Source organism: Camarhynchus parvulus, chromosome 26, assembly GCF_901933205.1.
Source record: "Camarhynchus parvulus chromosome 26, STF_HiC, whole genome shotgun sequence".
NCBI classification, from domain to species: domain Eukaryota; kingdom Metazoa; phylum Chordata; class Aves; order Passeriformes; family Thraupidae; genus Camarhynchus; species Camarhynchus parvulus.
Window position 1 is genome coordinate 3,068,318 of NC_044596.1, and position 60,948 is coordinate 3,129,265.

The window sequence follows — 60,948 nt, forward strand, 5'->3', positions numbered from 1 at the left end:
CAGCCTGGGCTCTGCAGAGGACTCAGATCCAAAACTGAACCCCAGGGAGGCTCCTGATCACACAATGGTTTGGGTTGGAAGGGAATTTATTGATCATATTGTTCCCACCTCATGCCATGGGCTGGGACACCTTCCACCATTCCAGGTTGTTCCAGGCCACATCCAACCTGGCCTTGAATGTTTCCAGGGACAGGGCAGCCACCACCTCTCCCAGCAGCCAATTTCAGTGCTTTACCACCTTCCTTTTAAAACGTTTCTCCCTTATATCTAGTCTAAATCTACCCTATTTTAATTAAAACCCATTCCCCCCCGTCGTGTCACAACAACTCCCCTGAGATGTTCATCCCCACCTTCATTAAAGGCCCCTTTAGGTGCCAAAAGCCCACAGAGCAGCAGGGACAAGGTGAGGGCCCAGAGCTGGCCCCCTGTGACATTCCTGAGTGCCATCCCAGCCAGCAGTGCATCCATGTGCGACATTAATTAACGTGTGACGTTAATTAACGAGTGACACACTTGGCTGTGGGACAGGCACTGCCCCTCCTGGGGCTGTTGGAGGGCAGTGCAGATGCTCAGGGATGCTGATTTAGAGGTTCAACCCCAGCAGTTCTCATTTTCTGCCTTGTGACCTGTTGCCTTTGGCCTCTTGGCAGGGTCTCTCCACCATTTCATCACACCCTGAAGCAACCAAACCATCTCCTTTGCTCCAGTCCAGAGCTGGACTACAAAGTTCCTTTCCTGGCAGCAGCACCAAATTTGCTTTTTTTCTGAGATGAAATTCGGTTTCCTGACTCTTTTGCAATGCTGGGCTCAGCTGCTGTGGCTGGCACATCTCACACACCCTCTCCACAACCTGCTGGGGCTGATTTTCAGAGCTTTGCCTTTCCTGGTTGGAAAAGGCTTTGCAAAAGCCTAGAGCAGGATTCCTGTGGGCCTGTTACACTTTGATGGAGCAATTTGTGAAGAAAACCTTACTCTGAGCAAAAATCACATCTCCTTCTTCTGCTTTCACAGCCAGATTTGCATCACCAGCTGTCCTTTTACAGCCAGCCCTCAGCAGGATCCCTGCAGCCCCAGGTCTGAGCAGGCTGATCCAATGGATTTTCAGAAATCCAGCATTTTCTGAGCATTAATCAATTTAACCATGTGCAGGCCAAGCTTTGTGTCAGGAAATCCTGATATTGCCCTGATGTGCCTGGTCTAATCCTTAAGAAAAATACAACCATTAGCTGATTTTGCGCAGAATTTTTGCCTTTTTGAGCTGTCCAGCTTACCAGGAGGTGATCCCAGGGTACAAACCAACCCAAGCCAACCTCCTTGGCCAAGAGAAGGAGGCAGTGGCTGCAGAGCAGCTCTGCCAGTCCTGAGAGCCCAGGCATGGACAAACAACCACCCTCAGTGGTAAATCAGGGCAATAAACAGTAAATAATCACAAAACAAAGGGCAGGAGAGAAACAGCAACCAGCTGAGGGCTCCTCAGTGCTGTTGCACAACGCTCCTTCCTCCTGCACATCCACACCAGCCACAGGACATTTTGTGCTCCTGGGGCTGTCCAGAGTTGACCAACACCATGGGAGCAGAGCAAACCACGGCTGGAGGAAGGGGCTTTGCCCCCATCCTTGCAAGAGCAGCAGAAACTTGTTGCGTGCGCAGATAAGAACAGAGATCTTCGTGATTCATCCCCTCCCCAGTGATCATCCTGGAGCAGAGCCAGACTTTTGATCAAAATCACCTCAAAAGCAAGAATTATTTTTTTTTTTACCTTTTTTTCTCCTTAGCAGGAAGCTTGCTGCTAAAAATAAAGCAGGTGGGGTGAGGAGAGAGGGGTTATTTTTTTACTAACTACTAAAAATTTCAAATGTTGCACTGAATTGTTCACTAATTCCCCTGGAGTCAGCAGCTCACAGGTCCCCCCAGGTTTCCGTGCTCTGCTCCCACTGCAGCTGACTCCTGCAAATCATTGTGGCCATCACCTCCCTCAGGTCCCAGACCAAGATTTTGGTCCTCAATCCAAGATTCTGGTCCTCAATCCAAGATTCTGGTCCTCAATCCAAGATTTTGGTCCTCAATCCAAGATTTTATATTCTGGCCACCCTTGGGTTGTTTTTCCCAAAGGTGATGGAACCACAGAATGATTCTGGAAGGGACTTTGAATTTCATCTCCTTCCAGCCATGATGTGTGAATCCATCTCACCTTCCCCAGCACAAAATTGAATTCCTTCCTGCTGCTTTTCCCATCCTTACCTGCTCCCAGAGCCCCCAGAATTCCAGCACCTCTCCTCTTCCCTCTCTGCTGCTCTCCAGCCAATTTATTTACAGCTCCCTGTCAGCAGATCTGCCCCAAAATTCACATTTCAAACCTAAAAGCACCAAAAACATGGCCCCGTGTGAGTAAGTCTGTTCTCACCCCCACCCACACTGCCCCAGCTATTCCTTTTAGCACCAACAGCTTCACAGAAAACAGCCCCGGGTTTCATCCACCCAGGCACTGAAAGCGGTGACAGAAAGAGAGAGCCTGGGGCCAAAACCCCTCCAGAGGGACAGTTCTGCTGGGCAGGGAGGGACAGGGGACTGTGGAGGGGGTGACACCGTGGGCAGCCTTCTTCTCCAGGGGCTGGGATGTTCAGGAAAGCCTGGGAAGCTCCAGAATCGTCCTGGACCATCCTGGAAGCTCCGGAGACACCATGGGAAGCTTCAGAGCCCCCATAGGAAACTCCAGGACCATCCTGGGAAGCTTCAGGACCACCCTGAGAGACTCCAGGACCACCATGGGAAGCTCCAGTACCATCCTGGATGCTTCAGAGACACCATGGGAAATTCCAGGACCATCCTAGGAAGTTTCAGGACCATCCCGAGAAGCTTCATGGTGACCCTGGGAACCTCCAGAACCATCCTGAGAAGCTCCAGGTCCATCCTGGGAAGCTCCAGGACAATCCTGGAAGCTCCAGGACCATCATGGGAAGCTCCAGGACCACCATGGGAAGCTCCAGGACCACCTTGGAAGCTCCAGAACCATCATGGGAAGCTCCAGAACCACCCTGGGAAACTTCAGAGTCACCATGGGAAGTTCCAGGACCATCCTAGGAAGCTTCAGGACCATCCTGAGAAGTTTCATGGTGACCCTGGGAAGCTCCAGGACCACCATGGGAAGCTCCAGAACCACCCTGGGAAGCTTCATGACCACCATGGGAAGGTCCAGGACCACCACAGGAAGCTCCAGGACCATCCTGGAAGCTTCAACACCACCCTGGGAAGTTCCAGCACCATCCTGGATGCTTCAGGACCATCCTGAGAAGCCTCATGGCCAGCTCCAGGATCATCCTGAGAAGCTTCAGAGCCATCAGAGGAAGCTCCAGGACCATCCTGGAAGCTTCAGGACCACTATGGGAAACTTAATGACCACCATGGAAAGCTCCAGGACCATCTTGGGAAGCTCCAAGACCATCCTGGGAAGCTTCAGACCCACCCTGGAAGCTTCAGAGCCACCCTTGGAAGCTCCAGGACCATCCTGGGAAGCTTCAGAGCCATGATGGGAAGGTCCAGGACCATCATGAGAAGCTCCAGAACCACCCTGGGAAACTTCAGAGCCACCATGGGAAGCTCCAGGACCACCCTGGGAAGCTTCATGACCACCATGGGAAGATCCAGGACCATCCTGGAGACCTGCTCTCCACTGCTGGCTTCAATCCAGTGCCCAGCTGAGGGGAATGGAGAGGGAAATGAGCCCCGCTCTGCTCTTCCCTGCCCAAACACACACAGAAAACATTTCAAGCCACGCATCTTCCCACCGGGGTTGACATTTGTGTCAGTGAGCGCCGTAATTTCCAAAACAGGATCTCTGTAACACAAGAAACCCAAACCTCACCCCATCCGAGGCAAGCTGGGGGTTCCCTGCCAGGATTTGCGTTTGTTTAGAGAATCTTTTTTTGGTTTGGCTTTTTTTTTTTTTCCCCAAAACGTGGAACCTGCGCAAGCCTGGAGACCTCGGGGGATGGAAACTGCTGCCGGTGCTTCACACCCTTCACACCTCTGCGTGCTGAGTCTGACACCTCTGGGGCTGCAGCAGCCACGGGGAGCAGCAGCAGGACCCGAGCACAGCCCGGGCAGGGCCAGGGACCAGCTCCCGGCTGGGCAGCCCGAGGGATTGGAATGTTCACCGGTGTGAAAAATGGGTATTGGAATATTTACCAATGTGAAAAATGCGGTATTGGAATATTTAAGTATTGGAATATTTACCAATGTGAAAAATCGGTATTGGAATATTTACCGGTATTGGAATATTTACCAATGTGAAAAATGCGGTATTGGAATATTTAAGTATTGGAATATTTACCAATGTGAAAAATCGGTATTGGAATATTTACCGGTATTGGAATATTTACCAATGTGAAAAAATGCAATATTGGAATATTTACCAATGTGAAAAGTGCTGTATTTGAATATTCACAGTATTGGAATATTTACCAATGTGAAAAACGCGGTATTGGGATATTTTCCAATGTGAAAAATGGGTATTGGAATATTTACCAGTATTGGAATATTTACCAATGTGAAAAATGCGGTATTGGAATATTTAGCAATGTGAAAAATGCAGTATTGGAATATTTATAGTATTGGAATATTTACTGTATTGGAATATTTACTGTATTGGAATATTTACCAATGTGAAAAATACGTATTTTATGATTGGTTTTTCACAAATATTCAAATTAATATTATATGTGTTGTGTTAGAGAGTAATGCTGTATTAATTCTCTTAAGTAGTGTGTTAAATGTATTGGAATATTTACCAATGGTAAATGGAGGTATTGGAATGTTTACCAATGTGAAAAATGTGTATTTTGTGATTGGGCTTTTTGCAAATATTCAAATGAATATTATATGTGTTGTGTTAGAAAGTGATGCTGTATTAATTCTCTTAAGTAGTGTGTTAAATATAGTTTTAGGTTATAACAAAATGTTAAAATAGAAACTGTGCTATGTAGGATACTTTTTTTCTAAAGAAAGGACTCACACTGAGATAGCAACCACAGGACGCCTGAATCTTTCAGAGAAAGAGAATTTATTGCTCCGTTATCAGGAGAAATGAACTTCTTTCTGTCTTGCTCGGGCAGGACGACGCCTTTAGGATTCAGAGGAAGAAGCTGACACTGCCCAGACAGAATCCTGTGTTTGAATGGAATTTATGCATCATGGATGAGGTGTTTGAATATGCAGCAGGCTGTTGCTTTTAAGGGTTAATCCTCTGTTAACGTGGGGCCTTTTTCGGGCTTGTGCTGCCCAGAGTGCTGGTGCAGTTTCAGTGTAGATGTAGTGTAATAGAGTATAGAATAATACAGTATAATAAAGTAATTAATTAATTAGCCTTCTGATATCATGGAGTCAGATGCATCATTTCTTTCCAGATGTTTTACAATAAGCCCCTTCCTCGTCTCCTGCAGCAGCGGCAGCTCCCGCAGCCCTGACACTGGTGGCGACAGCGGGGACAGGGCACAGCCCCAGCGGGGACAGCGGGGACCGGGCACAGCCCCAGCGGGGACCGGGCACAGCCCCAGCGGCCCCGACTCCGGGCGGGCACGGTGTCTGTCTGTCTGTCTGTCTGTCTGTCCCCTGCCGGCACCCGGCCATGGCATCCGCGGCCCCGTGTGCCACAGCATCACCCATAGCATCATCCACAGCATCCACACCATCACCCACACCATCACCCACACCATCCCACAGCATCCACACCATCCCAAAGCACCCCACAGCACCCCTCATCATCCTACATCAACCCACATCACCCCACACCATCCCACACTGTCCCAAAGCACCCCACACCATCATCCACAGCACCCCACAGCATCATCTCATAAAATTCCATAGCACCCCACACCATCCCATAGTACCCCATAGCATCCCACAGCATCCACAGCACCCCACAGCATCATCCCACAGCATCATCCTATACAATCCCAAAGCACCCCACCCCATCCCACATCATCCCACATCTTCATCCACAGCATCCCACACTATCCCAAAGCATCCCATATCACCCACAGCACCCACATCACCCCACAGCGTCCACAGCACCCACAGCACCCCATACCCTCCCAAAGCATCCTACATCACCCCATATCATCATCCACATCATCCACAGCACCCCTCATCATCCTCCATCAACCCACATCCCCCCACACCCTCCCAAAGCACCCCACATCACCCCATAGCACCCCACCCCATTCCACATCACCCCACAGCCCCAGCCCAGGGGTGACACGTGCTGTGCAGCTGTCCCCGAGCAAAGGGCTGTTGTGTCCCCAGAGAACATCCAGGGGAGCTCAGTCTTTCTGGTGGAAAAAAGAGCAATTTTAGGGCACAGGGAGAGCAGCTGGAGCACTAGGGGGGTTCTTCACAGCCACACAAGCAACAGGAGAGACTGGGTGACTCTTTAAGTGTCTTTAATCCAAAGGACTGAAGAGCAGACTGGGAAGATTAGTATAAGCCAACAGACAAAAACAATTAAAAAAAATTAAAAAAAAAAAAGGGGGGGGGATAAAAACCAGTTTTCAAAACAAATTAAAATTCCATACAGTGTCTAAAAAGATCACCTAAAAACTAAACCTTAAAAAATCGTTTTTCCCCATTCAAACACATGTAACGAAGTGAAACATCGTGACAAAATAATAATAATAATAATCATCATCATCATCGTCGTCATCATCATCATCCATGGACTAAAGACTTCAGAGCAGCTGCAGGAGCCACACTGGGGGGGCTGCAGCACCCCCATTCCCAGCCAGGGGAGGGGTCAGTGCTGCCAAGCTGGCTCCAGCTGTGCCACCCCCAGCCCTGCCCTGGCACCCGCTGTCCCCAGGGACCCCCCCATGCTGGGCACAGGGTGAGGGGGGCACACATCCCTGCAGAGCTGGGGGGACAGCAGAGCCCCCCCTGAGGTCAGAGCTGCATCCCAGGCCACGCAGGGGCAGCCAGAGCAGCTGCAGGCCCACGGACAGACACACACCCCGCACGGACAGACAGACAGCGCTGCCAGGTAAACCCCCAGGGAGGGCTGGGGCGCTGCTTTGTGGCTCCTGTGCTTGATTTGGGACCCCCCCCAGGGCAGCAGGACACGGGGGAGAGCAGCTCTCCTTCCCTGGAGCCTGTCTCTAACCAGCATCCACACAGGGAACACACTGTCTGGGTTTCAGCTCTACAGTAGTTTTTAAAAAATATTTATATGTAATATACCCTAAAAAGGTCACCACAGGAGTTTCCATGTCTTTGGAAGGAAGGAGGAGGAAAAGAAAAAAAAAATATATATATATAAATCAAAACTGTTTCACAAAAGAAAAATAAAAATCCAATTATTGGCGGCGTTCACCTACAGGACAAAAAAAAATCCCTGGGTGCAGGTGTGGATCTGAGGGGGAGGATCTCACCACCTGCTCCAGAAAGGTCAGAAACACAGGTGAGTAGCTAAAAATAACTAGTCTGGTATAAATGTCTGAATTCCATGCGCTCGATAGAACAGTCTGTTTCTTTTTGTCTTTTTTTTTCCTTAAAAAATATATATATATATATATTTATAGTTATTGCTTTCTGGAGGGCTGGTGGGCAGGGCCCTCAGTGGGGCAGCGTGGTGGGCTCGGGGGGGTTGGCTTTCTTCCTCCTCTTCATCAGCAGAGGGTTCGAGGAATCCTCGATTTTCTTGATCTTGATTTGTTCGTAGTCCACTCTCATGGTGGCCAGGGCACTGGTCATCTCCTCCTGTGGGCAGGGGACACAGGGCCATCAGCAAAGCCCCCCAGGGTGAAATAGGGGTCTCCTCAAGCCAGGTCTCTAAGCTCTTGGAGATCTATTTCACACCCAAGGTAGCTCAGCTACCTTAGAAGGCAAAAAATCAGCAGGATGGCTTCTGTGGTAGTGTTGGAAACAAAAAAGTTTTCATAAAAGGCAAAATAACAAAGCTTTTTACAAAGGAAAACCGAGCAAGGTGCAAGAAGTTCTTGCTCCTGGTAAAACACCTTGTCGCAGACATCTTTTAGGAAAAATCCTTTCCTTAGGAAATTTCCTCCTGAGAAGCTGAGAAGCCTCAGGTACAAAATGTAACCAATGGTTATCTGCTGCTGTGGAATGCAACAGGTGGATCTGTGATTGGTCTCATGTGGTTGTTTCTAATTAATGGCCAATCACAGTCAGCTGGCTCAGACTCGCTGCCCAAGCCACAAGCTTTTGTTATCATTCTTTTCCTATTCTATTCTTAGCTAGGCTGATGAAATCCTTTCTTCTATTCTTTTAGTATAGTTTTAATATAATATATATCATAAAATAATAAATCAGCCTTCTGAAACATGGAGTCAGATCTTCATCTCTTCCCTCATCCTGGGACCCCTGTGAACACGGTCACAACACCTCACAAAAGCCATTAGTTTCTTGGTTCTCTTGTTTCTCTAGTAAATTGCTCATGTAAAACTTTTTGGTTTCTGTCCAACTGGCCATCCTCAAGTTTGAGGTGAAGTCCCCCAGGTCCTATGAGGTGTATTTTCACCTTACTGAGGAGAGAAACTTCTGGGCTTTTTTCCTTTTTGAGGAGACAAAGGATAGTTTTGTCACTCTGTCAACAAGGGGCACATTCCTATACCAGGGTCCCCAGAGCAGCTGGGAATAAACAGCTGGGAATAAAATAAAAAATAAAGCAAGGCCTGAGTGTCCCAATGCCAAATTTTCCAGCTCCCTCCCAAGCACAGATCAGCCCTAGAGCCAGCACGCCCACACCAAACTGGAATTGTGGGATTGTTCAGGCTGGAAAAGCTCTCCAGGGTGATTGAGGCCAAGCATGCTCTGCCCTGTGAGGGTGGGGATGGCCTGGGATGGCATTCCCAGAGCAGCTGTGGCTCCCCCATCCCTGGCAGTGCCAAGGCCAGGCTGGCTTGGAGCAGCCTGGGACAGTGGAAGGTGTCCCTGCCCTGGCTTTTGAGGTCCCTTCCAACCTAAACCATTCTAGGATTCCATGGTTAACCCAGTTCCACCACTACATCATGTCCCAAGTGCCACATTATACAGTTTTGGAACACTTCCAGGCACAGTGAACGAGCCTGGTCTGCAATACCCAGGAGAGGACATTCCCCAGATGACAGAGGGGTGCAGAGCTTTGCAGACAGGGACAGAGAGAGGTTTTACCTTCACATCCTCCCACAGGTCCTTCTCCTCCTTCAGCACACGGCTGGTGTGCAGCGGGGTCTGGGGCACCTGCATGGATTGCTGCCAGGAGAGGGGAGGAGCGTGAGCTGGGACCCACAGGCATCCATGCCATGGATCCCATCCCATCCCATTATCCCATCCCATCCCATCCCATCCCATTAACTCATGCCATGGATCCCATCCCATCCCATCCCATGGATGCCATCCCATCCCATCCCATCCTATCCCATCCTATCCCATCCCATGGATCCCATCCCGTCCCATCCCGTCCCATCCCATTAACCCATCCCATGGATCCCATCCCATCCTAAGCCCATGGATCCTATCCCATCCCATCCCATCCCATCCCATCCCATCCCATCCCATCCCATCCCATTACATCCCATGGATCCCATGATCCCATCCCATCCCATGATCCCATCCATCCCATCCCATGATCCCATGATCCCATCCCATGATCCCATCCCATCCTATGCATCCCATCCCATCCCATCCCATCCCATCCCATCCCATCCCATCCCATCCCATCCCATCCCAATATCCCATTATCCCATTATCCCATCCCATGATTCCATCCATCCCATCCCATGATCCCATGATCCCATCCCATCTCACCATGATCCAGGGGTGGTTCATGAACTCCGTTATCGTCATGCGCTGGGTCGGGTCTGTCTTCAGCAGGTTTCGGATCAGCTGCTTCACTGCAGGGGTTGGGGCAGCGTCAGGGGCCAGCAGCTGCTGAGGGGCTCTCCTGAGCTCCAGCCCCAGCCCCAAAACCCCTGAGTGCCCTCCTGTGTGCCCTCCTGTGTGCCCTCCTGTGCCACACACCTGACCCTGCACAAGCCCTTCAGCACAAGCCTCTCCAGCAGAGGTGCAGCTGCTGAGAGGTGACCCCTGACCCAGCCAGGGGTCTGAGCTCCTCCCAGCCCTCAGAAGGAGACCTCAGCCTGGGGACAGGCCCCACAGGGACCACGTTTACCTTCCTCTGACACCTCGGACCACTCGGGGTTGGGGAACTCGTACTGGCCCATTCGGATCCTCTTCTTCATGCCAGGAGAGATGGCCAGCCCGTGGTTGGAGTAGAAGGGGGGGTACCCGCACAGCCTGCACCAGGAGGGGGAACAGAGTCAATGTGCCACCCCAAAAACCTCGCCAGGAGCACAGGGCAGTGCCAGGAGCAGGAGCTGAGCCCGGCAGGAGGGACAGGAACCCTCAAGACTTACAGAATATACATGATGACACCCAGGGACCACATGTCACAGGACTTGTCGTACTTCTCTGGGCCCAGCACTTCTGGGGCTGGCAAAAACAGAAAGAAAATCCTAAATGTGAGTGTCGGCACCAGGTGAGAGGGCTCTGACACCCCATGGAGACACCAAGAGCCACTGTGGGAAGCACTGCCTGGAGCAGTCCCCAGCTCCCTGCTGCAGGCTCCAGGCTGGATGCAGAGGTGAGGGGCTGCATCTCCATCCATCCCAACCATCCTACCCCCGATGTTCCTGCACTCACCCACGTAGTAGGGCGTGTAGCAGGGTGTGGCCAGCGAGTTGTGCGTGGTGGTTTCCTTGGCGAAGCCGAAGTCGGTGAGTTTCAGCACGGCGTTGGGCCTCTTGGAGGTGTACAGGAGGTTCTCCGGCTGGGAACACGCAGGGGACAAGGAGTGAGCTATCAAAGAGGGTGACCCCAACACCCAACACAGCTTTCCTGGGGAATATTCCTCCTGAGGTATCCAGGATACTGCTCCATAGGGTTAAACCTGTGCCTTGGCTTAGGAATGTGCTGAGCTCTGCTGTTGAACCCGGTCTGTGATCGTGTTCACAGGGGTCTTAGGATGAGGGAAGAGACAAGGATCTGCCTCCATGCTTCAGAATGCTGGATTTATTATTTTATGATATATATTACATTAAAATTATACTAGAAGAATAGAAGAAAGGATTTCATCAGAAGGCTAGCTAAGAATAGAAAAAGAAGGAATGATAACAAAGGCTTGTGTCTCGGACAGAGAGTCTGAGCCAGCAGACTGTGATTGGCCATTAATTAGAAACAACTAACATGGGCTAATCACAGATCTACTTGTTGCATTCCACAGCAGCAGATAACCATTGTTTACATTTTGTTCCTGAGGCCTCTCAGCTTCTCAGGAGAAAAAATCCTAAGGAAAGGATTTTTCATAAAAGATGTCTGCGACACCGGTCCTCTCGGACCCACCTTGGGTCACAACAGGAAATCAGGGATATGGGATTGAGAGGAACAGTGGATTTGTCTTTACAAACAAGCTGTGGGGCTGCTGGTAGATAAAAACTCTGGAGCAGCTCTGCCCCTTGGAGCAGAGTGAGCAGGGGGATGTGGACACACACCCCCGCCCTGCAGGAAACAGCAGGTTTGGCTATTTTACCTAGATTTAGACAGAAAAGGTAAAAGAAAGAGGTACCCAGATTGTCCATAACTCTTTGTTCTTATTGTCTCATATTGAACTAAATCCTAATTGTCCAAATTTTTATTACTCTGATTATATTACTATTTTTCTAACCATTTTATTACTATTAAACTTTTAAAATTCTAAAAGCGATTGGCGTTTTTCACACTATACTAAAAAGATACCACACTAAAGAGATACTACAGAAAAACCCATGACTGTCTCCAGACAGTCACAACACAGCTTTTTTCTAATAGTCAATCAGTCTAAACAGGTATTTTTTTCTAATCAGTCAATCAGTCTAAACACCCTTCTTCCTCAGTAAACAATCCCCATAACACATTCCACACGTGCTAAACAACAGCAGCAGCAAGCAGAGATAAGAATTGTTTTCCTCTCACTGCCTTCCCCAGGAAAAATCCTGGGAGAGAGAATTATTATCTGTGTTCAGAGAATGTGAATGCCACACGGAGCAGCAGGGCTGGGCCCTGGCACTGCCAGGGGGGCTCAGGGTGGTACCTTCACGTCCCGGTGCGCGATGTTGATCGAGTGCAGGTACTGGATGGCTTCCCCAATGCTCTTCATGATCTCCGAAGCCTCTGAAGCAGCAAAGAAACCACCAGAAGCCTTCAGAAGCAAGTTAAAAGGGCACTGCTCCCTGGGGAGCTCTACAAACCAGCAGCCAAAGAACCTGGCTGAGGTCAAAGGGGTTTGCTCTGCTTGAAGTCCCCCTGTCCGTGGGGTCTGTGCCACTCCCCCCACCCCTGGGAAAGGAGCCTGCAGCTCCCAGAAACTCCAGGGGAAGGGATGGGGCAGAGTCCAGCCCCTGGCCCTCACACCAAGGAGGGGCTTGCACTGTTTAGGACACCTAAGCAGCAAGGAATGCAGCTGGGAAAGGTTTCCCCTTAGGATGGGAAGTCAAGGGGGCAACGGGCTCAGAGTTTGGGTTGTGTGGTTGCTTTTCCTGGCCAGAGGAGTAGAGGGAATGAGATTAATGAGACCTATGAGAACCACAGCCCATGGACTTAATTTTTTGAGGGAGGTGGGTGTTCCTGACAGGAGTGGGATGGACAGAGTGTGGGAGCAGCTGAGAAAATACTCCCCAACCCTATTCTCAAGCAAACATGAAAAGCAGGGCGCCTTGCACCCACATCCCTCATTCCCTGAGTGCAGAACTCTGCTGGGGATCCAGAAGAGTCCCTGAGGGGATGGAGGGGATGAAAGGCCAGGGTGTTACACTGAGGGGATGGAGGGGATGAAATGCCAGCAGGGTGTTACACTGAGGGGATGGAGAGGATGAAAGGCCAGGGTGTCACACTGAGGGGATGGAGGGGATGAAAGGCCAGGGTGTTACACTGAGGGGATGGAGGGGATGAAAGGCCAGGGTGTTACACTGAGGGGATGGAGGGGATGAAAGGCCAGGGTGTTACACTGAGGGGATGGAGAGGATGAAAGGCCAGGGTGTTACACTGAGGGCATGGAGGGGACTCAAAGGCCAGGGTGTTACACTGAGGGGATGGAGGGGATGAAATGCCAGCAGGGTGTTACACTGAGGGCATGGAGGGATGAAATGCCAGCAGGGTGTTACACTGAGGGGATGGAGGGATGAAATGCCAGCAGGGTGTTACACTGAGGGGATGGAGGGGATGAAATGCCAGCAGGGTGTTACACCGAGGGGATGGAGGGGACTGAAAGGCCAGGGTGTTACACTGAGGGGATGGAGAGGATGAAAGGCCAGGGTGTCACACTGAGGGGATGGAGGGGATGAAATGCCAGGGTGTTACACTGAGGGGATGGAGGGGACTGAAAGGCCAGGGTGTTACACTGAGGGGATGGAGGGGATGAAAGGCCAGGGTGTTACACTGAGGGGATGGAGGGGATGAAATGCCAGCAGGGTGTTACACTGAGGGCATGGAGGGATGAAATGCCAGCAGGGTGTTACACTGAGGGGATGGAGGGGATGAAAGGCCAGCAGGGTGTTACACTGAGGGGATGGAGGGATGAAATGCCAGCAGGGTGTTACACTGAGGGGATGGAGGGATGAAATGCCAGCAGGGTGTTACACTGAGGGGATGGAGGGGACTGAAAGGCCAGGGTGTTACACTGAGGGGATGGAGAGGATGAAAGGCCAGGGTGTCACACTGAGGGGATGGAGGGGACTGAAAGGCCAGGGTGTTACACTGAGGGGATGGAGGGATGAAATGCCAGCAGGGTGTTACACTGAGGGGATGGAGGGGACTGAAAGGCCAGGGTGTTACACTGAGGGGATGGAGGGGACTGAAAGGCCAGGGTGTTACACTGAGGGGATGGAGAGGATGAAAGGCCAGGGTGTCACACTGAGGGGATGGAGGGATGAAATGCCAGCAGGGTGTTACACTGAGGGGATGGAGGGGACTGAAAGGCCAGGGTGTTACACTGAGGGGATGGAGAGGATGAAAGGCCAGGGTGTCACACTGAGGGGATGGAGGGGATGAAATGCCAGGGTGTTACACTGAGGGGATGGAGGGATGAAATGCCAGCAGGGTGTTACACTGAGGGGATGGAGGGGACTCAAAGGCCAGGGTGTTACACTGAGGGGATGGAGGGATGAAATGCCAGCAGGATGTTACACTGAGGGCATGGAGGGATGAAATGCCAGGGTGTTACACTGAGGGGATGGAGGGATGAAATGCCAGCAGGGTGTTACACTGAGGGGATGGAGGGGACTCAAAGGCCAGGGTGTTACACTGAGGGGATGGAGGGGATGAAAGGCCAGCAGGCTGTGGGCTCATACCCCGTTCTGTGAAGGCCTGGTCTCCCCTGTCCTGGATGCGGCTGAAGAGCTCCCCACCATCCAAGCTGCAAGAGAACAGCTGCCTTGTTGAATTTGTAGGCAACTTCCACGAAGATTCTCATCTTGACTCCATGTTTCAGAAGGCTGATTTATTATTTTATGATATATCATATTAAAATATATCATATTAAATATATAATATTATATATATAATATATTAATATATTAATAAAATATCATACTAAAAGAAAATTATATATTAAAACTATCCTAAAAGAGAAGAAGAAAGGATTTCATCAGAAGGCTTGCAAGGAAAGGAAAAGAATGAAGGAAAAAGATCTTGTGACTGACCAGAGAGTCTGAGACAGCTGGACTGTGATTGGCCATTAATTAAAAACAACCACATGAGACCAATCAAAGCTGCACCTGTTGCATTCCACAGCAGCAGATAATTATTGCTTACATTTTGTTTCAGAGGCCTCTCAGCTTCTCAGGAGAAAAAATCCTAGCAAAAGGATTTTTCATAAAAAATATCCGTGACAGCGGCTCCGTCTCCCACCACACCCTCTCCTGCTGAGCAGGAAACAATCCCCTTCTCCATCCAAGACCTGGGGTTGGTGTTCTGGGGCGTTTCAGAGCCTCCTCCTTCCCGAAAGGAGCAGGGCAGAGGCTCCGTGCTGGGCGGGTTGTGGCCGCCCCAGCAGCCACAAAAACACATTTACAGTAAAGGCAGCAAATGTGGCTTGAAATTGGTGAGAGCACTCCCAGCACACGTGGCCTCCTTTTGCTCACGAGCCAACTGCCTCAGCAGCACCATGACCCAGCACAGAAGTGCTGAGCAAAGCTCAGGGCATGGGTGAGACACCAGCAGTGTCACAAAGGGCTCCCCAGGCCGGGCACAGAGGCTGGACCCCCCTGCAGCACAGCCAGGTCCCATGGGAGCTGCTGGAGAACCACGGGTGGGTTCCCTCCCCAGGCACCCCCAGGGAAAATGCAGCTGCCACAGAGATCAGGACTGAGGTACGGGAGAGTTCTCCATGAGAGCAGGGCTAATGGCACTTCCTGGCCCTGCCTTATCTGCCTCAAGCAGGAACAGTTTGGCTTTCTCAGCGCTGATAGCATCTCCCTGACATTCAGTGACATCTGCAGCAGCAATAGCCTGCAGCCCTTGGGACCCTCTGCTGCACAGAGCCTGTCAGGAGGGATCCAGAGCAGTCAGGGGGATCCAGAGCCTGGCAGAATGGATCCAGAGCAGTCAGGGTGGATCCAGAGCAGTCAGGGGGGATCCAGAGCCTGTCAGGAGGGATCCAGAGCAGTCAGGGGGATCCAGAGCAGTCAGGAGGGATCCAGAGCCTGAGAGGATGGATCCAGAGCAGTCAGGATGGGCCCAGAGCAGTCAGGAGGGATCCACGGCCTGTCAGAAGGGATCCAAAGCAGTCAGGAGGGATCCAGAGCAGTCAGGAGGGATCCAGAGCAGTCAGGAGGGATCCAGAGCAGTCAGGAGGGATCCAGAGCCTGAGAGGATGGGTCCAGAACCTGGGAGAATGGATCCAGAGCCTTGGAGGATGGATCCAGAGCAGTCAGGAGGGATCCAGAGCAGTCAGGAGGGATCCAGAGACTGAGAGGATGGATCTAGAGCCTGTCAGGAGGGATCCAGAGCCTGCTCCTGCTGGAAATCAAATCCTGCCTTGCGATGGACATTACCCCAGAGCATCCCTCGCTCACACACACAGTCCTGGCGACTCTCCTCCTACCCCTCAGCCATTCTTTCTCTCCCCACTGCCTCCCCTACCCCATCCCTGTCTGCCCAGAGTGCCAGGGTGCCTCTCCAGTGCCTGTTTCCCCCCAGGAGCTGCTCTGGGCGCTGCTGTGCCACGTGCCCTGGCCCTGCTCCTGCACCCGCTGCCCCCCCGGGCGATCTACCAGCTTGCCAGAGGAGAGGTTTTGGCAAGGAAGCTGCAGCAAATCACAGCTGCGGTTGGGATGTGGTTTCAATACTTTCCCCTTCATCCCTCCTCCTCGTCCCCAGGTTGATACCAAGCTCCTACCCAAAGCAGAGCTGCTGCTGCTGCTGCTGCTGCTGCTGCTGCTGCAGGCGGTGCCAGCTCGGGCACTGCCCCACCACAGCCTGCCAGGAACCTGCTGCCTCCCCCAGCTTTTGGTGGCCAAAGGCAGTTTGGTTCTGACCCACCTGTGAGAACCACAGGCCCTGAGCTGAGCGTTTTCAGGATGACTCAGAGCCAGCAGCCCTGGCTGTCCCCAGCCCTCCAATGCCACCCTGCCCGGGCTGCCGTCCCCACAGCTGCATCCCCAGGGCTGGAAGGTTCCACCCCCCTTTTGGCAGCCCCCCAGCACCCTGCAGTGCCCACGGGCCGGGCGCTCACCACTCCATGACGATGAGCAGACACTTCCTCCCCTGGTAGAGGTTCTCGTAGACGTCCATGATGCGCACGATGTGCGCGCACTGCGACGCTCGCCAGTGCAGCTCCACCTCCCTGCGGGCCTTGGGGCAGTCCTGCAGCATCTGCGGGAGAAGGGACACCCTGTCAGCCCCGAGACACCCCCAGACAGCAGGGCCATGACCCCTGGCTGGCGCTGTGGCCACGGGGGCGAGCACCGGGTGCTCCCTGCGGGCGCAGCGAGCTCTCACAATGCCTCCATCCCCATCTAGTGGGAACACTGAGAAGCCGCTTGCCCTCAGCTTGCCCTTCCTCCCAAGGTTCATAAAAGCTTATTCAGGCTCCCTGCCACCTCCCAGTGCCCCACCAGCGAGATCTACTGCATTTATGAGCCATTCTGCACGCTGATACCTCCACTGCTGCACCCCTGGGTGCCACCGAGCATCCTCAGCCTCACCTTTGCTGAGCTGTCCCCCATCATTTCCCAACCATCAGCTGCCCCACAAAAGCTCCCTCACCACAAATTCAGAGCCCACCAGCACCCGTGCCTGGGGAGGGCACAAAGCAAACATCCAGATGTTCCCTAAATTACAGCTCTTTAATGAGCCCCCTGCCCTTCCCAGAGACAACTCAGAGTTCCCAGGTGCAGGAAGGATTTGTTTGTCTGCCATAAACTATTAGTTATGATGTTTGTCAGGATAAACAGCCAGCCTTAATTATTGTGTTCCTAAATATAGAACAACAAACGTGTCTATCCTGAGCACAGCTCGTTTTCCTTCCTGTCTCCAGCAGCCTTTGGGGCCTCTGGAGCAGCTCTGCCCCTTGGAGCAGAGTGAGCAGGGGGATGTGGACACACACCCCCACCCTGCAGGAAACAGCAGGTTTGGCCATTTTACCAAGATTCAGACAGAAAAGTCCTTTTACCCCTCTGAGCTCTCCCCAGGAGCAGAGGAGCATCAGCCCTGGGATGCTCTGCAGGAGCCAGGGGGTTCTCAGCGCAGTGGGGATCTCACAGGAATGAGGATTAACTACCAAAATCCACACAGTGCCCATTTCCAGATGATTTCCACTCACTGATGGTGCTGCCCTGGCAGAGTAACCGGGCCTAGAGCAGCAGTCATTCTTTGCCATGGGGAAAGGCACAGAGAGGATGTGCCCTTCAGCCACCCACCCAAAACTCCATCCCAGGCTCTGGTCACACCTCTCCCTTCAGCCACCCACCCAAAACTCCATCCCAGGCTCTGGTCACACCTCTCCCACCTCCTCTCCTGCTTCCCCAGGCAAAGGGAACCTGTGGGAACCTGTGGGAGGCAGCTGGCACCAAACCCCCAGGAGCTCTGCAAGGAGCAAAGTGGCCAAAGCCAACCTTTGCACAACTTGACATCACTCACACCAACAACCTTGGGGCAAAGGAAGGCAGGGCAGGAGGTTGGACACCCTCTCCTTGCTCCTCTATTGCTTAATTACCCTTAAAACTGCATCCTGCAGAAGCCAAAACCATAAGCAAGAGTGACACCAGCCCCTGAGGAGCCATGCAGAGGGCACTGGAGAAAAGCCTGGCTATTTTTTGCAGCCCCACTCAGAAGAGCCTGGCCTGGGGAGCCAGGAAGCTGAAGAGAAAAGAGAAAAACAAAACAATTTGTAATTACGCTCCAGGAAAATGGAGCAGCAGGAAGCAGCTAGTTAACATCATTCTGCACAAGACAAACAGCAGAGGTACAGCAAAATACATCCCGTTTTTAGAGGTCACTCTTGAGTGCTTTGATAGGAGGTTAATTGGATTTCTAATGAAGTAGGAGGCAGCAGCAGCCTCCATTACCTGCACCAGCACAGCCCTGATGTTTGTTCTTGTACCCAGACAAGCTCTGGGAGCAAAGAGCTGCCCTGGTGCTCTCAGAACACCCAGCTGTGATCCAGCTGCTCCCTCCATCCCCTGCTGGCTCTGCATGGACAGGTGATGGAGAGGCTTCCAGAGGAGCAGATTAGGCCTCATTAAGGCAATGGTTTGGTTAATTTAGGAAATGTTCCTGGTGGCAGCAGTGTGAGGGGGAGCTGAAGGCCACATGCACTCCCCACTGCTGCTGCAGGAAGGATTGAAAAGCATATTTGACTCTTATGACCTAATACTGTCAGGTTGTAAGAATATTTCCTCTATTATTTTAATGAACTCTCAGTATATTTTATGATATTAAGAAAGCTGATAGGCCAAGAAACACAATTATAATGTATTGTAATTAGGAAATAGTTAACTTCTGATTGTGATGGTGTGAATTATAACACCTGTATCATCTCACCCTTCACATGAGACTGAAAATGGAATAAAAGTTTTTGAAACACCTCTCAGTTGCCCCATCTGTGGGTCAGAAAAGAGCATAATCCAACAGGCAAGCATATTTCCTCTATGATTTTAATGAACTCTCAGTATATTTTATGATATAAAGAATATTTCCTCTATGATTTTAATGAATTCTCAGTATATTTTATGATATTAAAAATATTTCCTCTACAATTTTAATGAACTCTCAGTATATTTTATGATATTAAAAAAGCTGATAGGCCAAGAAACAATTACAATGTATTGTAATTAGGAAGTAATTGGCTTCTGATTGTGATGGTGTGAATTGTATATGAAGGGTGCATTGTCTCACCCTTCACACGAGACTGAAAATGGAATAAAAGTTTTTAAAACACCTCTCAGTTGCCCCATCTGCGGGTCAGGAAAGAGCATAATCCAACAGGCAAGGCATGGCATGTCAGAACTCAGAACATCCCTCTGGCTGTCCAGGACGGCCAGGACCCCTGCCAGGGGGCTCAGAGACCCTGCACAGAGCCCAAAACACCTCTGGGTTTGATTATGACCCATGGAGCAAGTTACCAACCTTAGATGAAGATCAGCGAGCCACAATAGTTTAAGTAGAATTATAGTGAAGTTATCATGGGGTGGAAAAGTAGATTTTGGGGTTTTTGGTATGGGGGTTCAGGAGGCAAGATGGAGGGATCTGAGTGTGTCCAGCCTTTCTCCTTCTTCTTCTTGGCCTCCATCTTCTGCTGTGCTGTTGGCACTTTTAGATTGGTTTAGAGTAGATGCTCACTGTCTAACATAGGTGATAGGTATTGGGAAGTAATTGTAAATATTGTACACGTAGTTTTTAGTATAAAAAGATAACACTGCCCTGGGGACAGGCAGAGTGCCTCTGTCTGTCTTGCTGAGTGGACCTTGGCTGGACAGGAGAAAGAATTTTATAGATAAGACACAATAAGCAACCTTGAGACCGAGAAATTAAGAGCTCTGACTCCTTCTTCAAGTGCTCAGGCTGAGAAAAGAGACTTCTAACGTTTCTCGGGGTCATGGTGACCAGCAAAAGATCCTGAGAATGGCAGGGGCAGCCCACAGCCCCAGCTGCACCCCAAACCTCCTGCCCTCAGCACAGGCACCGGATCCCTGTGCCCTGGGTGCCAGCAACGTGCTGAGCATGGCACAGCCCTGGGGCAAGAGCAGCCCTGCCACCAGCCTGTCCTTTCAGGAGGGAGCCAGCAGCTCCCAGAGCTGCCAGCCTCCCCTCCCATTCCCCAGCCAGCAGAGAAAGCTGGGGTGGGGGATGTCCTGCCCACATCCAAGGTATGTGGGGTGTGACAGCCCTGCCCCTGTCCCTGCCCCAGCTCTGGTGCCCAGGGCAGGCTGTGCCTGCAGCAGGGTTTGTGTTTCTTGGCTCCCAACAAGGAGGCTGCCATGGGAAAATCACCTCGTGTTTCCCCTGAGGGTCAGCAAGGATGAATGCCCCCAGCCCACCCCAGCTGATTTTGCAACCCAATAATCTGGAGCACAACCGGGGTTAACCCTTCGATGGCCAAGCTGCTGAACTCCCAACAGCTGCTCCCAGTTCGGCTTTTCCAGCTCTTACCTCCTGTTCCCCTTCTGTGAAAAAAGCGTATTTTATGATTGGCTTTTTGCAAATATTCAAATGAATATTATATGTGTTGTGTTAGAAAGTGATGCTGTATTAATTCTCTTAAGTAGTGTGTTAAATATAGTTTTAGGTTATAACAAAATGTTAAAATAGAAACTGTGCTATGTAGGATCCTTTTTTTCTAAAGAAAGGACTCACACTGAGATAGCAGCCACAGGACACCTGAATCTTTCCAAGAAAGAGAATTTATTGCCCCATTATCAGGAGAAATGAACTTCTTTCTGCGTCACCCAGGTAGATGATGCCGTCAGGATTCAGAGGAAGAAGCTGACACTGCCCAGACAGAATCCTGTGTTTGAATGGAATTTATGCATCATGTTTGAGGTGTATGAATATGCAACAGGCTGTTGCTTTTAAGGGTTAATCCTCTGTTAACGTGGGGCCTTTTTCAAGCTTATTCTGCCCAGAAAAAGGTACCTGGACTGTCCATAACTCTTTGTTTCTATTGTCTCATATTGTCCTAATCCAAATTGTCCAAATTATTATTACTCTAATGGTATTATTACTTTTATATATATTACTATTATATTTATATTTTATATATTACTATCATATTTATATATTACTATTTATATTTATATATTACTGCTGTATATTTACATATTACTATTTTTATTACTATTAAACTTTTAAAATTTTAAAAACAAGTGATGGGCGTTTTTCGCACTTCCAAAGAAGGGCTCCTCGGAGATCCAACTGTTCATTATTTCAGACAGAAAAAGCTGCATTTCCTGCCTGCCCCTGCTGCAGAGGAGGGCTCCGGCAGCCCCAGGGCAGTAACCGGATCCCCGAGTTACACAAGTGTCCCCGGGCAGGGCACAAGGGCAGCGCTGGCTGCAGAGGAAGCTCCGAGCAAAGCCGGGCAGGAGTCAGAGCTGCATCCCTTCGTGGGGTGCTCCAGGGGTTCAGATCTGCAGCCACTGCTGTAAGAGCCTGAATGAGGGATGCAGGACTCCGTGGGGCTCTCCAAAATGCAGTTTATTGTATCCAGGACATTACAGCAGTCCAGGGTTGTGGGTGACAGAGCTGTGCCCACAGCTGTCAGCTCCAGCTGCAGGCAGGCCTGGAGACCCTTTGGTTTTGGTTACAATGCATTATAGACTTTTCTTTTGGTTACATTGCATTATAGACTTTTCTTTGCTGAGCATCTTAATACAGTAGAACCAATCTATACCTTAACTATTATCTATAGCCTGTAAAGATATAGATAACTATCATAACTACTGTAATTACCATATTCATGTTACTATTCTCCAATCACTAAAAGTCAGTACATTACAGTTTAAGCTAGAAGTTGTTTTTCAGTTTTCTTGCAGGGGAAAATTCTGAGACCTTTTTTCTACTTGCAGCTTTGCTGACTTGTTTGCCTGTGCTACCTTTCTGCTTGGTAAAAACATCTTCTTGTTTGGGGTGGGTTTATCCTTTGCACTAAGCCCTAAAAACCCCTTCTAACTAACAAACCCTTTGCCTCCTTGGTTATCCAGTAAGACTGGCTCAGCAATTCTTTTCTTCTGTATCAAAACTTGCTTCCATCTCTATTCCTTCATCAGACTCTACATTCAAAAATCTTTCTGCTAAGCACACATATCTGTGAGACTTTCCTGTCAAACTTTCATCCTTTCCAACACACTGCACATCTCCAGACATCAGCTCATCATCCCAGAGCACCCCGGTGTCCCTTCAGCATGGCAGGGGACAGGGGACAGCCAGGGGAGCTGTGCCAGCCCAGAGCTCTGCCCCATCCCATCTCTGCTTCCCACCGGGGCACCTCCCTGCAGGAAAGGAGGGAGAGCAGGGAAAGAGCCACTCCACCCTGCTGGCAATTAGGGAGGAAATCCAGCTTTCAGCCTCATTCCAGCTCCCCTCACGCAGCCCGACACCTCTGAGATTTGGGCAGGCAGCGTTTGCTGCCATCCTGTGCCTTGGCTCAGCCCAGCTCCCCCAGGAGCCTTTCCACGCTGCGAAAGAAATTAGTTCTGTGTTCCACTAAACACCTCATTAGCTTCATTAGAGCTCCCACACTGCTGCCATCAGAGGACGGCACAGCCCAGCCTGATGTGCTCAGGACCAAAGGCTCCTCACAAGCTCCAGCAGCACCTCTGGGCTCTTCCCCACCTTGGAAAGACAAACCCTGGAAGCAGCTCCTGAAAACACAACAGCTCATCAGGGCTTCTGCAGGGGAACAGCACCCCCTGAGCAAACCCAACCCCAAATCCAGGCTCCAGCCTGGTCCTGCAGGCATCAAAAATCAGCTTCGGCTCCAAGAAGACCTCAGCACCACACAGAACAGAATTTCCCCCCCATCACCTGAGGACAAGCACAGCACAGGTGGGCGGGCAGGAGGAAGGAAGGAAGGCAGGAAAGCTCTGGAGCAAAGCAGGGGCTGGAGCTGCCCACACTCACGTTCCCTCTCCCAGCGTGTCCTCAGGCACCACTGATTCAGTCTCGCCGCCCCCTCCTGGGATGATGCTCCATGAGTCAGGCAGGTTGGAAAAGGAAGCTCCCTCCTCCCCTGGCACGGCAGGAGGTCGCTGAGGACGCTGTCCCACTGTCCCTCCTGTCCCACTGTCCCTCCTGTCCCACTGTCCCTCCTCACTGAGGGTGACACCCCAGCCCCAAACGCTGCTGCCCCTCGGCGAGCCAAGCACACTCAGATGGGCAAGAAGGAAAACTCACCTCCCACGGGCAATTTCCATGGAAAGTGAGGATCAGGCTCACACTGGGGTGTTTGTTGAGCTGTCCATTTTCCAGGGCTGCCCCAGGCTCACCCCGGGCTCTCCAGCTGCTCTTGCAGGCAGGGTGGTTTTATTTCCACGTGTACTTTGATCCCACCCGATCCTCCTCAGCCCCCAGCAGAACAGCACCCACCCCTCCAACAGGGTGTTGTACCCAGGTCCCAGACCACCCCCAGGAGCTCCCCTCAGGACCTGTCTGCACCACAGGGGTTAAAAGAAACTCTTCTTGAGTTGCAGTAAGAATAAACCTACAGCGAAGAGAGGCAGGCTGTCATCCCCCAAATTATCAGCAGGGAAGCAAAGCAGAGCTTGCCCCCAGCCTGGATCACACACACAGCCTTTGGATTCCCCTGACCCGGCTAGCACGGGGCAAGGAGCATTTTTTCCTAATAAAGCTAAAGGGTTTCTCTTCAAAGGATTTTCCTCTTCTAATCTTCCCCTGCAAACTCGCTGCCAACTGGCGTCAGCTGCTTTACACATTTGTAGGGCCAGGGCTGGAAGCTCTGCACAGGCTGTTCCCACCTCTCCCTGCACTGAGCTGAGCCTGTAATGCCAGAATATTTTGGGAGCCCACAGGTAATGAGCCCAAAGCCACCCCAGACAGGGCTGGGAGGGAGAGGGCAGCAGGAGGACACGGAAGCAGCAAAGCTCGGTTCTGCTTTTGCTGTTTATGAGCTACAAAAGAGAAATAAAATCACGAGTCCCAGAGCCCCTGAGAGGAATTGTGTTACCAAACAGAGGGAAATTCATGGTTGAACCACAAGGCAGTAACAATTAAAGGTGCAGCTCAGGAAGCCTCCCCCACATCACCGTGGGGATTTATTCTTACATAAATCTTTACATTAACCCCATCCCCACTGCTTCCACCCACCACAACCTGCCCTGCTGCCCTGGTGACGGGACTTTCCCAAGCTGGGCTTCATTTCTGCTCTGCCCACGCCCAAAGAGCCACAGAAAGAGTCTGAAGCCCCAACAGAAGAGGTGAAAGCCTCATCCTCACGTTTGTTTTGCCCGGGGGAAAGCCAGAGAGCAGAGGTGACGTGTCTGGAGGAGGAGTGTGCGGGTCCGGCAGCATCCTGCCCGCAGCGTGCCCCGTCCTGCCAGCCCAGGATGGCTGCTCAGGGGGCTGGCTCTGCTCATCTTCGAGCACCCAACAATTTGCAGGTGGGATCCACCAGAGCTGTAACTGGCTACATCCTCCCACTTCCACAATGCTCGGGCTCTCTGCTCATGGCTTCATCCAGGGTTTACAACAGCCTGGTGCTCAGAAAATCTGAACCCCAACAAAAGGTGAAAGCCTCATCCTCACTTTTTTTCCCAAACCGAGACAGGGTGGTGTGAGTGTCGCACACCTGCCCGAGCTCCCGTCCTGCCAGCCCAGGATGGCTGCTCAGGGGGCTGGCTCTGCTCATGGCTTCATCCAAGGGGATTTGCCAGGCAGGACAGCAGCAGGCATCAGCTGCCCACCTTGCAGAGGGATGGGGCAGTGCCACCAGAGCTGGGTGGACACTGAGGAAACGACCCAGAGGAGCACAATCGGCTCCATCCTCCAGGTTCTCCCTCCTCGGGGAGAATGGAAAGGCTGGAGAAAGGATCCCAGAGAGAGAGAGGGCTGTTTAGATTGGAAAGAGCAATGAAGGAGAGGCAAGCGAGGCTGAGCAGAGGCGAGCTGACACAGAGACAGACACAGACAGACAGACATACACACACACAAAGAGACACACAGACACACACACACACACACACACACACAAACATACACAGATACACAGACACACACACGCTGGAGCTGCTCGGCCGCATTCTCCCAGCCTGAAAGATCGCAGCGCTCCCAGGAACACCCCGAGCAGCTGGGAGAGCCTCCCTGCTGAGTGCACAGCCCGAGCCGAGCAGGCAGGCAGGCATGGAGGGGCTGTGACAGCGAGGGGACAGCTAAAAACCCTGCCGGGAGCAGCACGGAGGGGACAGATGCGGCAGAGGAGACAGATGTGGAGGAGGGGGCAGATGTGGCAGAAGGGGCAGATGTGACTGAGGGGGCAGATGTGGCAGAGGAGACAGATGTGGCAGAAGGGGCAGATGTGGCAGAAGGGGCAGATGTCACGGAGGGAGGCAGAGGAGGGAGGCAGATGTCACAGCGTGCCCGTGCCGCTCCTGCGGGCGATGTCGCAATGGGGCGGAGGATGGAGCGGGGCCGAGGAAGAGGCGGCTCTTACACACACAGAAGCAGCTCTTACACACACACAGAGGCAGCTCTTCACACACACAGACAGCTCTTACACACACAGAGACAGCTCTTACACACACACAGACAGCTCTTACACACACACAGAGGCAGCTCTTACACACACAGACAGCTCTTACACACACAGAGACAGCTCTTACACACACAGACAGACAGCTCTTACACACACAGACAGCTCTTACACACACACAGAGACAGCTCTTACACACACAGACAGACAGCTCTTACACACACAGACAGCTCTTACACACACAGAGACAGCTCTTACACACACAGACAGACAGCTCTTACACACACACAGACAGCTCTTACACACACAGAGACAGCTCTTACACACACACAGACAGCTCTTACACACACACAGACAGCTCTTACACACACAGACAGACAGCTCTTACACACACAGACAGCTCTTACACACACACAGACAGCTCTTACACACACAGACAGACAGCTCTTACACACACAGAGACGGCTCTTACACACACAGACAGCTCTTACACACACAGACAGACAGCTCTTACACACACACAGACAGCTCTTACACACACAGAGGCAGCTCTTACACACACAGACAGACAGCTCTTACACACACACAGAGGCAGCTCTTACACACACAGACAGCTCTTACACACACACACAGACAGCTCTTACACACACACAGAGGCAGCTCTTACACACACACACAGACAGCTCTTACACACACAGAGACAGCTCTTACACACACACAGACAGCTCTTACACACACACAGACAGCTCTTACACACACAGACAGCTCTTACACACACACAGACAGCTCTTACACACACACAGACAGCTCTTACACACACGCTGCTTTCACAAGGAGCCTCACTCCCCCCAGCATTGCACAAGCCCCGGGTCCCCTGTGCTTGCTGCTCGTGGGGTCCCTGCCTGGTGGGTGATGCTTGGGACCCCCCACCCCACAGCCCCCCTGCCCGGGGCATCTGCTGAGCATTTCTGTCCCTCCGTGACAGATGCAGCAGCCATTCAGCCTTTTCAGGCAGCAACAAAAGCCTCTCGAGGCACACAAAGGAGGGCAGCAGAAGAGAGGCCTGGGTTTAAATAAGAGCCACCTGCCAGGGGCCCGTGTCCCCCGTGTGCTGCAGAGCCCATTTCCCAGCAGCCGAAATGTTCTTGGCACGTCCTGGAAATGAAATGTCCAGGTGGGGATCCAGGAGCAGCACCTGGATGCTGAGGGAAGGGTCTCAGCGTGGCAGAGGCTTTGGGGCAGTGCACAAACTTCCAAAACTACCAGGGGGGAAATTTCCCCCCTGTTGGTGTTACCAAGGCTGGGCTCAAGGCAGAGCAAGAAGTTGCTGGATGGGGATGAGGGGATGAGGCTGGAGGGAGGAGATGGAGGTGTGTGACGGTGGTCACAAGGATTCTTGGGATGAAGGAAGAGACGTAGATCTGACTCTATGATCAGAAGGCTTGATTTATTATTTTATGATATATATATACGACATTATACTATACTACAAAGGAAAAGCAGGAAAGCTTTTCAGAAGCTGCTAACTTAAGAATAGAAAAGTAAAGAATGATAACAAACCCCGCTCCCTCGGCACAGTCCGAGAGAGCTCTCAGCTCTGGATTGGCCATTATTTCTAAACATCCGAGATGGGCCAATCCAGACAGACTTGTTGCATTCTACAGCAGCAGATAACTTATTGCTTACATTTGTTTCTGAAGCCACAGCTTCTCAGAAAGAAAAAATCTCAAAAAAAAGATTTTAGTGAAAAAGATGTCTGCGACAGAGGTGGGTGGGAAGGGGCTGTAAAACTCACAGGAAAAAGTCAGAGCAGGTAAATGGCAACAAGGCAGCAGCACGAAGCATCCCCGCTGACTCACAGCCAGCAACAGGCTGGGGCTGGTGTTTAAAGGAGACAAATAAAGAGTGTTGGCTTCATTTATCTGAAGAAAAACAAAATTAGGGGCCTATTCAGTGCCATGTTTTTGTTTTGGGAGCCTCCTCTTCCTTCCAGCCCTCGGCAGCAGCCGGTGCTGGGTTTAGCTGACTCACCCCATGCTCATCTCTCCAGGAGGCTCTGGGTGAGGAGCAGGAGCAGCCCAGGCACGAGCCACGGTCACGAGGTCCCCATGTCCTGCTGGGCCACATCTGACTGGGGTGACAGAGCCACCACTCTGCCAGGACCTGCCCATGAACCCCACAGGGACAAACGGGGTCACAACGGCCAAAGTGCTCCGTCCCTGTCTAAAGGCATCCCAGATGTCACTGCCCAGCAGGAGCCACCACTGGGCTTGAGCAGGGAAGGGACCCATTGCCTTGGGGCCAGAAGAAGCCACAGACCAGCTCTGAACGGAGCCAGTCTGGGCAGGGATGCTCAGATCTGCAAACCAAACCCCTGATCCCAGCTCTGAATGGAGCCAGTCTGGGCAGGGATGCTCAGATCTGCAAACCAAACCTCTGATCCCACACAGCTCTTCTGCCTCTGCCAGAGCCTTCCATCCACACAGCACAAAGTGAAAGGGAAATAAGGAGCCATGGGAAGTGCAGAGATCTTCCCAGCTACACATAACACCTTCACCTTCCCATCCCTGTCTAAAGGCATCCCAGATGTCACTGCCCACCCGGAGACAGCACTGAGCTTGAGCAGGGAAGGGACCCATTGCCTTGGGGCCAGAAGAAGCCACAGACCAGCTGTGAACGGAGCCAGTCTGGGCAGGGATGCTCAATCTGCAAAAAACCTGACCCAGCTCTGAACGGAGCCAGTCTGGGCAGGGATGCTCAGATCTGCAAACCAAACCTCTGATCCCAGGGCCTTCCATCCACACAGCACAAAGTGAAAGGGAAATAAGGAGCCACGGGAAGGGCAGAGATCTTCCCAGCCACACACAACACCTTCACCTTCCCCCTCTGCAGGGCTGAGGGCTGGGGTCAGCTCCTCCTCCCCACCCCTCTCCTTGCCAGATTTGCTATCAGAGCTGACAGCAGCACGCAGGGAAAAGCACGCATGTGGCTTTTATGATAGGAAGTGGTTGATATTTGCAGGTGTGATTAATACCGAAGTAAACACTGATGTAAACCATTAACTCAGGGCTGACCTGTGGCCTTTGTGCTTCCCTCCCACGGGCAGAGCTTGAAAAAAACCCCTTATCAGCAGCACTGCACGGTGCTGCCTCGCTGTACCCACAGCCAGGGGCTCCCCCTCACACCAGAGGGACCCCAGAGCATCTCTTGGGTCCTGGTTCCACCAACCCCGGGGACAACCCTGCCCGACCTTCCTGCTGCCTCTGACCCCAGGGACAGCTCCGGCTGCCCCACACCTACATCCCAGAACTGTTTTTATTTTTGGACGTGTCCACCCATTCCCTGAAGGTTTCAGTGATTTTGGGGAGAGGCCCAGACCCACCACGCCTGCAAGCACAGCAGCCATGAGGCCCTGCCAGAAGCAGCCCCACAGCACTCACTGCTTCCCAGCAGCTCCTGGGCTTGACTCTGCCTGAAAATGAAATTTCTCAGGGTTCAGCCCATGGGCAGGACAGAATTGAGGCTTCCACCCACCCTCCCAGCATGGGGATCCTGCCTGAGGACTTTCAACACAGATCTTGGTGCAGCATGAATAAATACATGTATATGTAAAGAAAGGCAAAAAACCAAACTGAAACACAAAGCTGCATCAAGGCCAGCCCCTCCTGGAGTGCCACTGGCCCCTAGCACTGGGGGCAGGATGGCCTTGGGATGTGTTTCCTCCAGCAGTGCCAAGCCTCAGGAGGGTTTCATTTACGCACCCGCCGAGCTCGGTGACGACAGCCCCGTTTTGCATCAGCCCGTCCTCGCCAGCTGTTTGTTTAACACAGCTTCACCCCTGCCACGGGCTCTGTCAGCACCAGGGCACAGCAAACACCTTGCTGAGATAAGGGCAGTCAGTGCAGGCCAGCTGTGCGGGGATGCGGAGCAGAGCATCCCCCGGCTGCAGGGAGCCGCCCTGGCAGCACCCAGAGGGGCTGGAGCCACGCAGAACCCACAGCGGGCACCGTGCCCACAGCGGGCACCGTGCCCACGCCAGCCCGGAGGCTGCCAGGGCGCTGGGAGCAGCAAAAGGCTGGGCCAGGAGCAGCTCAGGGGTTCATAACAGGGCTTTGTGTGCGGAGGTGCTCAGAGAGGCAGGGCCACCAACAGCCCTCCTCCTCCTCCTCCTCCCCTGCTCCCCTCACACACCCCTGTCACCACCAGCTCTGATGCCCAGGGCAGGGAGAGGGGCAGCCATGTGTGCCAGGAGAGGGGATGAAAAGGCAGAGGGACAAGAGGGGACAATTCAGAGCTGGTCAGGGACACACAGCCCCCACCAGCCTCCCCTTTGCCACCTCCCCAAAGCTCTCAGCGCAGTCTCCAGGCCTCTCTCCTCATCCTCATCCTCCTGCTCCTGCTCCCCTCCCCTGGCACAGCAGTCACACACTTCTGTCACCACCCAATGCCCAGGGCAGGGAGAGGAGCAGCCACGTGTGCCAGGAGAGGGGATGGCAGTGAAAAGGCAGAGGGACAAGAGGGGACTGTACCCCACTGAGTGATCCAGAGCTGGTCAGGGACACACAGCCCGCACCAGCCTCTCCTTTGCCACCTCCCCAAAGCTCTCAGCGCAGTCTCCAGGCTGTCCCTGCCCCACAGGGCTCCCTCCTCATCCTCCTCCCATCACAGTGAGCTTGTACAGCCCCAGCAGCCAGCAGGAGCTGGTGGAAACCCCTGTTTGTCACCAACCCCCGTTTGTCACCAACCCCCGTTTGTCACCAACCCACATGGCTGAAGGGCCAAGCAACAGCCCAGACTCGAGACCCAGCACTACCTAAGGCTGTACACTTCCACTTTACCTACAGCAGGCAGGATTTCAGGGGAAATCCTGGATGCAATGAGAACCCGAGAGCCTCCTGCCAACCCAGGAGCCAAGCAGGGCACTCCTCCTCCAGCAGCCACGCCGAGACTCCTTCAGCCAGCAGGAAAACACACACAGTTGTGTTTCTATTTTTAAAAAAAGCCCTTCTCTGCATCCTGCTGGCACCACATGAAAGCTCTCAGGACACAGTGGCTATTCTCAGCTCCCTGCAGGCTTTTCCAGCCCCAGGAGCCTCCACAGCACCTGTTGGCAGCAGCAGCAGCCGTGTGGGAGCTTTGCTGGGGCTGGGGCAGAGCCTGGACCTGCAGGGTCCCAGTCAGCACCATCACCTCAAAACACCAGGCCAACAAGTGTGCAAAACTCACTGCAAAGTGCACAGAATTCAAAAATAACAGAGGGAAAATTTCCCCCCTGATGGTGCTACCGAGGCTGGGCTCAAGGCAGAGCAAGGAGTCACTGAATCGTGGAGTGGTTTGGGTTAAAAGGAACCCTAAAAGGAGTCACTGAATCGTGGTTTGGGTTAAAAGGAACCAAAAAAAAAGGAGTACTTTTAGTGTTTGGGTTAAAAGGAACCCTAAAAGAAGTTACTGAAGGTTGGGTTAAGGTAAAAAGACGTGGTTTGGGTTAAAAGGAACCCTAAAAGAACTTACTGAATCATGGTTTGGCTTAAAAGGAACTCTAAAAGAACTCACTGAATCATGGTTTGGGTTAAAAGGAACCCTAAAAGGAACCCTAAAAGGAGTCACTGAATCAAGGAGTGGTTTGGGTTAAAGGAACCCTAAAAGGAGTCACTGAATCATGGTTTGGGTTAAAGGAACCCCAAAGATCATCTCATCCCAACTCTTGCCATGGGCAGAAACACCTTCCACCAAACCAGGCTGCTCAGAGCCCCATCAAACCTGAGCCAGTTTTGTACTTTTATTTTTTCATTATACAGCAAAACCACGTGTGGAGAGCTCACAGGACAGAGCCACTGATCCTCCCACGGATGCTCAGCACCCCACTGCTTGACAGTGTTTACCAGCAGGCTCCTTGATTTCCTCCCAAATCCCACAGGCAGCAAAGTGGTTTGCACTCGTTTTGCCTGCTCGATTAAAAGGGAGATGGGATAAAAGGATAAAGGCACGGATATTTAACCAAACCAACAGAAAAATCTCCTCCTGCAGCTATTGCTGCTCCCTTGGCAAACAGCCTGGACTCCTTGGGCATTCCCATAGCCAGATTTTAGAAGGAAACTTCTCCCCTCAGCCAGCCTCAAGCCCAGGGCAGCGTTACCCAGGACCCCAGGGCAGGGTGAGCAGGGGGCAGCTGCTCCCTCGGGGTCAGCCCGGGGCTCCTGGGCCCTGCTTTGTGTGCATTTAAGCTTTTTCAATCCCACTTATTCACCAGCAGAGCTCAGGGCTGGGGGAAGCCAAAGAGCAGACAGGGCAGCCTTTGTGCGGCTCTGCCGCCCACCCCGGGGCTGGGCAGCCCCTGCAGCAGAGCCTGGGGCTCTGGGGGAGCAGGGGGCTGGCACAGGGCTGGCACAGCCCCACAGAGCCTGCAGCAGCACCCTGAGGCGGCAGAGCCTCATTTCAGAGAGAAATGAAGCCTTGAAGAGCCCCTGGGAAGGGCACGCACACTGCACTGCCCCCAGCTCTCACACAGGGCAAGGCGCCTGTGCTCAGCTGGGGCTGGGCTCTGTCTGCAGGAACTGACACAACCAGAGCACACAGCCTCCAGCTGCACCAAGGGAAATACAGGCTGGGTATCAGGAGAAAGTTTTTTCCTGAAAGAGTGACAAAGTGTGGGAAATGAATTTGTAGAGAATTAGGCATTTACAGCATGGTGTGGCAAAAGCTGATAGGCCAAGAAGCACTTATAATGTATTGTAATTAGGAAATAGTTAACTTCTGATTGTGATGGTGTGAATTATAACATCTGTGTTGTCTCACCCTTCACACGAGACTGAAAACGGAATAAAAGTTTTAAAATGGCTCTCAGTTGCCCCATCTGTGGGTCAGAAAAGAGCATAATCCAAGAATCAAGTTCTGGAATGTTCTGCCCGGGGAGGTGGTGCAGTCCCCATCCCTGGGGGTGTTTAACAAAGCCTGGATGTGGCACTGGGTGCCAGGGTTTGGGTGAGGGGTTGGGGCTGGGTTGGACTCAGATGATCCTGAAGGTCTCTTCCAACCCAACGATCCTGTGGATTATTTTTCCAGGGTTGCACTCAATATGGGTACAAGATCCAGCTGCCCAGCGATGTTCAGCAGTTCAGTCACTAAAACCCTGCAAGCATCAGCAGCATGGCCCAGGCCAGCCCTGCTGCAGTGACATTTGCCTGCTTGTTTCAGGGCAGTCTTTGAGGAGAAGGAAACGTGAAAGGAATGCTTTGGTTAAAGCCAGAGGTGCCTGACCTGCTAAGAACACACTGCCCTTGCTGCCAGAGCCTGGCAAAACTGAGCTAATGGGATCCCTGAGCTTCCTAAACCCTCTCCTTGCTGTCATTACCTGGAGCCACAGGGCCATGCCTGACCTGCAGCTCCCCCAGAAGTGGGAGTATCACCCCAAAGCAGTGCCCTGAGGCACTCAAACATCATCTGCCAGACTGTGGCAGAGGCAGAACCTCAGAGCTGCTCCACAGTCCCCAGGAAAAAGCAGCTCTGGCTCCCACCCAACCCATTTTAACCCATTCAGAACCTCCTCGTCATCTTCCTCACCCAGCTTCCATCAGCCCAGCATCGCAGGGCTGGCTGTCTCCTCCAGCAGCAGGTAGCTGGGGAATGGGATTTCAAAAACTCCCAGGAAAAAGCAGCTCTGGCTCCCACCCAGCCCGAGCTGCTGCTCAGCAGCACCCAACCCATTCAGAACCTCCTCATCTTCCTCAGCCAGCTTTCCTCAGCCCAGCATCACTGGCTGTCTCCTCCAGCAGGAAGCAGCTGGGACCACCAGGACACTTCAAAAACTCCCAGGGAGCTGAATCCCAGCACCCAGGGAACACCTCATGTCCTGGCAGAGCTGTTCTTTACAGCAACTCCTCCTCACCACAAGAGATTGTGACCGTGTTCACAGGGGTCTGAGAATGAGGGAAGAGATGAGGAGCTGACTCCATGTTTCAGAAGGCTTGATTTATTATTTTATGATATATATTACATTAAAACTATACTAAAAGAATAGAAGCAAGGATTTCATCAGAAGGCTAGCTAAGAATAGAATAAGAAGGAATGATAAGAAAAGCTTGTGTCTCTGACAGAGTCCGAGCCAGCTGACTGTGATTGGCCATTAATTGCAAACATCTAACATGGGCTAATCACAGATCCACCTTTTGCATTCTACAGCAGCAGATAACCATTGTTTACATTTTGTTCTTGAGGCCTCTCAGCTTCTCAGGAGGAAAAATCTTAAGGAAAGGATTTTCCATAAAAGATGTCTGAGACAAGAGACTGGCAGTCTGAGCTCTGAGGTGGAACGAGCAGGGTGGGAGGGGATGGAGAGGAGATGTCAGCATGGGGCTGCACAGCCCCTCACACCTGCAGCGGGGCAGTTCCTTGTGGGAAACACTGAGGACAAAAACAAAAGGCTTCCCAAGCCTCTTCCAAGCTCCTGGGCCAGCAAGGGGCAGATGTTGCCTCCAGGAGCCTGGGCAGGCACCCAGCAAGGGCTGAACACCTCCAGGCTCCCCAGAACAGCCCTGTCCCCGTGCCAGCACTGCTCTGCCCGAGGCACGGGAGGGAACCAGCCCAAAACGCCAAATTCACAGCTCTGATGCCTTCCAGGAGATAACCTGAGTTTAAACTTCCTGGCAAGCCCGCCCTTCCCAGAGCCTCTTGCGCAAGAACCGCCTGCCCGGGGCTCCTCCAGCAAACCTGCCCAGCACACAGAGGTTGGGAAACGGCCCAGGAGGATGAGGGAGTCACACCAGAGCGCCAGGGGACAGCAGGAGGCTGCCACAGGTGACAGTGGCTCCTTCAGCCCGGCTCTGGGAGCCACATTGAGGCCCAGAGCTGAGGTGACAGCTCAGTGACACCCACAGCGGTCGGTTCACTAAATAGAATGAACAGAAGAGAACAAAATGAATAGAATAGAATAGAATAGAATAGAATAGAATAGAATAGAATAGAATAGAATAGAATAGAATAGAATAGAATAGAATAGAATAGAATAGAATAGAATAGAATAGAATAGAATAGAATAGAATAGAACAGAAGTTTGAGCTGTTCCTAACTCTGAGCTGGGAGATGCCAGCAGGCTCATTGCTGCTGGAATTCAAAACCATCCCTGCTACCACACACCTCCCCTGCTCCTGATCTTATTTACTGCTCTTGTTAGACTAAGCTGAGCATAACACACATACTTTTGGGTTTGTTTGGACCTGATTGCATCTGCTTTTGCCTCAGCCCTGTCGAGATAGCCGGGATTCTGTTGGAACCCAGGAAATTCCTCTGGCTGCCCTGGAGGACTCAAGACCCTGGCAGGGGGCTCAGAGACCTTGGCACAGAGTCAAAAATCACCTGTGCCTTGGATTTTAACCCATGGAAACAATTACCAACTTTGTGTGAGGAGTTACAAGCCACAAGGCTTTGAATAGAATGATAGTGAATTTGTCACAGGGTGAAAAAGTAGAATTTTGGGGTTTCAGAATGGGGGTTCAAGAAGCAAGATGGAGGAATCTGGGCATGTCCTGTCCTTCTCCTTCCTCTTGGCCTCCATCTTCTGCTGGGATGGTGACACTTCTGGATTGGTTTAGAGTAGAGACAGACTGTCTAACATAGGTGATAGGTATTGGAAAATTATTGTAAATAAAGTACAGGTAGCTTGTAGTATAAAAAGTTAACACCACTCCAGGGCAGTCACTGTGCCACAACCCAATCTGCTGGACAGATCTGAGCAGGTCAGAGAAAGAATAGGATAGATAAGAAAAAATAAATAACCTTGAAAAGCAGAACGGATAAATATCGACTTCTTCAGTCGCAGGGCTGGGAAAAAAAGATTTTCTAATACCTGGGGGTCATCTCAACCACAGAAACCCAAGACATGAAAGCATCACTGGGAAGGGGACACAGGATCTACTCTGGGAGTCCCAGCCTGCTGTGACCCAGGCTTAGTGTGGGGCACACAATGACCCCAAACCTGCCTGACCCCCAAATTCTGGGGCCAGCAGAACTGACCTCAGAAAGGTTGAGCTCAAAACAGGCACCCACCTGCAGCCAAGGGCACAAAGCAGCAAACTTAATTATGGTGACAAAGGAAATGAATCCATGCCTCCCCTGATCCCCAGTCCAGGCCAAACCGGATAAGGACACCAGGAGCAGAGCAGCAAAGCCCCAGGCTGGCTGGGAGCCCCAGGAACATTCAGATCTGGGTTTGGATTTTGGACTTTATCTCTGGTTTAGGCTGCAGCTCGCAGGGCAGGAACCACGTGCGGCCCTGACGCCAAGGGCCTGAATAATCTCATTACACACGAGAGCCAAGGCTGTGCCAGCTGCACAGCCCTGAGCCACAGAGCTCACCTGCCCTCCCCATGGCACAGGGCACTTGGGCACTGCACTGAGGGAAGGCCCTTACCCACAGGGAGATGCCACCATCCTGTCCTGTCACTACAGGTGGAGGCATTTTTATTATTATTATTATTATTATTATTATTATTATTATTATTATTATTATTGTTGTTGTTGTTGTTGTTGTTGTTGTTGTTGTTATCGTTATCGTTATATAATATTTAATATATATTTATATATAAGTATATTTTAATATATTATTTAATATAATATATAATAATAATGATAGACAATGTTTAATATTATATATAATAGTAAATAATAAATAATACAGTAAGGTGGAGGCAATTATTATTAATAACAATTGGAATACACCACAGGAGTTACAAACTCCAGGCTTCTGCTCCACGTCATGAGGGGCTGGGGACACAAACCCTGTGAGGAAGCCCTGAGGGAGCTGGGGGTGCTCAGCCTGGAGCAAAGGAGACTCAGGGCTGCCCCCATCGCTCTGCACAGCTCCTGAAAGGTGCCTGTGCTCAGCTGGGGCTGGGCTCTGTCTGCAGGAACTGACACAACCAGAGCACACAGCCTCCAGCTGCACCAAGGGAAACACAGGTTGGGTATCAGGGAAAAGATTTTCACAGAAAGGGTGAGAAAGTTCTGGAATGTTCTGCCCGGGGAGGTGGCGGAGTCACCATCCCTGGGAGAAAGAAAAAGGAAAAAGGAAAAAGGAAAAAGGAAAAAGGAAAAAGGAAAAAGGAAAAAGGAAAAAGGAAAAAGGAAAAAGGAAAAAGGAAAAAGGAAAAAGGAAAAAGGAAAAAAGAAAACTCGCCATCCCTGGGTGTGTTTAACAAAGCCTGGATGTGGCACTGGGTGCCAGGGTTCAGCTGAGGTGTTGGGGCTGGGTTGGACTCTTGAAAGTCTCTCCCAACCCAGTTATTCTGTGAATCCTCCTCAGCAGCCCCAGAGTGAAGATGGAGCCACAGGGGAGCTCCCAGAGTGGATCCTGTGTCCCCCTCCCAGTGATGCTCTCCACGTGACATTTTTGTGGCTCGCAGCACCTCCAGCAAAACTTTTCTCGTTTCAGGTCATCTCAGGTCCAGCAGCACTCAGGGACTGGGTGCCTCAGTCCCCTCCCCAGGCCACAAAGGAGCAGGGAGTTAATGCAGCCATTAAACCTGCCAGCCTCTGTAATCCCCACCTCACATTGGTAGGATCTGAAAGGGCTGAAATCTTTGAAATGACTCAGCCACGGGGTACAAAGGCAGAACAGTTTAAAAGGCTGTTAAAGCTCTCTGCATTCAGACCTGCTCTTGCTCCAACCCCTGCACACTGCTCCCCATCCATTTCCTTTGGGGAATGGGCACAGAGCTGAGAGCTCTCCCCAAAATGAGCCCCAAGGCACCAGAAACACTCACAGCCCTTGTTCTAGCAGAGCTGAAAGGAAAAGACATTTTATATATCATATTTTCAGAGAGCAAGAGAATCATGAAATGGTTTGGTTGGAAGGGGCCTTGAGGGTCATCTCCTTCCAAAACAGACCAGACCTGGCTGGTATTGTTCACCTTTCAGCAACGAGGATGGGACCCACCTTCAGTGGGACACAGACCTCAGGGTTGTGTTAAATTCCACACTGTCACCCCCAGAGATGACCACGGCGCTGACTCAGTGTGGCTGCCCAGGCTCCAAACTGGTTTTTTGGGGAGTGGTCAGGCCAAGCTGCACTGCCCTGCCAGCCTCTGCAGCTGGTGGAGGGATCACCCTGGTCCTGCTTCAAACTCTGCCTCCTCCAAAATCAGCCAGGTCCTGAAGAGCCTCCCCCAGCTGCTGCCTCACCTGTGCAGCCCACACAGGAGCTGGGCAGCCTGGGGTGGGCACGGGGCTACCTGGGACACCTGGCACAAGGCAGAGCCCTGGGGTGGGCACAGGGTTACCTGGGACACCTGGCACAAGGCAGAGCCCTGGGGTGGGCACAGGGTTACCTGGGACACCTGGCACAAGGCAGAGCCCTGGGGTGGGCACAGGGTTACCTGGGACACCTGGCACAAGGCAGAGCCATGGGGTGGGCACAGGGCTACCTGGGACACCTGGCACAAGGCAGAGCCCTGGGACTGGGCTGGGGTGGGTACAGGGCTACCTGGGACACCTGGCACAAACCAGAGCCATGGGGTGGGCACAGGGTTACCTGGGACACCTGGCACAAGGCAGAGCCCTGGAGCAGGTCTGGGGTTACCTGGGACACCTGGCACAAACCAGAACCATAGAGCAGGCACAGGGTGGGCACAGGGATACCTGGGACACCTGGCACAAGGCAGAGCCATGGAGTGGGCACAGGGTGGGCACAGGGATACCTGGGACACCTGGCACAAGGCAGAGCCCTGGGGTGGGCACAGGGATACCTGGGACACCTGGCACAAACCAGAGCCATGGGGTGGGCACAGGGATACCTGGGACCCTGGCACAAGGCAGAGCCCTGGAGCTGGCCCATGCCAGGCTGTGGCAGGCACCCTGGCCCCGCAGGCAGCCCCAGCAGGGCCCAGGGGAGGCAGCACGTTATTCTGGGAAACCAGGAGGTGAGGTCATGCTGCCTGAATGCTGCAACTTGAGGCCAGACGAGCGGGGCCAGTTGTGCTTGGAGAGGAGCCTGGGTGCTGCAGCCAGGGCCGTGTGCAGGTCGGGAGGCTGGAGCAAAGGCTTTCTGAAGGCAGGAGGGCTCCTCCCTCTCAGCTCCTCAGAGACAGCAACACCACAGTGAAAGGATGGGTTTGAAAAGAGCCAAGCACCCTGGTGCGGGGCACAGGAGCAGAGCGGGAAGGCTGAGGGGATGGCAGATCACAAAGCTGGAGTGATGCTGCTCCTACAGCCACTCCTCCAGATGCCTCCCACGTACCTGCAGCACCCTGCAGCCCAGCAAGAGCTCCTCCATCTCATCAGACAACACAGAGCTGTCTGTGAGGAGAGAAGTCACCAACTCCATCCTTCAGGTTCCCTCAGCAGGAACCTTCCGGGAGTTTTCATCACCTGTGCCCACCAAACCTGCACAGGACACCTGGCTCTCAGGCTGCACAGCTTCAGTTACTATTTCAGTATTATTTCAGTATTATTTCAGTTATTAATTCAGTATTATCTCAGTATTATTTCCGTTATTAATTTAGTATTATTTCCGTTATTAATTTAGTATTATTTCCGTATTATTTCCGTTATTAATTTAGTATTATTCCAGTATTATTTCCGTTATTAATTTAGTATAATTTCAGTACTATTTCAGTAATTAATTTAGTCTTATTCCAGTATTATTTCCGTTATTAATTTAGTATAATTTCAGTACTATTTCAGTAATTAATTTAGTCTTATTCCAGTATTATTTCCGTTATTAATTTAGTATAATTTCAGTATTATTTCAGTAATTAATTTAGTATTATTCCAGTATTATTTCCATTATTAATTTAGTATAATTTCAGTATTATTTCAGTAATTAATTTAGTATTATTTCACTATTATTTCAGTTATTATTTACACATTGTTTTGGTTGTTTCAGAGCATGGCAAAGCCCAGCCTCTGCTCTGCATCACTCGCTGCTCAAGGCACAGCCATCACCTCCACAGCCCCACGAACCAGCACTGCCCTGTAACTGAGATTTTCCTGCTCTGTGTGTGGAAGTGATGGCACAGCCAGCACTAATCTTGCCAAAGGCCAGCAGGGCTCAGCGTGAATGGCAAAATCATGGTTTGACCTGGTGGTATTTGGCTATTAAATCACACATGCAGCGGCTGTGCTCTCATCCAGCTCAGCTCCCCAGCCCTGTGCCACCTCTGACGTTCAGTAAATCACTGCACCTCAGTTCCCCGCCCCTGCAAACATGGGAAACGTCTTTTGCAAGACCCATGGCTGATGGCATTAGATCATTAATGAGAGGAAGAGCCCCACCACTTCCTGAGCACGTACCAAAGAGAAAACCCCTGCTCCCGGGCCTTATCAGCCCATCACAGTCCTAGTTCTGACTGCTCAGAACATGTGAAGTGTTTAACAGAGATTATGGCAAATCCTAAATCGTTTAAACAAACTCCAACCCCAAGCCAGTAGACTCCTTTGGTCAATGAGATAATAAACCACAGCTTTGGAAAAGTCCCAGTGATGTCACTGCAGTTTCCACAGCTTTTCAACCACATCTCGCACAGAAGGCCACAGCGAAGACACTTCTGATTATATAAAATACATGGCAGAGCTAATTAAAAAAACATCACTGAGAGAGGGGCAGAAGAACAGCAGACACAGCAAGCTGTTTGCCACGAGCACGAGCCCAGGATCTCCATTTACTCCCTCACTTCAGGGCTGTTTTCCCAGATGGATTTTTGGAGGGACACGGGGCGCTCTGGCTACACCAACTCACTCATCCACTCACTCAGCCATCAGCTGCGAGCTGCCTGCCCTAATTCCACGCCAGGCACCTTCCCAGAACAGCAAACCACAAGCACCATCCTCCTTCCTCCTTCTCCATCAGGGGAACCATCACTCACGGGTTATCAGATGAGGGCAAGAGCCAGGCAGAGTTTCGCAAACACGCCCCAAAGCACTGAGGATGCTGCAGAAGAAATTCCACCAGCAGCCTCCACAGCCCTGAGCTCCTCCAGCCCTTCCAAAGCTCTCCAGCCCAGGTGAGGATCTCCTGCTTTGAAGGTGAAGTCGGCAGCGAGGTTTGTTCATTTATTTTAAAGGAAACCTGCTCCACAAAGAGCTCCATCAAGCAATGCATACAACAGAGAAAAACTCTCATCACCTGAAACACCAGTCCCCACTCTCCAGCCTGGCTTAGCTGCTGTTTCCTCCTGGAATTAAGGCAGCCAGCCCAAAGATTAGTCTTAAAAGTGGAATTTGCAGCAGGCAAAGAGCCCTCGCTCCCAGCCCCACCACTGCATCCTGACCACAGCCAACCCTGCCAAGCCAGGCCAGCAGTGACCTACATACAGCAGCCTCCACAGAAATTACAAGCCTAATTTTGCCTACTAATAAATCACACCAAGGCACAAGGAAGAAAGGGGTAAGGAACCAGGCATGTCAGCTCCATTCATCACCTCTCCCCAGGCCTTCTGTTCCCAGCCTGCAGGAGATCATCCTGCTTCAAAAGGGGCAGGGCACGAGTGACTGGGACCATCCCTGGCTGCTTCACACCAGGTAATTCAGGGATGCCACGCTTCAGGTACCAAAAAATACAATAAAATTGGAGGTGGGAAACAGAAAGATGAACAAGAATCTGTAAGAAAAGTAGAGGAACCTCTTGTTTTCACCCAGGTGCTACACAGCAAGCAGAACTATCATCCATTAACTCTCACACAGCAGCATTTTATTTAATGATGTGTCTCTGCCATGGACTGTGGCTCTGGAAGGAGAAGAAAATTGGCCCTTATGTTTTCACTGCTGCTAGAACACTTTCCCCAAGCTCAAACTCTCCTGGGGCACTGAAAAGTTCTCTTCAGCAAAGTGTATCTCAGAAAAACCCCTACCAAAAGCACCTCTTGATTTGGGAGGAAGAGCTTTAACAACACAACAGTGGCTCGTGACCCAAGAGGAAGCACAACATGACCAGAAGACACCGCTCACATCAGGGAGGGACATAAGTGTGTCTCATCCTCCAGTGAAGGATTGCATTGTTATACAAGATTTTGGAACAGCAAACCTAAAGAATGACACTCCAAATGGAAAGTTTCACTGCACAACCAAAGCAGGCAGCAGACAGATTTCAGCTGTGGCTCCTGGCCATGGGCCATCAGGATTCTTTTAAGCATCATCTGAAACATGACAACTCGATGCAATCACTTCTGTGGATCCTGCTTTAGGTCATCTTTCCACTCTGCTGCAGCCCATGAGTAATTTGGACCCAAATACCTCCCCACAGGTCTCTAGCAGAGACGTCAGCCCGGCTGTGTACTGAGGAGGGAATGAAGTCAGCACACATCACGTCTGGGGCAGTCACCCACACCAAGTTTGGGCTCTGCAGCTCAGCCCAAACATCCCAGTGGAGTAAACCAGGGCAGCTCACATCATGAGGGCCGGACGGGCACTCCTGGGTCCATCCCAGAGCCCAAACTCCCAGCGCAGCAGTTTGGAAGGTGCTGGAGGGAATCACTTACAGTAGCAGCTGTGCTGCTCTTTGAGAAGCCGGGGACACGTCCAACCACTCAGCTGAACTCGTCCCTCCCCGTCAGGGACGCCAGCAGAGGCCAGGACAGGGGACAGGCAAGACAATCCCCTTTCCTACCAGAGACTGAGTGTCGAATATTCCTCACCCCGCATGAGCCACACTGTGTCACCCTCCTACTGCCCAGCCCTGCACTCCAGGAGGTTTTCAACAAGCCAAGGGACCCGTGTGACACGCGCCACCAAGCCTGACCCCTCGCTCTGGCACGGGCAGGGTGACAGCGCCAGTCCCGTGCCCCAGGCAGGGCGGGCAGAGGAAGCTCCGGCCTCCTCCTCCTCCTCCTCCATCCTTCCTCTTTCAGGGCTGCGAGAGGGAAGTGCAGGGATCTGTGCTTTAAATACATGACTCAACTTCAGAGGCGAGGAGGAGCCCGTCTGTCAAAACAGAAGAGGATTTCGCTAATTTTCAACCCAATGAGATGACAACACAATGTCACCCCGGAGTACAACACAGGGCAGCTCACGAGCAGTGCCTTTGGCATTTCTGAAGGAAAAGCCAAATTTCTATCACCTAACTGACCCTAATTCCTTAACCACAGACTTTCAGCACCATACCTTGCCCACTCCACCACCTCTGCAGCACAACTTGTACCCCCAAAGCCCCACCTTTGTTCCCTTGCTCAAGTTAGGAACCCCAAACACCAACAAAGGGGCAACTCTAAACACAAAAGAAGTGGGGTTACAGGTTTAGGTGGGAGTTACAGGTTTAGGTGAGGGTTATGGGTTTAGGTGGGGTGTTTTCAGCCTTCCCAGTTCTCGGGGTAACGCCAAGGATTGGAACAGCTCATGTGTGGGCGCAAATTGCACGGATGCTGGAGAACACGGCGCTCCCACCAGCAGCCAGCCTTGCTCCTGCCTCACCCAGCGTGCCAGGAGCCATCCAAACTTCCCCAAGCCTGGCTGGCAGGGAGACCCGCTCCCCTCTTTGCTCAAAAACCTCGTTTCAAAACAAGGACAAGGGCCCCATCACCTAGAGCGTGCTCTAACAAACCTTGTAGCCACTGTTTATCCACGCCTGCCAAAGAGAAGCAAGTTAGGGACAAGGGGTAACATCGTAACGCTGAAATATCCCCGGTGGGAAGCGGGGCACGACAGGCGCTCGGTGTCAGAGCCGGGAGGGGACACGGAACGGGGACAGCGAGCAGCTGGGGATGCTCACACCACACACCACCCAGGGAACGCCACGTTCCGCGGAGTGTCCCCCACCTCGGGGATGCATCCCAAGATGTGCATCCCCTTGGGGGGATCCCAGCCAGGCCACGGTCTCCTCTCCATTCCTACCCCCCTTCAGGCTACGAAGATGCCATTTCCAGCTACAAAGCAGGAAAGCCGCGTCTCGCTGCTCGTAAAGGAGGGGGGAAAAAACGAGATTAAAGCGCGGCCGGAGGGGCGGGCGGCAGCTCATTGTCCGGGCGGCCGATGGCCTCGCCGGGACCCCCTTCCCCCGGCAGCAGCCACCTTCCATCACTGTCACAGCGCCGCTGCCGCCGCCCGGCCCCTCCCGGCCGAGCGCCCGCGCCGTCCCCGCGTCCCCCTCGGTCCCAGCGCCCGCTCCCCGCGCACCTTGAGCGCGAACTTCTCGCCGCTCTTCTTACTGAAGATCTCCAAAACTTTCCCGTTGATGCCGAGCCCCAGCACTTGCGTGGTGACCTTGTAGTCGTCCGTGATGGCATTCTTCCGGATCTGCAGGCCGCCCTTGCCCGGGAACGGCGGCGGCCCGTGCGGGGGAGCGGCGGGCGGCGGCGGCGGCGGCGGCTGCGGCGGCGGGGCCGGGCTGGGGAAGCCGGCGGGCGGCGGCGGCGCCCCGGAGAGCATGGCGGGCACCGGGCGGACTCCGGGCGGGCTCGGGGAGGGCTCCGGGAAAGCTCCACCGAGCGGGAGGGAGGGCGGAGGAGCCCCGCGGGCCGTGCGGGACGGGCCGGGGGTGCGGGGGGTGAAGCAGCAGCGCCGCCGCCGCCGCCGCCCCCCGCCGGTGCGCCCCGGCCCCGACAAGAGCGATGGCTCCGGTGCGGCGGCGGCTCCTCCTCCTCGTCGTCCTCCTCCTCCTCCTCCTCCCGCCGGCCCGGCTCTGATGTCAGCGCCCCGGCCGCCGCCGGGGGAGGGACGGGGCGGGGCGGCCCCGGGGCTGAGCCTGCGCCCGCCGGACCGGCCCCGCCGCTGCCCGAGGGGAGCCGGGGGGGATTGGTCCCCCATGGGTACCGGAGAGCCCCGGCCCCGCCGCTGCCCGAGGGGAGCTGGGGGGGATTGGTCCCCCATGGGTACCGGAGAGCCCCGGCCCCGCCGCTGCCCGAGGGGAGCCGGGGGAGGTTCGTCCCCCATGGGTACCGGAGAGCCCCGGCCCCGCCACCGCCGGTGTCCCCGGTGCCCTGGAGCCGGCGGTGGGGCGGCAACAGGTCGCGGTGTTCCCTCCGGTGACAACAGGAAAGAATGTTGAGAAAAGTAAGGAGGGACAGGAGAGGGGGGAATGGGCTCAGGTTGGAAGAGAGGAGGTTTAGGCTGGATATTAAGGGAGAAAATCTTCCCTGTGAGGTTGGACAGGCCCTGGCACAGGGTGCTCAGAGGAGCTGTGGGTGCCCCATCCCTGGAAGTGTCCCAGGCCAGGTTGGAGCAGCCTGGGACAGTGGAAGGTGTCCCTGCCCGTGGCAGGGGTGGAATAAGATGATCTTTCCCCTCCGACCCAAACCATTCTGTGATTGTATGATTCAACCAGTAACAGCTTCCCACCCGTGCCTGGCCTCTCCTCGCTGCCCCAAGAGCATCCTGAGGTGACAAAGGGCTGCTCTGAGGGTGAGTGACTGCTGGTGCCCAGCACCTCATCCACCATCGCTCCATCTACAGCCACTTCTTCTGCTCAGGAAGGCAAGAGGTGTAACCAACACCACAGCTCAGAGAGCATCAGGGGATGGGAAGCAAGTCCAAAAAGAGAAAAGCCTGATGTCGGCCTGATATCATCAGCCACATCCTGATGATAACAAATTAACTCCTATGTCCATGTTCGTCCCAGAATCCAACAAAGATGAGGCTAAAAGAGAAGATATCCACACTGAGGTGCAACCTTGAACTGCCTGACATCCACTAAAATCCAGTGAGCATTCTTTCTGTTAGAGTGCCACGGGAAATCAAGGTATTTCATTTATGGATATAAAAGGCACACTGATAATCCCTGTTTTCTAAGTAAAGAATGTGTTTTTTGACATACGTGTTTTTTGACATCCATCCCTCTTGCCCAGCTGTCCCACAAAAGGCAGGGAGTGTGCCCTGGGGAAGGCATGAAGGAACATCATGGTACACAGGATCTACACCGTGTCCTCCACAAGCAGCTGTCACCACCAGAAAGAAGAATCCAGGTCCTAAAAAGGGACAGGACAGTGAAGGGCAGGACAGGGAGGGCACACTGTGGCCTCTGAGTGTCCCCACACACAGGCAAGGCCACCCCGCAGCAGGAGCCATCTGCTCCACCTCTGCCACCTCAGCACCTTCTGAGATCGATAAAATCCTCTCAGGCTTTTTAATCAAGCCAACAGGACTGCTCCCAGTTTTACACGGGCAGTGGCTGATCAATAGCGGGGCGAAGCAGCACATCCAGCTAATCAAAGTACGTCATTAGCAGCAAGAGACTGAGCGTCTGTCAGGAGGTGGCAGTGACAGTCACCAGATGGGAGAGTGAGTAAACCTACACCAGGCGCTGGCAGCTTTATAAATAAAACTCTTGTCGAGCTCCCCGTGCCTCTCACTGAGTCCTGAGTTTCCCTGCGAAACCTGGAGAGCAGCAGAGCCTTCCCCCGCTCCTGGCTGAGCGTTGGCTGAGAGATTTCCCTGTCACAGATATATTTGATGAAAAATCCTTTTGCCAGGATCTTTTCTCTTGAGAAGCTGAGAAGCTTCAGCTCCTCCATGTTTTGCTGCTTTGGAATGTGATTTAGAGAATTGTTTACCCAGCACGTGAAATTGTTTTTACTTGGTGACCAATGACAGCCACCTGTGTCGAGGCTGTGAGCAGTGACAAGATTTTATTATCGTTCCCTTCTGATGAAATTCTTTCTTCTATTCTTTTAGTATAGTTTTAGCATGTAATTTTCTTTTAATATAATATATGTCATAAAATAATAAATCAGCCTTCTGGAACATGGAGTCAAGATTCTCGTCTCTTCCCTCGTCCTGGGACCACCACATTTCCCACTTGGACAATGGATTCATTCTGGGCCTTGCAGCATCTCCCAGATGCTGCACCCCTCACCCCGGCCAACAAGGGGGTTTTGGGGGTGGGAGTTAAATCCTACAGACCCTGCAAGCACAGATCAAAGCTGCTGCTCTGTGGGGTTTTCCCAGCTTTGGCGTCCCCTTGCTCGGGCTGGTTTCAGCACGTCTGGGGAAAGGAGCCTTTTAAAAGCCAAGTTTTTTCTCCACAGAGGAATCTGGCCAAAGGAAAAATGACTGACCCATTTCATTGCTCCGTTTCCTTTCGTTTCATTCATATTTGCTTTGTAACCCGAGCCTTCAGCTATTTCAAAGATAAACAGCAGCCCAGAGGAGGCACACTTTGGGAGCCTCGGGTCCTGGCTTTCCCATGGAGTTTCCTCCTTGGTTGCTCACCCGAGGCCAGGGCTGGGCTGGCTCCTGGAGCTGGGGCAGCACAGCCCCACTTCCCTCTGCCCTCTGCAGGCTCGGGGGAGCCAGGAAACCACATCAATTAATCGCAGAATCGTGGCAAGGTTTGGGTTGGATGACTCTAAAGCTCGTCCAGTTCCACCCCTGCCATGGCAGGGACAGCTTCCACTGTCCCAGGTGGCTCCAGGCTGGCCTTGGATGCTCCCAGGGATGGGGCAGGCACAGCTGCTCTGTGCCAGGGCCTCCCCACCCTCACAGCGAAGAATTTCTTCCCAATACCCAATATAAACTTCCCATCTTTTAATTTAAAACCATTCCCCCTTGTCCTATCACCAAGCCTCTTCAGCACCTTTTAATTTACCTCAATTTCTGAAGTAAATCTGATGCTTGCAGGGAGTTTGTCCTTGCTCTGTTTCAAGTCGTGCTTGTTGATAAACTTAAGCTTTCTCCTATAAAATCCAAGTCATGGGGACAGATGTTTCTGTCCATCATTGCACCTTTCACAAGGTAATTGCAATGGCAATCTTCTGCTGGGGCCAATGGGAAACAATGAGCCCTTCAGTGTGAATTTATTAAGAAATAAAGAATTTATTAAAGAAATAACCATGGTGGGGCAGGCAGGGGAAGGCCCAGTGTGACCATAAATATTTAATTTAAATAAAAATTTAATTTCTATGCCACTTACAGCAAACATGAACAGCGGAACATCGGTGATGCAGAATTAGAGGGATTTCCCCCAAATTATCGAATCTGTCGTACAGAGGGGATAAAGGGGTGCCAGATCCCCGTTCCGGGTGTCGGGGGCTCCCTGCCCGGCTCGGAGCTCATCGCCGGAGCCGCCACGAGGTGGCCCCCGGGTCCCGCCGGGTCCCGCTGCGCCCGGGGCCGCGGGACGGGAGCGGCGCGGGGGCTCCGGTGTCGTTGTAGGACGCGGGAATGAAATAACGCGGATGCTGGTGTGAAAAAAATGCCTAGTTTGTGATTGGCTTTTCGCAAATATTCAAATGAATATTACCGGGTAAAGCCCCGGTAAAGCCCTGCCAGCCCCGCTGCTCCTGTGCGGGGCAGGAGCGCTGCGCTGCCGGGATGCGGTCACTGCCACCCCTTGATTGTCCCCAAATCCCTCACTGCCATCCCTCGATTGCCCCCAACCCCTCATCCAGGGCTGTGCTGGTGGGACAGGGTCACTGCCACCACTCAGATTGTCCCCAAACCCCTCATCCAGGGCTGTGCTGGTGGGGCAGGGTCACTGCCACCCCTCGGATTGTCCCCAGATCCCTCACCCAGGTCTGTGCTGATGGGGTGGGGTCACTGCCACCCCTCGGATTGTCCCCAACCCCTCATACAGGGCTGTGCTGGTGGGGTGTGCTCGCTGCCACCCCTCAGATTGTCCCCTCACCCAGGGCTGCACTGCTGCGGCAGGGTCACTGCCACCCCTCAGATTGTCCCCAGCCCCCTGTCCCAGTGTGGCCAGCCCACTGCAGGGGCTGGGCTGAGCTGGGAGGATCTGTGGCTCCCTGCTGGCTCACAGTGTCCCCCCTGACACGGGGACACGGGTGACAATGGTGTCCCCCAGCTGCCGCAGGTCCTTGGGGGCAGCAGCAGCAGCAGCAGCACGGGCTGCATCTGTCCCTCTGGATTAGGGCCAGCCCAGGAGCTGCTTATGCTAATGGGGCTAATCTCCATAATCTTGTCACACAGATGCCTCCTCTCTGCTGGCAGAGCGGGGGGGATTTGGGTTCTGTGTGGATGCCAGCAGAGAGAAGGGTTCTGGGAGGTGGCACATGCAGGGCTCAGGGGCTGTGCCAGGCTGGGTTCAGCTGCTGGGAAGAGCCTCCTCCTGCTCCAGGGCCTTACCTTGTCACCCCTCTGTGGCAGGGGGTGACCTGCCAGCCAGGGCCAGCAGTGCTGGCCTTAAAACCAGACCTTAAACCCTTTGCCCCAGCCTTGGGTTTTTCCTGGTGTGGGATCTGTGGTTTCACCTGGCAGCTGGGCTCCATCTCTTTAAAAGCCAATTATTTCAGGGCCTGGACATTTCTGTGTTTGTTTGTGTGACTGTGACTCGGGGAAGTACATTTGACATCATCTGGTGGGCAATGAATCAGGATCGTTTCCAGGTGGAAAAATCCTTGTGTTGGGAAAAGCAGAGTAAGGGCTCAGTGCTGGGAGGTTTTAATGTTCTCCTGCCTTGTGCTAAACCCTCCCTGGATGTGGGTCACTGATTGAGGTGGACACCCAGGACACGCTGGTTTGTCCCTTAGGTCTTGCTGAGTCCAGGGACAGCAGTGCTGGCCTTAAAACCAGGTCCCTTTGCCCCAGCCTGTGCCTTGGGTTTTCCTGGTGTGGGATCTGTGGTTTCACCTGGCAGCTGGGCTCCATCCCTTTAAAAGCCGATTATTTCGGGGCCTGGACATTTCTGTGTTTGTGAGTGGTGGTTTTTGTGACTGTGACTCGGGGAAGTACATTTGGCATAATCTGGTGGGCTGTGAATCCAGTTTCCAGTTTCAGGTGGAAAAATCCTTGTGTTGGGAAAAGCAGAGTAAGGGCTCAGTGCTGGGGGGTTTTAGTGTTCTCCTACCTTGTGCTAAACCCTCCCTGGATGTGGGTCACTGATTGAGGTGGACACCCAGGACACGCTGGTTTGTCCCTTAGGTCTTGCTGAGTCCAGGGACAGCACTGTGTCCCCTGCCCTGTGCCAGGCACCAGGCTGGCCGGGAAAGGGGCAGGAAAATCCTCACCCGCAGCGGGCAGACAGCTCTAATCCCGAGCAGTATTCCCTGCCACGTCTCACAATCACGGGCTCTGTGTGTCAGCCCGGGAATGCCCAGCGGGAAGGGTCCGGGAGCCGTCCCCGCCCGGGAATGCCAGCACCGCCGGGTGATAATCCCCGACGGCAATCCCGGCCCTGGAGCTGCTGCCTCTTCCCACCGGGTGCCAAGGGGCATCGCTCCATCTCCTGCTGCCGCAGATCGGTGCTGCCCGGGGTAAATATCCCTGGCAAGGGGCTGGTGCTGCCAGCCGGACCCACCCCGTGCCCCGGTGGGACAGAGGGTGTCCATAAAAATGACATTTCTCAGCCTCGTCCTGGGCGGAGCAGCGTGAGAAAGTTTGTGGTTGCGTTTTTGGGAAATAAACGCGAGTCAGAATAGCTCCTTTCATCCTGAAGGATCCCACAGTGATTTATAAATAGATTTGCAAGCCGTGCACGAGGATCACTTCCAGGCACTGGGATGCAGCGGCTTCCTGGGAGAGAGGAGCAGCTGCCGGGAGCTGAGCTGGAAAAACACCTCGGTGCAACCTCCTGTGCTGCCTCCTGTGCTTATTTCAGTCCTTCCGCTGCTTTACAGGTGGCATTGATAGTTGGGATGGTGATTAACAGCATCTTTTCAACTCTATTACCCCTCTCCTAAAAAGATTATTTAAAGGAATTATCATTTTTTTAGGTGGGATAGCTTTTCACCAGCCTCGTGCTCCCACAGATCCACCCAGGGAGAAGAACGGGATGCACAGAGCCTTAATGATCATTACCCTCATCTTCGTGGTGTATTTTTTCCTGGCAGCTCTGCTAAAATCAAATAACAATCTGGTTTATTACTTGCCATGGAGAGCACGTTCATGGATCAGCCACTGCTGTCATGTAAAGGCTGAGCCTGCTGCCAGCCAGTGACTGTTCCCCAGTGGAAATGGGAGTAAAAGCAGGGAAAAATCAGTTTCCATTCTCATCTGGATGATTTTTCTCCTGGCTGAGAATTGGAGGTCACTGCTGCTGGGTTTGGTGTTCATAGAGGGCTTTTTGAGTTGGTTTGTTTGGGATTTTTTTGTTGTTTTCTTTTTGGTTTTGGTTGGGGTTTTTTGGGGGGCGGGGGTTGTTTTTTGTTTGTTTGTTTTTTGATAAAAAAGGGAGCAAAATCTGGGGGGTTTTTCCCATGCTGGACCCCACATGGTGGCTCTTCCTCTGCTGTGTAAAGCTGTGGCGTGAGTGGGAAGGGCAGCGGGTGGATGTGGGCCCCCAACACCCTCTGGGGAAGAACCTTCTGATATCCAGAAGGTCCAGAAAGTTCAGCCTAACCCTCCTCTGACCCCATTCCCTCAGGAATGTGTGCTGTGGGGAGAACCAGGAAGGTTCCCTTTGTTATGAATAAGAAGCTTGCCTAGGCCAATATTCAAGCAGCAATCAATTTATTAATTAATATGGTAGAGTATGAGCAATACAGCGCTGGGTACAGTGGGGGAAGTTTTCCCTCCAACTGTACATCAATAGTTGAGGCTTACAGGTATTTATAGGGGTACTCATCAGCTTTCTCAGCAGTTTCTATTCCAATTTTTACTCATCAGCAGTTTCTATTCCCAATTTTTACGTCACAATTCTATACACTACTGTGATTTTAGTTTTTCTCAGGATGTGTCTCAAAAGGAGTATCCCCAGATGGTGCGGGTCTGGTTTCCGAGAGAAGAAAGACGAATCCCACCTGGTGGGGTCCAGCTCCCCAGATGTGGGTCCACCTTTTAATTGCAAGGACTATAAATCTCATAACAGTGATGTCCAGCTTCCCTTGGTCAATACTATAAATCCTTGAGTTGATGTTCATCTTTCTTTCTCAAGCTGCTTTTCTCTGTTTTGTTAAGGAGTGAGATAAGCATGTTTCCTTTATATATATTCCAAAGCTATAGTTTCAAGGATACAAGCAATATTCTAAAATTATACTTCAAAAGGTTATTAGTGCAAAACTCTTTAAGGATTAACTACAAGCAAAAAGCAACATCCTTAACGCTTTAATTCCAATGCTCCTAAATCAACAAGGTAAATTGCAAACAGAAGATAGGTTCAAAGCCCTTCTTCCATGCTTTATTTTCCTCAGTTATTATTAGAATTCACAACTGTCCTAGTGTCGGTCTCCACACATCTCGCAATCACAAATACACACGTTGCCTGTATGTACCTGACACGGAACACAGCTTTGGATTTCACACCTGTGAGCCAGGGGAGAGGCGGCACCTCAGGCTCCTTGTCCAGCTTCTGCCCAGGCTGGAACAGCCCTCGGGCCACCGAGGCGAGGCTGAAAGGGCCGGGTCAGGGCGAGCAGCTGCGGGGCCGGGCTGGGAGCTCCGGAGCCGCCCCGGTGCTCAGAATTGCATTGCACAGCCCCGAGCTGGCATGCGGGGCCGCCAGAAATAAACCTGTGTGTGTAGCAACTGCAAACACAGCAACGGCACCAGCTCAGCTGGGACGCTCTTCTCTGGGGGTTTGTTTGGGGTTTTTTTGGGCGGTTTCTTTTTTGGGTGGGCGAGATTTGTTGTAAAGAGGTTTTTGCTTGGGATGTGAGCTCCCCAGAGCATCCACAGGTTGCAAGTGGCAGCCGGATGGCTCCATGGAGATCTGGGGCTCCCTCCAGCATCCTCACTTTATGTACCAAGATGGGACTCTCTTTTTTGGGTGTTTGTTCATGGGTTTTTTTGGTTGGTTTTTTTTCTGGGTGGGAGAGATTTGTTGCGAAGAGGTTTTTACTTGGGATGCGAGCTCCTCAGAGCATCCAGATGCTGCAGGTGGCAGCAGGATGGCTCCATGAAGATCTGGGGCTCCCTCCAGCACCCTCACTTTATGTACCAAGATGAAATCACTTTTTTGGGTGTTTGTTTGGGGTTTTTGGTGGGTGAGAGCAATTTATTGTAAAATGTTTTTTGCTTGGGATGTGAGCTCCCTGGAGCATCCATAGGCTGCAAGTGGCAGCAGGATGGTTCCAAGGAGATCCGGGGCTCCCTGCAGCATCCTCACTTTATGTACCAAGATTGGACCCACTTTTTTGGGTATTTTTTTGGGGGTTTTTTGGTGGTTTCTTTTTTAAGGTGGGAGAGATTTGTTGTAAAGAGGTTTTTGCTTGTGATGTGAGCTCCCTGGAGCATCCAGATGCTGCAAGTGGCAGCAGGATGGTTCCAAGGCGGTCTGGGGCTCCCAACAGCATCCTCACTTTATGTACCAAGATGAAATCTCTTTTTTGGGTGTTTGAGTTTTTTTGGTTGGTTTTTTTTCTGTGTGTGAGAGATTTGTTGTAAAGAGGTTTTTGCTTGGGATGTGAGCTCCCTAAAGCATCCACGAGCTGCAAGTGGCAGCAGGATGGCTCCATGGAGGCCTGGGGCTCCCAGCAGCATCCTCACTGCCCTTTATGTACCACAGGCTTTGGGATGCTGGGGTGGATGGAGAAACGCTGGGTACAGCACAAAGCAGAGCCAGCAGGATGCAGGGACAGGCTGGAACCAGGTGTATCCCAATGTTTGGGAGACACCACTGACCTTGCTGTGTTCTAGTCCCTTCCCAGCTGTTATTGCACCTTGTGGACAGGCAAAGGGAGTCAGGAATGATTTGGGTGTTTCAGAAGGGCCCCTCAGGAGCCAGGATTGTGCCCACAGGCCCCTGCAGGGGCACAACCCAGGAGGGCAGAGCAAGCTCCAAGGTCAGCAGGCAGAAAACAGGGAAGATGGCCTGACTGACGTGTCCATATAAAATATCCTTCCTGCAAGCACAGGATGAAGCACAAGGTCACCCCATGGCTGGGACAGAGCAGTGACAAAGCTCCCACCTCCCACACCTGCCAGCCCTGCTGCTGGTGGCACTTAATCCCCTGGCAGAGCCATGTGGGAAGAGCTCTGCAAATGGCATCAGGGAGGTGGGAAACAGGGAAGGGACTGAGATTGGGCCCACCAAAAGCTGCATTTGTTGTGGCCCCATGGGAAGGTAAAAGATCTTTCTGTAACACTGCCAGAAAGGGCCGTGGAACGAGACCAGAACCTGAGCAAGCAGCTCATAAAGGCCAAATTCTCCAGACCCAGCAGTGCAGGGGATGCATGAAGCTCTGGGTTTAGTCTGACAGGGGAAAAATAAATCATCAAAGAATATTTAGAAAGGTTTGTGTCACTCTGGTGCATTTCCCATCACATGGGGATGTGTCAAAGACCACGCTCAGTCCTGCCAATGCTGAAGAGGGGCCTGGAAATAGTTATAGCAAAGCATGTGATGATTAGACAGGGGAAAAGAAGAAAAAAAGGCAGCTTGGAGATTCTCTCTTACCTCTCCTGTCACCTTTTTCTCCTCCTGGAAGCGCAGCCAGTGCCCCTGATGAGGAATGAGGTGGCCAGGGAGGTGACACGCTGCGGCCAGGCTGTGACACCACGGCCTTGTCAGCTCAGCTCCACGCAGCTGGCACTGCTAAACCCTCCTGAATCAGCACCAGCTGGCTGGAAAATGAAAGCTGGCCTGTTCGCTCCGCTCCTGCACCTCCCAAAATAACCAGCAGCTTCCCTCTCCTCGCCCCCTCTGACCACACACCCCCCCAGCAATCAGCTGGCACTGCCAGCCTGTCCAGCCTCCTGCTCCCCACCAGCGACCGCGTTAAATGGGAATTTCTGGTGATCACCAGGCTGCAAATGTCTGAGAAGTGCTGGAGAACACAGCTCCCCCCTCCCAGGGTCCTGTGGTTGTGAGGTGCTGTGGGGCACGTCCAGCAAGAAGGAAAATCATCTCGAACCACCACCCTCATTGTTTCCGCTTTTATCTCGTCCAAAGAACAAACAGAGCATAAAAAGGTGGGCAGCACATTTCTCCAGGCTCCTCCAGGAGGCTGAGGAGCTGCAGGAGCTGCCCAGCTGCAGCCTCAGACAGGACTCGACAGCATCCAGCCCAAACCACGCCAGGGGCTGAGCTCCACACAGGCAAACAGCAACCAAGGGAATTGTGCAGGGGATCCAAGGGGATCTGCAGCTCTTAGCTCAGAGTCAGCCTCAGAGAAAAAAAAAAAATCATCCCTCTCTCCTCGCATGCTTGAATTTAAAACAGCAATGAAGGGAATTGTGCAAGAGATCCAGGAGAATCTGCAGCTCCTGTCTTAGAGCCAGCCTCAGAGAAAAAAAAAATCATCCCATTCTCCTTGCCTGTATTTAAAACAGCAATAAAGGGAATTGTGCAGGGGATCTACAGGGGATCTGCAGCTCCTGTTTCAGAGTCAGCTTCAGACCAAAAAAAACCATCCCTCTCTCCTTATCTGCCTGAATTTATCTGTGTTTGTGGCTCTGGGAGCAGAGCAGCTCGGGTGTAAATTACTTGCACGACCTTTCCTGTTTGATGACTTTACAGCTGGCTGCTCACACCTCACATATAATTCCACGTATGCCATCCATCATTAGCACCTGCTGGAGAGCCTGGCAGCTCCTGGGGCTGCTGCTGCTGTCACAGGGGCTGTGGCAGGGGCAGGACACGGGACAGGGTCACAGGGAGGTGGCACTGCCCTGCAGAGCCGCGGGCAGGGCAGGACACGGCCAAGGACCTCGGGCATTCCTGGTCAGACCCGGCACAGGATTAAATTAAATCCTTCTTTTGTCTTCTCCTCATTTTCCATCCACTTTAAATGATCTCTGAGGCTCTTGCTGAGTGTGGCAGGCTGGAAATGATTTTCCCAACTCTTTTCCCTGCTTTACAAGTTCATCCTCACGTGGGTGCCCACCACAAAGCCCTTGAAGGCCACGGCAGCTGAACTCCACTCTGCCAGCAGCTTCTTGGTTAGGAGTTCTTGCATTTCCATGTCCTCAGCAGCTGTGGAAAAAAAAACCACCCAGGGCAAGACCTGGCTGTGTCATTTCTCATCTGGAGAGCCCCTCACTCACATCCCCCCTACCCAACATAGTGCAGGTGAGGTGTGGCCACAATTAAAATGGAATAAAATTTTCATTATTAATTAAAATTTTAAAACTTTTTTTTAAAAATTTATTAAAAATTTAAATTTAAAAATTAAAATTAATTAATTTAAAATTTTAAAAAAATTTAAAAATTTAAAAAGTTTAAATTCAAAAATTTTTATATTTTAATATTAAAAAGAATTAATTTGAATTTTAATATTAAAAATGTAGATTTAATTTTTAATTAAAATATTTAAAATTAAAAATAAGTAATTAATTAATTAAATTTTTTTAATTAAAAATTTTTTTAAATTCTAAATTTCAACAAATTTTAAATTTTAAAATTAAAAATAATTAATTAATTTGGATTTTTAAATATGAAAAAATTAAATTTAAAATGATTTTTCATTTTAAAAAGTTTTTAAAAAATAATTAACACATTTTTATTTTATTTATTGAATACCTATTAAATCCAGCCCAGATTGTGTCACCACTCCGTACCTCCAGCAGCCCTTTCTGCGGGCTAATCAGGCACGTGCTTTATTGCTCTCAACCCCTTCTCGGCTATGCTTAATTACACTTAATTATCGCAATCCCGGTCTCTGCCTTCCCACCTCCAGCCCGGCACATCCATCCCGGGATAGCGCTGCGCTTGCAGAGCCGAATTCCGGAGCTTCCGAGCCCGCGGGAGGAATGCGAACCCTTACATGGCTCTGCTCCTCTGCCAGGCCTGGGGCTGCCTCTCGCTCGGCTTTAGAAAGCTCAGCTCTCAGCGTTGAAGAATGGGCAGACTTAATTCGGGCAGCTATTCCATCCCCGCAGACAAAGGGAACGAGCCGAGCACACTTAAGGAGCGATTATTTCAATCCCCCTGTCTGAGACAGGCGGGGGAAAGCTGCTGCTGCCAGCAATCCCAAACGCTCCTGCCACTCCTTATAAGTTCAGCTTTGCCCAGATGTGTCTGCCTGCATCTTGCACCCGGGAAATCACATTTATCATTCCCCTGTAAACGCTGCAGAGAGAGGGACGGGACCACAGGAATATGAGTCGAGAATGTGGTGGTGTTCACAGGGGTCCCGGGATGAGGGAAGAGATGAGAATCTTGACTCCGTGTTTCAGAAGGCTGATTCATTATTTTATTATTTATATTATTATATTATATTGTATTGTATTATATTATATTATATTATATTATATTATATTATATTATATTATATTGTATTATATTATATTACATTATATTGTATTATATTATATTACATTATATTGTATTATATTATATTACATTATATTGTATTATATTACATTACATTACATTATATTGTATTGTACTGTATTATATTGTATTATATTGTACTGTATTATATTATATAATTTATTTTTTTTTTTTTTTATACTGTATTATATTGTATTGTACTATATTATGTTATATTGTATTATATTATATTGTATTGTACTGTATTATATTGTATTATATTATACTGTATTGTATTCTATTGTATTTTATTTTATTGTATTGTATTCTATTGTATTCTATTGATATATTAAAACCATACTAAAAGAATAGAAGAAAATATTTCATCCGAAGGCTAGCAAGGAATAGAAAAGAAATGGAATGATAATAAAATCTTGTGACTGACCAGAGAGTTCGAGACAGCCGGACTGTGATTGGCCATTAATTAAAAACAACCACATGAGACCAATCAAAGCTGCACCTGTTGCATTCCACAGCAGCAGATAATTCTTGTTTACATTTTGTTTCTGAGGCCTCTCAGCTTCTCAGGAGAAAAAATCCTAGCAAAAGGATTTTTCATAAAATATGTCTGTGACACAAGAATATGAGTTTATTCCTGAGTTTTACACCCAAAATCCAAGTCAATAGAGCAGTTTTCAAAGGGAAATGTGTTGCTGAGGATTTGTGCAGGTGGCTGTCCCAAAAAGTGTTGGCAAAGCTCATTAGGGTAATTTGACAAGAGGAAAGAAAACAAACCCCGAGCTGCCACCACTCCCTCCTGGCCTGTGCCACTGAGCTTACAGAAACCATCAGATTTTTGTAATCAGGGCACCAGCACTCTGAGCCTGATCACTGATGCTTAAAAAAAAATATAATTAGGGGCAAAATTCTCCTCTTTGGCTCACACAGCCATGGCAGGGACACCTTCCACTGTCCCAGGTGGCTCCAAGCCCCACCAGCCTGGCCTTGGACACTTCCAGGGACCCAGGGGCAGCCACAGCTGCGCCAGGGCCTGCCCACCCTCAGTGAAGAACTTTTCCCCTAATATCCAATCTAACCCTTCTCCCTTCCAGTTTGAAGCTCTTCCCTCCTGTCCTGTCACTACAATAATTAATAATAATTGGAATACACCACAGGAGTTACAAACTCCAGGCTTCTGCTCCCCATCAGGAGGGGTTTGGAACACAAACCCTGTGAGGAAGCCCTGAGGGAGCTGGGGGTGCTCAGCCTGGAGCAAAGGAGACTCAGGGCTGCCCCCATCGCTCTGCACAGCTCCTGAAAGGCGCCTGTGCTCAGCTGGGGCTGGGCTCTGTCTGCAGAAACTGACACAACCAGAGCACACAGCCTCCAGCTGCACCAAGGGAAATACAGGTTGGGTATCAGGGAAAAGTTTTTTACAGAAAGGGTGATAAAGTTCTGGAATGTTCTGCCTGGGGAGATGGTGGAGTCACCATCCCTGGGGGTGTTTAACAAAGCCTGGATGTGGCACTGGGTGCCAGGGTTGAGTTGAGGTGTTGGGGCTGAGATGGATTTGATGATCTTGAAGGTCTCTTCCAACCCAGTGATTCTGTGGATTCAGATTGAGGTTTTTACCAACACCCCTCAGCAGGATTTTGCCAGGCTCAGCTCTGGTGTTGGACTCCCCAGCCCTCCACTGGCACCAAACATTATTTCCCCTCGCAGCTCCTGCTGCAGCTCAGACAGCAGAATCTGGGAGACAATCCCTTATCAAGTTACATCAACAGGCATTACAGCAGGGCAGATAAGCTTATTTGTTTAATCTGAGGTGCTGTGCTTGAGAAAATGTCACTCAGATTCCTGTGGCCTCATGGCAGGCTGAACACAGAGCTACACATTTATATACCACAAACAGAGACATCTAAATATCTACATATATATTTTTTTACTGTTTTCAGCTTGCAAACTTTTTAACAATCAGGTATTTGTTGTTCACCCACATTAACGCAAGGTAAAAATCTAGTGTGTTGTCTGCACACTGTGTGTGTGTGTAACACACATGGTTTAATCACCCAGGTTGTAGCTGGAGACCTTTTATTGGAGCATGATTTCATCTTCAAACCATCCCAATATCCACTTGTGTACAGTAAGTTACCCATTTATAGGTTTCTAATAAAAGCAAATCTTCCCTAAGTGGCTATTACTGGATTTCTCCTTTCAGCCTGGGGATAAGCAGGATTCTGGGCTTTAAAAAGCTCTCTAGTGGGCTGAATAAGAAAGTGACAAGTGAAGAATGTCATGGCAAAACTCTGGTGTGTTCTAATTACAGCACTGTTAATGAGGGGAACATTTGTCAGACCAGAGCTTCATCACGTTTAGCACAGACACAGAAACCTCCCACTCACACAGTGACAATTTTCTCTCCTTTGGTGGTGTCTGCCAGCACAAGGTAAGTTCCACCATCTGGAAAGAATTATTTTCTTTTTTTTCATTTTAATCAAGGATTTTAAGGAATTTGCACACTCGATTGCTAAAGAAAATGATGCATTTATTTTCTTTTTAAAAATGACCCAAAGTACAACTTCAAGAAATCTGCTCATTACATTTAGATACATATTTTGAGACTTGACTGATTTCCAGAATGTTCCTCCACGGTTATATATCCACATGCACCTCCAATGCTTTCCACATTCCCCACCCTCTCACACCTCATCACAATATTTCTAATAAAAAGGCAAAGCTGCAGATTCTGAGCACTGCTGACATTTAGCTGGAACATCTGCAATGTGCAAGAGCCCCTGAGCAGGAACGTGGCTGCAGGGAGGCAGAGGGAGGCTGGTAAAACCCTGAGTGCTGTGTGTGGGGAGGCTCTGGGACAGCACAGGCTGCCCAACCCTGCCAGCCCCTCTGATTTGGAATTTTTAAAATCCAGGAAAATGTTCTGGAGCCATCAGATTTCTCCTGGTAGAGAGGGAGTTACGGAGCTGGAGGCATCGGTGGCGTTTTGGAACATGAGAGCTCTCTAATGAGATGTAGGAGGTGTATTTATTTCCACAAACTGCCCTTAAATTAATAAAGAAAATAAAAATCAAGTGGAGTCTGACTTTCTGGCTCTGCACAACTCCCTGCCAGGAGAGGACAGCCAAATTTGGGATCTTCTCCCAGGGAACAGGGACAGGAGGAGAGGGAACGGCCTCAGGCTGGGCTGGGGAGGCTCAGGTTGGACATCAGCAGGAATTTCCTCATGGAAAGGGACTGGAAGGGGCTGCCCAGGGGGGTTTGGAGCGCCCATCCCTGGAGGTGCCCAGTGACTGGACACTGGTCTGGGTGACAAGGTGGGGATCAGGCACAGGTTGGAATTGATGATCCTGGAGGGCTTTTCCAGCCTCACAATTCCAGGATCCTGTGAAGCACCAAATATAAAAAAATCACACTGCCCAACACCAAAGCTGCCAGGTACCCACAGCTCTGAGCACCCAGCACATGCAGAAACCCCAGAATTTTTCATTAAAATCTCTGAGCACGGTTTGTTTTCAGTCTCAGCTGGTGCTGCACACAAGTCCCACAGATCTTTCCATATTATTTCGCCTCTCCACTTCCACAACGGAATTAAACTTTGGCAGGCAGGGGATTTGTATCATTTCAGCAGAGATCTCTGGGTGCAGCATCAGCCTTTTGCTTGTGTGCCTGGGATTAGCAAGACATTGCTGAGATCATCATATATATGTTCCACAGCCAGGACAGCTTTTGGTATTAAACAAGTAAAAAACCCAGGAGAGCTGCAGTGAGCAGCCCTTTAGAAAGGACCCTGTGTTTGTTTTGAGAGGTAGTTATGAAGATGATCATCATTGCAAAGTTCTGCAACTGCTTAGAAAGTTTTCAACTGCAAGAGGTAAAAAAGATTGAAGCAATCACTCACTCCTCCACAAACATTATATTAAATCTGTCCCATTAATCTGCTGGGAATTCTTGGGTCACTGGTAAACCAGGACTGCCATTCTAGCAGGCTGGGAGGATAAAAAACACCAGTGAGGAGTGTCTGTGCTACCCAGAAAACCTCTACATTTAAGTTTGGGTCTTTCAGATGTGCTGCTCATGCATTGTCATTGATTTATATAAAAATACTGCTGAGCCAAACAGCTGGAAGTGCAGCCAAAGAACATTTGTTATTTGCACCTCTCACAGGGCAGTAAAACACTCTAAGGAGCATTTTAAAACAGGTCTGGGT

At 51.3% G+C, this 60,948-nt stretch overlaps 1 protein-coding gene across 1 annotated transcript; it reads right to left on the reverse strand.

The window, feature by feature from the left end:
* Positions 1–6,426: 6,426 nt before the first annotated feature.
* Positions 6,427–44,308, reverse strand: MAPKAPK2 (MAPK activated protein kinase 2). The gene is made up of 10 exons (XM_030965930.1): positions 43,820–44,308; positions 16,754–16,893; positions 14,370–14,434; positions 12,116–12,195; positions 10,690–10,816; positions 10,404–10,479; positions 10,160–10,284; positions 9,796–9,881; positions 9,160–9,240; positions 6,427–7,746 (listed from the first exon to the last, which is right to left on the reverse strand). The coding sequence occupies exons 1-10, from the start codon at positions 44,069–44,071 to the stop codon at positions 7,603–7,605; spliced, it is 1,176 nt and encodes a 391-aa protein (XP_030821790.1). The 5' UTR covers positions 44,072–44,308; the 3' UTR covers positions 6,427–7,602.
* Between the last annotated feature and the right edge of the window lie 16,640 nt (positions 44,309–60,948).

What these genes read in the sequence shown, in the direction of transcription:
- MAPKAPK2 (XM_030965930.1), bottom strand. Translation starts at nt 44,071, where the DNA reads ATGCTCTCCGGGGCGCCGCCGCCGCCCGCCGGCTTCCCCAGCCCGGCC. An exon ending in CTGCTCATCGTCATGGAGTG is followed by an intron (nt 14,435 to 16,753) that starts GTGAGCGCCCGG and finishes GTTCTCTTGCAG; the next exon opens with CTTGGATGGTGGGGAGCTCT. An exon ending in GTCCGAGGTGTCAGAGGAAG is followed by an intron (nt 9,882 to 10,159) that starts GTAAACGTGGTC and finishes CAACCCCTGCAG; the next exon opens with TGAAGCAGCTGATCCGAAAC.